At 43.3% G+C, this 69,325-nt stretch overlaps 1 protein-coding gene across 1 annotated transcript; it reads right to left on the bottom strand.

The window, feature by feature from the left end:
• Window positions 1-34,036: 34,036 nt before the first annotated feature.
• Window positions 34,037-55,598, bottom strand: map1b (microtubule-associated protein 1B; the record flags this gene model as incomplete). The annotated part of the gene is made up of 8 exons (XM_080530317.1): window positions 34,037-34,192; window positions 34,323-34,561; window positions 34,813-35,737; window positions 35,891-40,126; window positions 41,132-41,272; window positions 43,840-43,922; window positions 52,177-52,278; window positions 55,415-55,598. The coding sequence occupies 8 exons, from the start codon at window positions 55,596-55,598 to the stop codon at window positions 34,037-34,039; spliced, it is 6,066 nt and encodes a 2,021-aa protein (XP_080386443.1).
• Window positions 55,599-69,325: the final 13,727 nt, after the last annotated feature.

Raw genomic sequence — 69,325 nt, 5'->3', positions numbered from 1 at the left:
GAACAGGGCTATACACCCAGGCCTTATCCTAACATTGACAGAACAGGGCTATACACCCAGGCCTTATCCTAACATTGACAGAACAAGGCTATACACCCAGGCCTTATCCTAACATTGACAGAACAAGCCCTTCAACTCATTATCATTTGAATCTGTTTCTATTCGATCCCGTCTAAAGCTACTTTGACTTCACGTAACAAGTCGACTAGAATGTGAGATCTGAACTCTTGTTGTGTTGCAGATGAAGAGGATGACTAGTGGCGAGAAGGCCTCAGCTGATAGGAGCATCAGCTTGACGGAGACTTTACAGGTTTATATTTCACGACGTCTCTTTTCATTGAACAAAACTTCTTGCAATTAATTGATATGTTTTTATGCGTCTTTGGATCTGCACTTATATAGATCGTGGTTCTCACACCATTCCCAGGTTTTATGGTTGTTCAAACAGTCTAACAGTGTGATGTGATGATGACATGTCTTTGCAGACAATCTCCGATTTAAAGAAGGAGAACTTCCGCCTTAAGCTGCGTATCTACTACCACGACAGCAGACAGCAGAAGGGTGATGCCTCGGTGGAGGAAATGTACAATACAGTGAGTGACAGTTAAACATCAAAGTTATGAACTGTGAAGTGGCTATTTAAATTCATCTAACCGATTAGCTTCGATTGATATAGTGATATGGCTATATCCATTCATCTTGGATTACTGTTCAGGTCAATCTGCAGGGAAACCGTGGTATTGGAGGTCAACACACTCTCTCATGAAGCTTAATCAAATGTTTATTTTATTTTAAAATACAGAACATTGACCTGAAGGTCGAACTGCAGGAACTGAAGATTGCCACCGCCCCTCTCCTGTAAGTGTGCAACCTTTTAAGTAGAATATATGTATTCATGTATGATATCTAATGTGTGCTTGTATGCAATATATGTATTCATGTATGGTATCTAATGTGTGTTTGTATGTAATATATGTATTCATGTATGATATCTAATGTGTGTTGGTATGTAATAGAATATATGTATTCATGTATGATATGTAATGTGTGTTTGTATGTAATATATGTATTCATGTATGGCAGGGGTATTCAATTACAAATTCGGTTGGGCCAGATTTGAAAACCAAGAAATTTTGCTGGGCCAGACATTTTCAGCGACCAGTAGCCTAGGCACCAGGTAATGACACATTTCAAACCAACACAAATGAATGTAGGCCTAATGACATACAAGCAGTTTATTTATAGTTTTCCTTTTAAAGTAGGTAACATCTGACACAGGCACGTCAAAAAGACTTGACTGAACACAATAAAAGAGCTGTAATTGAACAGAACCTAATAGCAATACTTTTTTCACTTTTTAGGTAAAACAACAACATTTTGGTCTCAACTGACCCGTGCACATCTCAAAGTGCATAAAAAAGTGTACAGTAGTATACCAATTAAAAAAAGTCCTTTTGTAAAATAAACATTTTGGTCATAGCTGACACATCACAAAGTGCTTTTAACTGAATGAAAATAACCATCAATGCCTTGAGTGCACAATTAAACAAGTTACAGTTACAGTTAAACAATAACATTGAATCTAATCTAATCTAATCTTACCCCGCTGACTTTCTTAGTGTGAGAAGTGACATTTTTTATTCTGAACAAGAGCAGTGACATTGGCTCATAAGATGTCAATGCAATCCGAAGGCATTGGTGAAGAGTACTGTTAGTCAGGGAACAACGAGAGCTGCTTTTTATTGTGTTCATGTGTGAAAAGCTTGCTTCACAGGTGTATGTTGATCCAAACATACTGAGCACATGGATTGCTACTTTCTTAATGTTAGTGGAGCGAATACAATTTATTGTAGCCATCACGTTGTCCATTGTTGTTTTAAGCTCCCCGCTGAGTTTTGCGCACAACACCGTCTGATGCACAATGCAGTGTAAGGATGTTATCTGAGGTGCAACAGCGGACCAGCGTGCTGTCAAACCATTTACTCTCCCTGTCATGGATGGAGCCCCATCCGTCACAAGCATTCCCACACGCTTCATATCTAGACCATTGTCTTTGAAAAAATCTGAAATGTTCTTAAAGACTATCTCGCCAGTTGTGTGTCCTTCTAACGGCAGTAAACCGAGCAATTCCTCTCGGAAACATTTGCCGTCAAAAAAACGGACATATGCACAATTGTGCGATATCGGTTCTGTCTGTGGACTCGTCTACTGCTATAGACATAACATCAGCTTTCTTCAGTTCTTTTAACAGCGTTTCAAACACATCTGTAGCAAGAATTTGAACCCTGTGAATGTTTGAAGTGTCTGACAGGGGAACGTTTTTAATAGCAGATGCCACACTCGTTTTAATTTTGCTGTCAATTATCACTTCATCTATGACGGCCAGCATACAGTCTTTCATGGTTTCAGAATCAGTGAATGGCCTTTTCTTCTTTGCTAAGATCCAGGAAACACGAAGGGATGCTGCTGTACCTCTCTCTTGGGCTGTGCATGTCCGTACCATCGTTGTACAGCTCCGATTGTAGGATGCAATCAAACTCTGCACTTTTGCAAAAGTCTGAAACCATGAAAGACTGTATGCTGGCCGTCATAGATGAAGTGATAATTGACAGCAAAATTAAAATACGTTTTTCTCTACTTTTATGGCTGGGCCAATCGGGGGTCGCGTCTGGGCCGCATGCGGCCCTTGGGCCGCTAATTGAATAGGCCTGATGTATGGTATCTAATGTGTGTCTGTACGACCCAGAGAAAACAGTGTCCAGCTAATGGAGGCCAACACCAGGGGCGGATTTAGGATCGTAGGAGATCCGGGGCTTAGCCCAGAGGGAGAATGTAATGTGCGCGCGGAGCGCGCCGGAAAATTTTGCCTTCAACCTTCAACTTACCACCACCTTAAAGCGGACAAAAGGCACTGGAGAACACATATACATTCACACCCTTTAATGAAGCAAACTAATTGTGGTGGTTCTGGGCACAGAGGGAGGTCAGCACACGTAGCTCCCCCTGTCAGTCAGTCACCATCATTTATATTTGTATAGAATTACATAATTGATGGGCTGAGGCTAGTTATGTTACAGTATGTATATCAGGGCAGACTCTGTGCTCACCACTTATATTGTATTTAGAGTCTTGTCCTGTGTTATATGACGATATATTACATGTATTGTTGGCCTGTGTATAGTACTGTGAAATCAAATCCCCCCTGGGACATTAAACAAACTTAGTTAGTTAGCGTTACATCTTAGGATAGATTTGAGTCATGTTCTGTATACATACATACTACCATAAGGGCATACTTAATGTGGTTACTCCATGTTTACTAGCTGTAACATTAACGTTACATCATTCTTTTTCACTTGTTACTCAGTCAACCAGAGTGCAGATATCAAAGACTATCAGCCTGTTATTCACTTTATTTGTATAAGTATTATCCTTTGTTTGATTTCTTACCATGTACCGTAACAGTACCTTGCTATGTTTCATTTTCATTATAACATAACGTTATGTTATGATAGCCAGCTAGCATCAGCAAACCGGAAAAGTAGTGTCAGTGAGTCAGTCACCTTTCTAATAAGATTCACAAACCTGAAACATCATCTATGTCATCACTGCTGGTGATGTCATTCTTGCTGCTGATACTGCTGCTGCAACAGTTCTTGGCGCTTGTTTTGTTGAAAACAACTTTGGGATATCCATCCTTACAATTTTGCAAGTCAGGCACTGATTGAGATCACTTCTTCTTCAGGGCAGGGCAGGCTACGCAGTACGCAGGCTAATGTCGCGCAGCTGCTGCCTCTCTGTTGGACTCCGGTACTGCACGTTACTCAAGATTATTATTTTTTTTAAATTTTAAGTAAAACATTCGGGGCTTTTCAGAAAACATCCGGGGCTTGAGCCCCAGTAGCCACCCCCTAGCGCCGCCCCTGGCCAACACCATGCTAAAACAGGTAAGTAAACCACAGAGTAAAAAAAAAAGTGTTCTATCACAAATGTTGCTGAAGGACATAATGTTGCTGAAGGTGTATTGTGAAGGAATATTGTGAATGTGTATCGTGAAGGTGTATTGTGAAGGTGCATTGTGAAGGTGTATTGTGAAGGTGTATTGTGACTCCTAATAGTGGAAATCCTGCTGTTCTTTGATTTGAGAGAAGATAGGACAACATAACCCAAGCAGTATATTCCCATGATCTGAAATCTATATGACTTCTCCAGGAAATCTCATTAAATCAAAATACTTTTTCTCATGCAAATATGCAGTGAGCACTGACGATATGCGTATATATTCTCTCTCTGTCTCTCTCTGTCTCTCTCTCTCTCTCTCTCTCTCTCTCTCTCTCTCTCTCTCTCTCTCTCTCTGTCTCTCTCTCTTTCTCTGTCTCTCTCTGTCTCTCAGCCTCATAGAGCAGCTCCAGGCGTCTGTCAAGTCTCAGGATGCTGTGATCGACCAGCTGAGGAACAGCGGCGCAGGACAAGGCAGCGGGGACCAGCCAGCAAACGATGCTGACCGCCAACGCTCCTCCCTCATCCACCTGCAGGTCAGACATGTCTCCTTTTTAGAATGTGTTACTACAGTATGTATACAGTATGTTGGTTGGAATACAAACAAATTGCTGAATGTCATTGATTTGAATTCTCCGGCTCAGGAACAGGATCATGACAGAGAGAGGTGGATATATGACAGACAGCTGAAGGTTCGGTTCAAGATGAAGCCATGAATTCTATATGCGCAGCAAAAAATGGGCAATCCAATGTAAAACACAAGTGGTAATGTTGTTGATCTTACTGTTCAGGAGATGCAGGACAGGGTGGAGCGATCCACAGAGGAGGTTTCATTAAAGGATTTCCTGCTGGCTGAGAGAGAGTTTCAACTGAGGGACCAGGACGCCACCATTCAGACGCTCAAGCGCAAACTACAGGAGAAAGATGGACAGTTACAGGTAAAACACACACACACACACACACACCTACAAACACACACACACACACACACACCCCAACAAACACACACACACACACACACACACACACACCAACAAACAAACAATCACACACACACACACACCAACAAATACACACTCTCTCTCACACACACACACACACACACACACACACACACTTTGAGCCACACTTAACTAATATGATTCTAAAGACATTACATTTGACTGCCAACCATCTCATGATCTAGCTGGCGTTGGAGAAGGACTCCCCTCAGAATGACAAGTGGAGTGAAACAGAAGAGGTTGTTGATGTGAGAATACACACAGTTCAGCTTCTCTTTTAAATACCACTATGTCTATTGTTTGATGTGATTTAATAAGTGGGTTAAAACAACACCAATATATGACCTGTCTCCCATGTCACTATTATTCAGTGTAACAGCAGTAAGGAAGACATCATAGGTCAACTCCAGGCAAGCCTGCAGGAGAAGGAGAAGGATCTTCAAACCCTCAACAACCTGCTGTTTAGTCATGAAGATGCCATCCACGTAAGATCAATCTATCCATCTCACATCAATCTAAATGGCTTCAGTTGCCCATGGTGTCCATATGTGAATGTTGTTGTTGTCTTTCGGCTCTTGAGAATGACCAGGCCGACCAGAAGATCAAGTGCGACTCAGAGATGATGGTAATGAACCAGCCATTTTTCTCTTTTGAGCTGTCCCAGTATAAATAGAGAGTGTGTGCTTATGAAGAACTGCATTGATCTTTCTCTCTTTGTCCCTCAGGGGCTTCAGGAGCTTCAGGACGCTCTGGAACAGTCCAGGGAGGAGATGGAAGTGATGAGGTTTGTTCTGGCACAGAAGGACATCAAACTGACGGAGCAGGAGGCCACCATCCAGACACTCAACTGTCAACTGAAAGAGCAGGAGGCCACCATCAACTGCCAACTGAAGGACAAACTTCCACAGGCAACAATCTACCCATCACAACCCTTATCAAACAAATAAAATATGTTTGGACATTTTTGTCAACATACATTCATGTTACAAGTGATCTCTTCTTTCAAAGGTGTACACATGTTCAGACAGTACCACTTCTCACCAGCAGGAGTCAGTGTTACAGCAGCAGCTGAGAGAGTTAGACAACATGTGGGGGACAACATGTTTAGTGTACACTTGTTTTGTTTTGTTATTGTCCAGAGAGCCAGAGAAGAAATGCCCTCAGTGACTGAGGAGAAGGTTAGGGAGATTGAGCAGCTCCATAGATCTCTACGGGAGACCCAAATTAACTCTCCTACCCAGGACAACCTTCTTTCCCACATCCAAGATGCTATCAATGTAGGTTGAAACCCTTTAAGACCCAAATATTGATTCATTCACACGAAATCAAGACATAGCATGTTAAAGTTGACGGTATGAATGTGACTTTATAACTCCTTCCCAGAGTGCCAAGGATGAGATCCTCACTGTGGTTAAAGGGAAAGAGAACGACAACTCCTCAAATCTGTCTCTACAACTGTCTAACTGTCAACTTGAAAAAGAGAGGTTGCAAGGTCAAGCTGAGAAAAGCAACCGAAGTGTTGACCGACTGGAACTGAAACTCAAGGAGATGTAAGACATTTTGGTTCAAACCCCTGAAAAACACCTGGAGGATAATCATCTGACTGAAGAGAAGCTACAGGGTCAGACTGAGGACAGCAACAGCAAGGTGGAGCAGCTGGAACTGAGACTGGAGGAAACAGAGGCCATGTTGGCTCAGCCCACAATAGACAAGGATAGGTGTGACAGGTGTCTCCAGATCCTGCAGAGAGAGAATGGGAGCCTGCTGGACAGAGTGGGGGCCAGTGAAAGCTTCAATGAGACCCATCTAGTTTCACCCCCTCCTCAGTCACAGTGGACAAAGAGCCTGAGGATGACCGATGCATGGCAAAAATGAATCAGAACCTAGGTGCAACCTTTACAGCAATTACAGGAACAACATTTTGTTATCAAATCCCTTAGTTGAATGTTATGTCAGTAAATACGGTAACAATGTTTGGTTTCATTGGTGTCCTGCTCCTGACGATGGACCCAAAGCAGTGCTAATTTATGCAGACTGATAACACTGCATTTCGTACTGTGTTGGTTGTAAAGCGATGCCCTCTGGAGCGCTGGACGCCCACCTGCAGGAGCTCCTGGGGCTGATGCAGCAGGAGAGCCTCCTGGCAACAAGGACAGCTGGAGAACCACAGAGCTCAGACACCAACCCAGCACCAGCCAGGTCAGACAGAGACAGGCCCAGACCTGCCAGGTAAGTCAGAGACAGAGACAGACCTGCCAGGTCAGACAGAGACAGGCCCAGACCTGCCAGGTAAGTCAGAGACAGAGACAGACCTGCCAGGTAAGTCAGAGACAGAGACAGGCCCAGACCTGCCAGGTAAGTCAGAGACAGGCCCAGACCTGCCAGGTAAGTCAGAGACAGGCCCAGACCTGCCAGGTAAGTCAGAGACAGGCCCAGACCTGCCAGGTAAGTCAGAGACAGGCCCAGACCTGCCAGGTAAGTCAGAGACAGGCCCAGACCTGCCAGGTAAGTCAGAGACAGGCCCAGACCTGCCAGGTAAGTCAGAGACAGGCCCAGACCTGCCAGGTAAGTCAGAGACAGGCCCAGACCTGCCAGGTAAGTCAGAGACAGGCCCAGACCTGCCAGGTAAGTCAGAGACAGGCCCAGACCTGCCAGGTAAGTCAGAGACAGGCCCAGACCTGCCAGGTACGTCACACAGTTAGGCACATCTTTTTGAACCACTAAACACATGTTTATTGTAGGTTTTTATTGCACTCTGGACGTATAATAAGGATAAGGGACCACGCGACAGACAAGATAGTTTTCTCCAATCAATGATACAGAACGATAAAGAGCTGCTACACCTCCAACTAGATTGATTATGTAACTTATCATCAAGTAGACCCAACAGACTTAATTGGAGCTTTTTTTGCAGGATTCCAAGAATGTTTTGTGTTTATTTCAAGGTATAGAGTGATGTGTAAAGCCAACCATGCTTTGTCAATCTCCTACTGTCCAGGGTTGCATCCTGAGATGGAGGCCTCTGAGTTCACCCAGCTCCAGAGAGACTACAACACACTGAGGGAGGAGAGAGAGAGACTGAGAGGTGACCTCACGTATGCACTGGACAAGAACGGGGCCTTACAGAGTGCCCTCTCCTCCACAAAGGAAGAGATCAACTGGTAGGTAGAACCACAGGTAGAAATACAAACATTTTCCTAGGCTTCTATGTTAAAATGTGTTATTAGGAGATTTTGTTTCTATCTAAGGTTGAAAGGAGAAACGGATGCCTACCAGAAGCAGCTTGCCCACAGCCATGAGCTCCTCAAGATGTTGCCTGTGGAGAAACAGGAATCCAAACAGTTGAAGGCTCCTACAGTCAGCCCTACAGGTAAGGACCATGCTCTCCCTGCAGTCATTCCTTATAAATGTTTTTTAAAAACACTACTGATTCTATTAAACTCATAATGGCTTCTTTCTTTCTCATTGTAGACTCCGCAGACAATCCCAAGTTGAGTCAACTCAGCTCTGAGATCCAGAAGATAAAAGCTCAACTCACTGATAAGGACGTGCTGCAGATGAAACACACAGAGGGAAAACCTCTGGAGATTATCAACATCAACTATGTAGAGTGCAGAGCTTCCTCAGATACAAGTAAGGACTCTGGGATGTGTCTGTCATAAGGAGTCAGTGTTGGGGAAACACCTCATACTGTTGCTCTTGAAAATCTTGTCACTCTTATGAACTAACACTGAGAACTGTACAATGGTTTGGATAAAGATAGAAATGTTTTGTTACAGCAGGGAGAAGAGACCATGCTAAGAAAGACAATAACAACATGTCACAAAGCAGCCAGAGCATGGATGACCCATCTTCAATAAACAGTAGTCTGTCCACGCTATGCTCTGAGAAGACTCTCCACGTCACTGCCCAGAATGATGACTACATCACCCTCCAGAGGCTGATAGCAGAGTCGAAGACACTGACTGACAAGATGGTCAAGTTAATACAGGAGTTCAGCGATAACTCCCATCCTGAGTCACAGTCAACAGTGAGTCCACCTCAAGCACTGCTGTAACACTGTCCAAGATATTACTGTGTTACATTACTGTGACGCTATTATGACTTAATCACCACACATGCTATGATATACTGTACTTAAGCAAAGTCAAATCTGCCTTTATCTTTGTTTAGTGAAGTGCATTTTTTTTAGAAGCCTGGGAAGGGAGACATTGTTCCTGTCACAGTGTGTGCAGTGATCAGTCAAATAGAACAGCAAAGTGGTTTTGCTGTTGTATATTATTTAAGCACGGTGGAATGCACCTTTCAACCAATCAGACTGTGCCAATCAGAGTGGTGGGATCTAACTGATGTATAACGGTGATGTGTGATTAGAGTGGTCAGATCTAACTGATGTATAACTGTGATGTGTGCACAGTTAAGCAGGCTCTGCCTGCTGTAGTGGATCCTGTTGCTGACTTTGATCCCTCACTCTAATTCAGGTGGACCAGTTTATCAAGCACCTCTCATGTCATCTTCTGAAGCTTCAAGGAAGTTCTCATCTAATGAGTGACTCTGGGAACAAGAGGTAAGAGGTAAAGAATAATGTACCTCAGTACCAGTTATAGTTTAAATAATAATGCATTGCAAGAAAAGTGACGTCACCATGTTTTTGTGTGTGTGTGTTTACTGAATGTTTTTGTGCCAGTGAAAAGAGTCATTTGCTTTTCTTCTTCTTAGGAAAACCTGACATTGAAAAAAGAAAATGAGAGGTTGAGAAGGGAGCGTTCTCAACATAAGAAGAATCTTTCGGAGGCTCTCAAAGCACTGCAAATAGCGAACAGGACAAAACTGGACTCGTTGTTTAAGGCACATTAATTGGACATTCGGTGTCCAATGCCAACCTTTGGCCCATGGATGGATAGAAAACAAAAACAAATCTTAATTAGTAAAACCATGTCATTGCAAAATAATGTTTGTTTGTGTTGCTGTTTCTTCTTCAGGTTTTTGTGTAGTAACCTCAACCTATGGAAATTGTCATACCAAACGCAATCACTATATGTTCCAAATCATGTAGGTTGGAGTTGCTTTATCACTAATCATGTCAGATCAGTGATGATTACTTCAGCGAGGGGAAGTTCATGAGCCGTTCACTTGGCACGTTTGTGTTTGAACACCTTTATCAGCTTTAACATAGACAATGGCAACTTTTATTTTAATTATTCAGTACCGATTAACCACTAATGGCGAATCCACAGTAAAGGCCAATGTTGTAGACAAGTTAGCTAGTAGCGGTAGCTAATTAAGCAATGTCACACGAGAGGGTACGAGGCCGCCAGGCCGAGTACCGAAGACAATCACAGCCGTGCTGATATTCATTATAACACACGACCTCGAGTGTGATATTGCTTTTATACAACAGTTCTACAGCGCAATTTATTAGTTAACAGTAATTAGTGACAACAGATTATGATTTGTTTGTTTATTTAATCATTTATTTTGTCTCCGTCAAGAAGAAATTGTTCCACAACGGGACTGTTCAACTGGACTGTTGCCTAGTAATCTGAACACAAACTAGCTACTTTGTATCGTGGCTAGCTACTTTGTATCGTGTACATGTATTTGTACATTTCCATGTATTGTGCAACCATTGAAATATGACTCGGTTGACAGTCGCTTTGGTGGCATGTGTGAATGTGATTCAGAGTCAGACCAGTTGACATCAGACAGCACGCTGCTCCATCGTTTTCTAGTGTGCACATTATAGTCAAATATCAACATAAGTCAACTCTCTAACAATGAATGCGGTGAGGTATCCAGTAGTACACAGTCTATTCTAGCACAAGCAATTGAATCAGACGCGCCTCTTGAACTCACACTACAAATGTCCGGAGGTTAGAACAGCAGTACGATGGCGCAGGTCCGCTCTACAATGTAGTCTAATTAACGGTCATTTAGAACACCTGTGCGGCGGAGTGATACGTATAGTTAAAAGTCCCAGTGCTGTTATACTATATATCGTAACTCATGGAATGCCTCTTGTCCAATCAAATTACTTGGTCGGAACTAACTGTTGTATAACATTAACTGGCAACCAGTCTGTTAGGTTTGTCTGTTTTAACTTGTTGTGCACTAAGCAACCTCTGTCATCTCTAAGTGACTACAGTTTTGGAGAGCAGCCTCTGGGTATTAAAAGTTTGTCCCAATGCACATTTAAGATAGGCAGACCATTTACTTCTGTACAGATTGTTTATTAGTCTTTGTGTTTAATGGTGGATGTAGAACTGTGGCTATGTACAGTAAAAGACACTGTCAATAACCATAGCCTACAGTAGTTACTAGATTGATGTGAGGATGGTTAAATGTACAGTGCTGCTTGAAAGTATATGAACCTCTTGTGCAATTATAGATTTTTTTAGTCTTTACCATGAAATCTTTATTTAATCAGAACCAGTCTTTTTTATCTGACCTAAGAGGTTTATATTTACCAATTCCATATGTTGTTGGTTTAGAGGGAATCATGCGTGTAGTAGGAAAACTAAATTCTAAAGAAATTAGTGCAGGTGCAAAAATAAGTTCACCTCTTCAGTCAATAGCTTGTGGCACCTCCATTAGCAGAGATAACTTGGAATAAACATCTCGTATAGCCACTAATCAGTCTCTGACATCTGTTTTGAGATATTTGTGCCCACTCCTCCTTACAGAAGTTAGCCAATTGAGTGAGGTTTGAGGGGTGTCTGGCATGAACTGCCAGCTTCAGGTCCTGCCACAGCATCTCAATTGGATTTAGGTCAGAATTTGACTTGGTCAATCCAAAACACAAATCTTCTTTATCCTGAGCCGTTCTTTGGTAGATTTGTTTGAATGCTTTGGGTCGTTGTCTTGTTGAAAGACGCAGTTTCAGCCCAGATTTAGCTCCTTGACTGATGGCTTAAAGTTCCGTTCAAAAATCTCCTGGTATACCTCAAAATTCATGGATCCCTAATGATGTGGAGTCGGCCAGGTCCAGAGGAGGAAAAGCAACCCCAGATCATGACTTTCCCACCACCATGCTTGACTGTTGGGATAAGGTTCTTTTGGTGGTAGACAGGGTTGGGTTTTCACCAAACATAGTGGATTTGATTGTGACCAAAAGGTACATTTTTTTACAAAGTCAAATTTTCGACTCATCTGTCCAACCTTCAGGCATGTCCAGATGGTCTCCGGCAAAGTTAAGAAGGGCAGCAGAGGCTTCTTCCTAGCAACTCTCCCACGAATGCCATTTTGATTCAGTGTTCTTCTTACTGTTGAAGCATGCACAGTTACCTGGGATGCAGCAAGGAAGGTCTGCAAATCTCTAAATATTATGTTTGGGTTGGTTTTCACCTGATTTGTTATTTTTCTTGTGGCTCTTGGGGAAATTTTGGAAGGGTATCCACTTCTAGGCCAAGTTGCTGTCATGTTAAATGCTCTCCATTTGTAAATGATTTGCCTCACAGTGGACTAATAGTTCAAATCTTATACAGACTTGCACAGACTGATGTGCTCTCACTAACCTCTTCCTGATGTCCTCTGAGATCTCCTTTCCTCTCGGCATGGTGTGTTTACATTCACCTGTATGGATAACACAAAACTGACCAGGTTTCTTATCTCTATTTATCAGTCCCACCCAAACTCTTTCCTAAAGATCTCTCCTTCAATTGGTTGATTTGGTACCCAATTATTTATTCACCTGATTCTACTTACCTACTTGATTTAACAAAGGCAACTTTGGATTAACTTATTTTTGCACCTGCACTAATTTCTTTATAATTTACTTTTCCTACTACACACATGATTCTCTCTAAACCAACATAACAAACAAACAAAATCTATAATTGCACAAGGGGTCACATACTTTCAAGCAGCACCGTATAGTGTGGTTTTCATAAAATGATCAATAATATAGGGTGTGATATGATTGTGATGCTGTTGTTCTGTGAGAATGGTAAAGGCCAGCAGTATTTCATAAGGTCTTTGATATCATGTAATCATACATCAGTGCTCCACAAACACTGTTCCACGGCTATAGAATCCCTATTCATCCTCTGCCGTCCATTCTATTCCCCCCGCGAGTTCAGCTCATTCATTCTCGCGTGTATCTACATTCCACCTGATGCTGACGTCACCGCAGCAGTAGACACACTGGCAGAGCAATTGATGAGTGTGGAACGTAGTTACCCGGACAGTTTTGTTGTTGTTTTGGGGGATTTTAACCAGGCTAATCTTAGCCGGGCGCTCCCCAATTACAGGCAGCAAGTCACGTGTCCCACCAGGGGGGTGAACACTCTGGACCATTGCTACTGTACAGCTCGTCAAGCCTACCATTCTGTCCCCCGTGCTGCACTGGGCTACAGTGACCACATCCTCATACACCTGATCCCTCGCTACAGGCAGAGGTTAAAACTCTCTAAACCTGTTGTACGGCGATTCAGGGTGTGGTCCAGTGAGGCATGTGAGCGACTCTGCGCCTGGTTGGAGAGGGCAGGCTGTGACCAGGACTTGGTGGAGTGGGCGGGGCCAGAGGCTGGTAACAATCTGGATGTATACACAGACACTGTTACATCATTTATCAGCTTTGGCGAGGAGGTGTGTGTCCCCCTCCGCTCCAGGAAGTCCTTCAACAACGACAAGCCCTGGTTTTCATCCCAACTCAGGCGTCTGAGGTCAGAGAAGGAGGTGGCTAGGCGCAGTGGGGACGTGGACCGGGTCAAGCAGGCCAAGTACAGGTTCGCCAAAGCGGTGAAGGAGGCGAAGCATCGCTTTTCGGAGAAGCTGCAGCAACAGCTCTCTGAGGGGGATTCCGCCTCCGTCTGGAAAGGCCTAAAGACCATCACCAACTACAAACCCAGGTCCCCGCTGATGTCCGACAACCTCCCTCTCGCTAACGAGCTGAACGAGTTCTACTGTAGGTTTGAGAAAGAGAGGTTCCCGCCCACCCCCGCCCTCTCCCTCCACCCCCCCCGGCTACAACCACCACCCCCGTCCCCCAGGGGGGCCAATGTCCCTCCTGCTACCCCCCCCCTCCCCCCTCCCCCCCCCCTCCCCCCTCCTCACCCGCCCCGCCCACACCCACCCCCCTTTCCCCACCCCCTCTCTCTGTCACAGTGCGAGAGGTAAACAGACTGTTTAAGAGGCAGAATCCCCGGAAGGCAGCTGGTCCGGATTCCGTCTCTCCCTCTGTCCTGAAGCACTGCGCCGACCAGCTGGCCCCGGTGTTTACCCGCATCTTCAACGCCTCGCTGGAGCTGTGTCACGTCCCAGCGTGCTTCAAGGCATCAACCATCATCCCCGTCCCCAAGAAGGCCAAGGTCACAGGCCTCAACGACTACAGACCCGTCGCTCTGACCTCTGTCGTCATGAAGGTCCTGGAGCGCCTTGTCCTGGCCTACCTGAAGCTCGTCACGGATCCTGTGCTGGACCCCCTGCAGTTCGCGTACAGAGCCAATAGATCCACGGAGGACGCCGTGAACATGGCTCTGCACTACGTACTAGAACACCTAGACACTGCAGGCAACTACGCCAGGATCCTGTTCGTGGACTTCAGCTCGGCCTTCAACACGATCCTCCCACACATCCTGGAGCACCAGCTATCCCTGCTGCAGGTGCCGGACTCCACCTGCAGGTGGATCACGGACTTCCTGACTGACAGGTCTCAGCGGGTGAAGCTGGGGAAGAGCATTTCCAGCTCCAGGTCCACCAGCACGGGCTCCCCGCAGGGCTGCGTCCTGTCTCCAGCACTATTCTCCCTTTACACCAACAGCTGTGTCTCCCGCCACCCCTCGGTCAAGCTCCTGAAGTTTGCAGACGACACCACCCTGGTGGGCCTCATCTCCGGGGGGGACGAATCTGCCTACAGGGGTGAGATCGAGGGGCTGCAGAGCTGGTGCAGTTTAAACAATCTGGAGCTCAATGCTCTGAAAACAGTGGAGATGGTGGTGGACTTCCGTAGGAAAGCAGCCCTGCCCCCTCCCATCACGCTGGGAGGTACCCCGGTGGCCTCCGTGGAGTCATGCCGCTTTCTAGGCATGACCATCTCCCGGGACCTCAAGTGGGAGCGGAACACCGAGGCCCTCACGAAGAAGGCCCAGAAGAGGATGTTCTTCCTCCGGCAGCTGAGGAAACTCAGGCTGCCGAGGTCCATGATGGTCCAGTTTTACACGGCCATCATAGAGTCCATCCTCACCCACTCCATCATCACCTGGTTCCCTGCTGCAACGACCAAGGACAAGGCCAAGTTGCAGCGGGTGTTACGTTCAGCAGAGAGGGTGATCGGCTGTCCCTTGCCCTCCCTCAACTCCCTGCATGACACCAGGGCTCTGAGGAGGGCAAGGAAGATCATGGCAGACCCCTTCCACCCCGGCCACGGCCTCCTCACCCTGCTTCCCTCTGGAAGAAGGTTGCGGCTGCCTAAGGCACTGAAGGCCCGCCACAGGCTCAGTTTCTACCCCTCAGCCGCCAGGCTGATAAATGACTCTGGCTTCCCCCCCGCCCCCAAGTCTGCCCAGGACTGAATATGCACTGGACTCACTGTAAAAACTCTGCACTGCACTTTATATTGCACTATCCAATGCACTGTTGTCTGTCCTGTGTTGTCCTGTTTTTTGACACGTGAAAAAAGTATAAACGCACTTACTGTAATGTCGAAGCAAATTCCTATATGTGTATGCATAATGGCAATAAACGTTATCTGAATCTGAATCTGAATACAGACATGGACAAAAATATTGGCAACCCTGCACTTCTGTTCGATAATGCACCACTTCTCCCAGATACAAGTTCTTTGGTATTCACATTTGGTTTATTTCTTTTGTTTTCATTGGAACAACAGAAAAAAGCGGAGAAAAAAGGCCAAATCTGATATGATTCCAAAGTGTGTCCAAACTTTTGACTGGTACTGTACTTCTGATATTATCCAGCCTGCTGATGAGATAGCCACAGAAGTGAATGTTCATTATTTAAAAAATTAAAATAAAACAAAAGTAGGCTAGTATAAATTAGCTAGTATAAATTACGCATTTAATCTGTCAGCAATGTTTTGCCAAGCTATCTCCCTCGCCTTGTTAATTGCAACAGTATTGCCCTTTTTGGTGATTACTTCTTTATATTCTACATACAGCTCCATCAGCAGGTGTGTTATCAGCAGGTGTGTAATCAGCAGGTTTGTAATCAGCAGGGTTGTTATCAGCAGGTGTGTTATCAGCAGGTGTGTTATCAGCAGGTGTGTAATCAGCAGGTGTGTTATCAGCAGGTTTGTTATCAGCAGGTTTGTAATCAGCAGGTTTGTAATCAGCAGGTTTGTAATCAGCAGGTTTGTAATCAGCAGGTGTGTTATCAGCAGGTGTGTTATCAGCAGGTTTGTAATCAGCAGGTTTGTAATCAGCAGGTTTGTAATCAGCAGGTGTGTTATCAGCAGGTTTGTTATCAGCAGGTTTGTAATCAGCAGGTTTGTAATCAGCAGGTGTGTTATCAGCAGGTGTGTTATCAGCAGGTTTGTAATCAGCAGGTTTGTAATCAGCAGGTTTGTAATCAGCAGGTGTGTTATCAGCAGGTGTGTTATCAGCAGGTGTGTTATCAGCAGGTGTGTTATCAGCAGGTTTGTAATCAGCAGGTTTGTTATCAGCAGGTGTGTTATCAGCAGGTTTGTAATCAGCAGGTTTGTAATCAGCAGGGTTGTTATCAGCAGGTTTGTAATCAGCAGGTTTGTAATCAGCAGGTTTGTAATCAGCAGGTTTGTAATCAGCAGGTTTGTAATCAGCAGGTTTGTAATCAGCAGGTTTGTTATCAGCAGGTTTGTAATCAGCAGGTTTGTAATCAGCAGGTTTGTAATCAGCAGGTTTGTAATCAGCAGGGTTTGTTAGGGACGTTAATGGAATCCCCCCCTGTGCACACACATTTTTACATAATTCACAACTTCAATGACAATGACACTGTCATTGTTAAATGTGATCTAGCAGAGGTAAATAGCACACATTAACCATGTATGTTATCTCTATACTGTTTGGAATTGAGATAAAAAAAACAATATGTTAAGTATTTTTATAATAAAAGTGTTTTTATGTATGTATTGCTTTAAAGTCCCAATAATGTCCTGGGTTAATTTGACCCAGCGAATAGAACCAAAGGGTCCAAAAAGTGTGTGGGGGGGGGGACTATTTATGACCCACTGATAATATAATGATCCCATCCTGCTCATATGTCCCTGTCACTGCTATGCTGCCAGTGCTGTTTTTCCCAGAGCCAGAATAAAGCAGTGCACTGGTCTCCTAGTGCTTGTTCTCTAAAAGGGCACAGAGGGTCAATTTGATCAATTTGTTGTTGGCTAATTGCCCGGTTTTATTTTTCTCCTCTGCAGCAGAATGCGTATCCCTAATGGGACTGAAAGAGACAGGGCAGGGGGGGGTACAGGGGAGAGAAAGACAGTTTCCTGTCTGCTGTCTGATGATAGCAGTGCTAGATGGTCTGGGATGGGAACACCCAAAATTAATTATAGATGTCAGGCCTCATCAGAGCTTTTTTTTTTACACAGACACATCAATTGTTCGCATTCATTTCGAATGATGATTAATGTATTGATGTTTTGGTGTATCTGTGTGTGTTTGACACAGAAATTCTTTCATGAACTACTTCAAATTGTTTATACTGGGATTTTGGTGGAACCCTTACCTCCTTTCCTTTGAGGCAAATGGATATGTTAATATGGCTCTCTTTCGTGCAAACGCAGCATAAAAAATACACTCACTCTAAAACTCAGTTTCATTAGGCCTGCCTTGTTTCATATGCTGAAAGCAAAGCTGGTAATTCATAACTCTGATGTTTAAGGGATTGATCCAGTGGTTAGAGACAAATCTGGTTTTCTGTAGAGCACTGCAGAATGTAGCTGATTTGTGCTCATGTTCTTCTGCATGGCTTTTATAGGGGATATTCTTTTCCTTGACTTGCAAATTTAGAGCATATTGTAATGTGAGTTATGAGTCCGAAAACATTTGTTTGGTATGAGTCTGGATCAGGAAGAAATGTAAGTATAAAAACAGGAGGTCAAATACTCATGGAAATGTTGAGTACCAGGTGGAGTACCAGATAGTCATAGTGGATTGTAAGAAGCAAGAGAGTGCCGTCAGCCTATTGGATGATACCGTCCGTTGATTCTGTGTGAATCTGACTTCAGATCAGTGGGTGAGTTAGGGATCACCCTTTTCTCTGCTGAGGAAATCTTGTGATTTATTCATGACGTTGAACATGATGTTCTGAGGACAGGGAATACTCAGGGCCTGAAAGCCCCCCCCCCCCCACTCATCATGACACAGTTGCTCACTCTAGTGATCAAATTGAAATAGATGTGAATTACATGTTTTAAGGATCTAAATGAGCCTTTGATCAGGACTGGAGGCACCAGACCATTGGGAGTGTTATCTCTGTATGCAGTGCCCTGTTTAAATAATGAGACAGTGGAGAATGTTCTCTTCTTTTGGCTCTACACTCCATAAAGTTTGGATTTTAAGTCAAACAATTACTATGAGGCTGAAGTAGATATATTTTATTTGATGGTATTGGTGTACACATTGGTTTCGCCAGTCAGAAATTACAATACTTAATACGCATAGTCCCGAGTTTACTTACGCAGCCACTGCTGCAGATTTACCAGATAACAGTCAAAGGGTGGCTGGGTCCCCTTTCTGGGTCTTATTTGATCCTGTTTGAGGTATAATTGTAATCATGTAGAAGTCTCCATTGATAAAAGCTAGTAGCTTTCTTTGTTTGGCCTGTAGAGGAGAGAGATAACTCATTTGGTAGGAGACTGGAAGAGATGTGAGATATGAAGGACACAGAGATTTGTCATCAATCTCCCTCACCCTCACCCACTCCCAGACCTCCTCTACTGACAGAGAAGACGTTGCAGACAGGACATTAGTGCAGCTGCTGGCCTCACTGTTGTCATTATGAAGTTGTATAAACATTGACCATCACTGTGATGAATGAATGCCTGGAGCCCCTCCACCAGGCACTGTCTCACTGAGGAAGTGGAAGGGGGGGGGGTCCCACCTCTGTTGCTGTAGCAACAGGATCTCACCCCATCCCCCTGAGATTTTCTCCTGGCCAATCGGACATAGGATAGGAGCTTTGGGTAATTTATGATATCTGAAGTGTGCGTGTGTGTGTGTGTGTGTGTGTGTGTGTGCCTGAATGAGTCTGACTGAGTTTGGAGAATTCTGAGAACATTTCCTGCAACGACGCACATCTCGAGCCACTGCCTATCACCGGTCATCACCTATAGACAGCCTTATTTAGAAGGTGTTTTATTTAGAAGGTGTTTTCATTGTAATGCAAATCTAACAAGGTTACTGCCAACATGCATAGAATAAAACACATTTTTATTCACAGACCTTAATTCCAAAGTTGTAGAACACCTAAGAGAGTGAAAACACTGAAACGAATAGCAAGCCACTCAATGTATTATCATCATACAGAGGGACAGGGACATAAACCACTTTTCCCTCTGTATGCCAACCCCCGAGGGTCAATCAGACAAGAGAGGGGCGGGGGGGGGGGGGGGGGAGGTCATGTGGGTTTCGGAAACAGTCACTTGGAGTGCAGCTGAGGTTGTTCTATTTTGGTGGAGCTGGTCGAAACCTTGAACCCACGGATGATGCCTAGGGTCAGGGGTCACTCAATGTCTCGACAGTGACTCAGCATCTCAGCCCCCTTCCCCAAATGCACAAAGATAATGAGACTGATAAAGAGAGGGTATAGAATTTGTGAGGAGACACACACTTGGGAAGACTGGGAGCACCATAGACATACAGTACATAGGCCTGCAGTGAATGTAAGTAAGTAAGTAAGTAAGTAAGTAAGTAAAGCTTTATTTATATAGCACCTTTCATACAAGAAATGCAGCTCGAAGTGCTTTACCACAGGAACAAGAACATAAAGTGAATATAAAAAAATAAAAAATAAATATATACAAGCATAGAATGAATATAAAAGCAGGGGAAAACAGTAAAAATAAAAAAGGTAAAGATAAAATACAATAAAAATACATTTAAAAAAGGGAAACAATGTACAACCTCTGCCTTAACGCTTAGTAACCGCTATCCATCTTATCATGAGCAGAACACCTTTCCCTATTCATTGAATCTCCCTACCCTACACAGTCTTTCTGTACTTCTCACTGGCAACATCAACATCAACATTACAGTTTCTTTCTTGTGTACATCATTGGGGAGGACATCACTGGGGAGGACGTCAGTCATTATGTGTCGTATCAGTGGCAGTGATTCACTTCCAGTAGTATCAGGGCCATGGGCAGTGGTTGCAGTGCGCTGCACACTGGAGCAGTTGTAGCAGTTTGAATTATAAGGTTCTATCTCCATTTTTGTCAAAATTGATTTTTTTTTACATAATCTGATCCATTAGGTGTTTATTAATGCCTGTGTGGTGTTATTTTTTAAAATGTTGACATTTTTGAGTTAGTAATTAATAAAATACAAAGGTTCCATCATTGGATTGTATTTGTATGTAAAGCAGTTCTACCATTGCACCTCACATCGTTGCTCCCATGGTGACATGGTGGTAAAAAAGACATTCTCTCAGAACTTTTTCGCTACTTCTTAATGTCCCATAGTTGTTAACAGTTTTTAGTTACTGTGGTCCTAGGAAAGACCGACAGGTCCATTTTACAAATGGACACTCTGGTGTCGTTGGGTGATTTCAAATGTTTAGTGATGGATCGGCTTAAAAAGGATTGTACATGGGGTTAGGGTTTGGGTTAGGGTTATGTGATTAGTTCTGTGCCTGAGGTGTTCATATAAACTGTTTTATTGTATTGTATATTTCTTATATTTGTGTTTTCTCTGTACATGCTGAAAACAGAGCCCGGTCTTTGTCAGGTTTTTCCCTGTATGAATAAAGCTTGAATATTATTATTATTTTAATTACACAGGATGTTCTGGAGAATAACTTCCATCTCAGCCACACTGGCACATTGGCCGAACACAGGACAGTTAGGAGTTATGCTCTTCCCTCGCTGTTTCCCTCTCTCTCTCTCTCTCTCTCTCTCTCTCTCTCTCTCTCTCTCTCTCTCTCTCTCTCTCTCTCTCTCTCTCTCTCTCTCTCTCTCTCTCTCTCTCTCTCTCTCTCTCTCTAACCCTGACTGCCCCCTCCCCAATGTTATTGACCCATTCCTCTTGTCCTTCTGAGTGCTTTACATCCCATGTTGGACTTTCTATTATATTGTTGAGTCACTGGTGATACACCGTCTACCCCTGGTAAGACCTAGACATTGTAAGAGCTTTATTTTTTGAGGCTTGTGTATATTACTTCCTTGTTTCCTTCAATTCATGCTTTGAATTTGTCGTGGACATGATTAGTGGACCTAGTACTGATTATGCAATGGGAAAAAAAGGTCCAGTTTGTGACCCAGACTGCTCCCTCTGACACTGACAGATTCTTTCACCGGCGACTGGCGGCTTTGACCGAACCTCTCTGATGTCTCCCTGTGTGCTCTGTGTCTGGGCTCTGAAATGTACCCAGGGTACGCCATCATCACTAATAAATGTACCTGGGGTACGCCATCATCACTAATAAATGTGACACAGACTGATCATTTGGTCGGCATCATGTCGGCAACCAATCAAAATGTTCGGACCTTTCTTTTGAAACACGGAACTATGTTTCAACGTTGTTGAGAATCACAACACAAACTCGTAAGTCAAGCCAAAATACTGCAATGCAATGGATTGGGTGAGTAATCCTCACTGCTACCTAGTTAACTAGAACACTACTTTACATTGTTCTGCTAACAATGTAAAGTAGTGTTCTAGGTAACTAGGTAGCAGGTAGCAGTAACACAAAACAAGCTGTGTTAGTTGACTAGCAAGGTGTCATTGATTTTCAACAACGCGGAAATGTATTCTACTTTTTTTAAAGAAAAGTCTGATCATTACATCCGATCCTGACATGAGGACCAAAGCTTTAGAATGTGTCACAAACGCCCCCACTGAATTCATCGGTGGCCAGCACAGACCCTCTCTCTCACTGCCGTGGAGATGGCGTCTTCCATTGACCTGTTCTTGTGGTTGGCGAACTGGAGAGGGTATAGTGTGGGGGGGAGGAGAGTTTTTAGGTAGCTCAGGAGGACCGACCTCTCGAAGCACTTCAGGCGATGGAGGTGAGCGCAACGGGGCGAAAGTCATTCAGGCTCGCTGTAGCAGAGTTCTTTGGCACCGGGATGATGGTTGTTGACTAGAAGCACGTGGGGACGACTGCCTGGGCCAGTGACAGGTTGAAGATGTCAGTGATAACCCCGGCCAGCTGTGCAGCGCACGCCCTGAGCACCCGGCCAGGAACGCCGTCAGGGCCAGCAGCTTCTTGTACATGGTGTGCCATCATCACTAATAAATGTCCCTACTGAATTCGTTGGATGTCGGCACCAACCCTCTCTCTCACACACTCTCGTGCTGAGAAGTGTGCTGCTGCTGCGGAGGGAGTTTAGCATCTTTGTCCAATCCTTAAATAACACATAATCAAATCTTCCATTATAAATGAATGAAAACAAACAAACATGAAGAGTGTTCTCTTCATAAAAACATAGACTGAATTTGGGGTCTCGTAGGGATGTACTATTCTGTTGATTTAGTAATCAGTCAACATGAGCTTGATGAGCCATTCCCATTCCCCACATTTGCATATTCTTTCCATTTGAATTAAATAGCATTTCACAGAACCGATACAGCCTTCAACCTCTGCATAGTCCCCCGAAGAAGGGTTGTCAAACACAGGGATGTCTGAATCTATGGAGGATCAGTCGTGCCATAATGAAATGCAATACACACATCGAAATGCAATACATGTGTAACACTAAATACAATGCAAAAATACGGAATATTTGTGCCCAAATGAAATCAATACAGACGTATTGTATTTGGAGATGTGTACATTGCATTTGGAGATGTGTGCATTGCATTTGGAGATGTGTGCATTGCATTTGGAGATGTGGGCATTACATTTCGATGTGAGTTTTGGCACGATAATCACGTGATGGGTGCATTGCATTCTGTGTCAAGCTTCACTTTTGGTATTATGCAAATATTCTAGTTAATGTTATAGGCTGTTTTTGTGGCTGAGGGAGTGGCTGTAACATGTCACTTCAGCCAAAGTAGTGATAAATATAATTCCACAGCTGGATACTACTTCATTTCCAATCATAGTTTAGCTAGCTCAAATGTACATTTGTGATATGGAAGCATACCTCTACTCCCTGGGCCGTATGCTGTCAATCGGGGCAAGGGCTTTAAAACACCTGCGTATTGTGTATGTGACTTTTGGATTATCGGATAGTAGTTAAGATAGGATGTGTACAGTTATGAAAGGTACAGTATGTCTCCAAATCTCTTCAGATTTGAAATGTTTACTGGTGTCTCTGAGTTCACCACCTTACGAACTGCACTGGCTTCGACCGGGGGAATGTAGACATCTCGAAATACAATATGGCTGTATTGATTTCATTTTGGCACAAATATTCTGTATTTTTGCATTTTTACCTCATTGTAAACATGTGTGTTTGAGCTATAAAGACCTACGTAATGACACCATTACCTCATTCTAAAGGCCACGCTGGTTATCCCTGCAGGTGCTATCAACACCTGTCTCTATATCAGTGGCGGCTGGCCGATAGAGGGCGCTGGGGCGCCGCCCCCACCTTCACTTCCTAGTTGCGATTTGTAAAAGTTTTTTTTTTTAAATAAACATTGTTTATTCACAAAATGCGGCTGATATTCTGTCGGCGCTGTCATGCCAAAACCTGCCGCTGCCAAAAGCTGCCGGCCTAACGCGTCACGACCAGCTGGCACGCGCAAGCGTCACGACCACGATCAAGGACCCCAATTGAAATAAGCCAGTGGCTTTCTTGGGTTTTTATCCTTTTAGTTGACCTTGTATGTAATATGTACTTTCATGTACCTACTTCTGCAAATCTTCTAATAAAGTTTTCAATCAATCAATCAAAACCAGCTGGCGACTGTGACGCGTCAGTCTAGTGTTTTTGAAACCTCCGTTTTGACAGCGATTAGCGAATAGCGAAAAGCTGTAATTTGCCTCTACAAGTGTTAATATGTCATTTTATGAAGTTTTAATATGTTTTCAGGCGAGAAAGTAACCATATATATTCACAAAATGTATCCGGTTTATCAAAATAACCCGTTTATATAAAGAAAGAAACGGAGGTCTGATCAGCAGATCATTTCTCATAAAGTTGCAAACGCAACTTGAGCCCTGGACTAAGCATCCTAAAACAATGCACAGCAATTCAACTTAATAAAAAAAAAATGCGCGTTTCGTTCAAGATCCATTAGAGTAGGACATGTACAGTTATGATAAGTACAGTCATATGTAACTTAGTAGTTGATATTGTAATAAAACGTGCCAATGTCAGACGATGAACACAACACAACACACTGGACCCAAACACACAACACAACACACTGGACCCAAACACACAACACAACACACTGGACCCAAACACACAACACTAGTCTCTAGGTTGAGTCTCTAGGTTGAGTCTAGTTGTTTAGCTGTCTTGGTGTTTAGTTGTCTAGCTGTCTAGCTGTTTAGCTGTTTAGCTGTCTAGCTGTCTTGGTGTTTAGCTGTTTAGCTGTCTAGCTGTCTCTCTGTCTAGCTGTCTATCTGTCTAGCTGTCTAGCTGTCTATCTGTCTAGCTGTTTAGCTGTCTAGCTGTCTTGGTGTTTAGCTGTCTAGCTGTTTAGCTGTCTAGCTGTCTAGCTGTCTTGGTATCTAGCTGTCTAGCTGTCTAGTTGTCTAGCTGTCTAGCTGTCTAGCTGTCTTGGTGTCTAGCTGTCTAGCTGTCTAGTTGTCTAGCTGTCTAGCTGTCTAGCTGTCTAGCTGTCTTGGTGTCTAGCTGTCTAGCTGTCTAGTTGTCTAGCTGTCTAGCTGTCTAGTTGTTTAGCTGTCTAGCTGTCTTGGTGTTTAGCTGTCTAGTTGTCTAGCTGTTTAGCTGTCTAGCTGTCTAGCTGTCTAGCTGTCTAGTTGTCTAGTTGTCTAGCTGTCTAGCTGTCTAGCTGTCTTTGTGTCTTGGTGTCTAGCTGTCTAGTTGTCTAGTTGTCTAGCTGTCTAGCTGTCTTGGTGTCTAGCTGTCTAGCTGTCTAGTTGTCTAGCTGTTTAGCTGTCTAGCTGTCTAGCTGTCTAGTTGTCTAGTTGTCTAGCTGTCTAGCTGTCTAGCTGTCTTTGTGTCTTGGTGTCTAGCTGTCTAGTTGTCTAGTTGTCTAGCTGTCTAGCTGTCTAGCTGTCTAGTTGTCTAGCTGTCTAGCTGTCTAGCTGTCTTGGTGTCTTGGTGTCTAGCTGTCTAGTTGTCTAGCTGTCTAGTTGTCTAGTTGTCTAGTTGTCTAGTTGTCTAGTTGTCTAGCTGTCTAGCTGTCTAGTTGTCTAGCTGTCTAGCTGTTTAGCTGTCTAGTTGTCTAGCTGTCTAGCTGTCTAGCTGTCTTGGTGTCTAGCTGTCTAGTTGTCTAGCTGTCTAGTTGTCTAGTTGTCTAGCTGTCTAGTTGTCTAGTTGTCTAGTTGTCTAGCTGTCTAGCTGTCTAGCTGTCTAGTTGTCTAGTTGTCTAGTTGTCTAGTTGTTTAGCTGTTTAGCTCACCAAGTATAATTCTCCTCCTTCAATCCAATGCTTCCATCCTTTGTTCTTCTTCTCTCCCCTCTGGACACAGACCAGCTTGTCATTGTCCCACTTAACAGTTGACTGTGTAACATACGTATACTGGTTCTATTATTGTTGAATTTGTGAATGATATGTTACTCCCTAACTATTATTATATACCTGATTGTAACCTGTACAGTTCTTTTGCAAACGTTATCCCCCTGATGAATTCCCCCCTATGAATTTTCAAAGTGTTGTGTATATATATATATATATATAAAGTTTATTCCGTTTTCTGAATCAGTGTGGACTCGTGGTGTGTTTGTTCATCGTCTGACATTGGCACGTTTTATTACAATATCAACTGTTACATATGACTGTACTTATCATAACTGTACATGTCCTACTCTAATGGATCTTGAACGAAACGCGCATTTTTTAAAATTAAGTTGAATTGCTGTGCATTGTTTTAGGATGCTTAGTCCAGGGCTCAAGTTGCGTTTGCAACTTTATGAGAAATGATCTGCTGATCAGACCTCCGTTTCTTTCTTTATATAAACGGGTTATTTTGATAAACCGGATACATTTTGTGAATATATATGGTTACTTTCTCGCCTGAAAACATATTTATGAAAAAATTCATAAAATGACATAAACGGAGGTTTCAAAAACACTAGACTGACGCGTCACAGTCGCCAGCTGGTCGTGACGCGTGCGCATGCCAGCTGGTCGTGACGCGTTAGGCCGGCAGCTTTTGGCAGCGGCAGGTTTTGGCATGACAGCGCCTATCAGCATTCATTAAAAATCCTCCAATACAATAAACATTTTTATCTGTGTGTGTGTGTGTGTGTGTGTGTGTGTGTAAAACTCACTGTTAAAATACATAGGGGGAGAACGCGGGGCGCTGTCATGCCAAAACCTGCCGCTGCCAAAAGCTGCCGGCCTAACGCGTCACGACCAGCTGGCACGCGCACGCGTCACGACCAGCTGGCGACTGTGACGCGTCAGTCTAGTGTTTTTGAAACCTCCGTTTTGACAGCGATTAGCGAAAAGCTGTAATTTGCCTCTACAAGTGTTAATATGTCATTTTATGAAGTTTTTTTTTTTTTTTTATATATATTTTTTATTATTTTCTTTACACATAAGTACATACAATGCAAGCATATCACATTATTTGAAGACAAATTATAGTCTAAATACTTAAGAAGAGAAAAAAAAGAGAAAACAAGAGAAAACGAAAGAAGGAAGGAAAGAAAGAAAGAAGAAAAAAGAGAAAAGATTGCTCAGAGGGGTCTAAAAATGAAAATGAGTTGGTGAGAGCAAAAATGTAAAAAATAAAATAATAAATGATAATTACAGGAAAACAGAGTGTAGAAAGAAAAATTTACTCTGGAAGTTCAGACATGTTGTCTATATGTGACAAAAATGGTTGCCATCTGGCAAGAAAGTTCAGAGAGGAACCCCTAAGTGTAAATTTAATTTTTTCCAGTTTTATAAATGTCATCATGTCCTCTATCCATGAGTTGATTGTTGGGGGGCTAGTGGACTTCCAATATAAAAGGATTCTTCTCCGAGCTATGAGAGAAGAGAATGATATTACATCTTTCTGAATATTATTTAGGTTGAGGGTGGTTTTGGGGACTCCGAAAATGGATATCTGAGGGCAGGGTTGTAAATCTACACCCCAAATAGTTGACAGAGTCCTGAAAAATGTTTCCCAAAATGGTTGCAATTTGGGACAAAAGTAAAACATGTGACTAAGGTTGGCGGGGGTGTGGCTACACCGATCACATTTGTCATCCAGTTCTGGGAATATTTCTGTCAGTCTGGCTTTAGAATAGTGGAGCCTGTGGAACACCTTGAATTGGATGAGGCCCAGTCTTGCACATGAAGTAGTAGAATTGATTCTACTAATTGCCTCCCTCCACCAGTCATCCTCGAAACTCCTTCCCAACTCCTCTTCCCAGGCTGATCTAGATTTGAGGGGGATTTGTTCCCCAAAAGTCATAAGAAGACCATGAATATGAGAAATGTGTGAGTTGTTCGAGGGTTTAAGTTTGAATAATTCTTCCCATGGTGACAGGGCCGGTACTGAAGGAAATTCTGGGAATTGGGACTTAACAAAGTTGCGGATCTGGAAGTATCGGAATTGATGGTGCCGTGGCAGATTGTATTTGTCCAGTAAGTGTTCAAATGTGGAGAAAATTCCCTCATAGTACAAATCCCTAATATTTCTTATTCCCTTCCTCTTCCATAATGAGAAGGCGGTATCTATCGTGGATGGTGGGAACAAATGGTTTGCGGAGACTGGTCCTAAAGTTGAAGTGGGGGAGAATTTAAAGTAACGACGGAATTGGAACCAACTTTTCAGAGAGGCTATGACAATAGGATTCTTTGAGTATCGGGAAACAGGAGTAGAGGGATAGGGAGAACATAGCAGAGCAGATAGCGAGGTTCCTGTACAAGATGTTTCCTCTATTACAGACCATGGGGCCTCTGAGGTGTGGTACCAGTAAAGGAGCTTATGGATGTTTGCTGCCCAATAATAGTATAAAAAGTTGGGGAGCGCAAGGCCGCCATTCATTTTATGAAGTTTTAATATGTTTTCAGTCTAGTTGTCTAGTTGTCTAGCTGTCTAGTTGTCTAGTTGTCAAGTTGTCTAGTTGTCTAGTTGTTTAGATGTTTAGCTCACCAAGTATAATTCTCCTCCTTCAATCCAATGCTTCCATCCTTTGTTCTTCTTCTCTCCCCTCTGGACACAGACCAGCTTGTCATTGTCCCACTTAACAGTTGACTGTGTAACATACGTATGTACTGGTTCTATTATTGTTGAATTTGTGAATGATATGTTACTCCCTAACTATTATTATATACCTGATTGTAACCTGTACAGTTCTTTTGCAAACGTTATTCCCCTGATGAATTCCCCCCTATGAATTTTCAAAGTGTTGTGTATATATATATATATATATATAAAGTTTATTCCGTTTTCTGAATCAGTGTGGACTCGTGGTGTGTTTGTTCATCGTCTGACATTGGCACGTTTTATTACAATATCAACTGTTACATATGACTGTACTTATCATAACTGTACATGTCCTACTCTAATGGATCTTGAACGAAACGCGCATTTTTTAAAAATTAAGTTGAATTGCTGTGCATTGTTTTAGGATGCTTAGTCCAGGGCTCAAGTTGCGTTTGCAACTTTATGAGAAATGATCTGCTGATCAGACCTCCGTTTCTTTCTTTATATAAACGGGTTATTTTGATAAACCGGATACATTTTGTGAATATATATGGTTACTTTCTCGCCTGAAAACATATGAAAACTTCATAAAATGACATATTAGGATGCTTAGTCCAGGGCTCAAGTTGCGTTTGCAACTTTATGAGAAATGATCTGCTGATCAGACCTCCGTTTCTTTCTTTATATAAACGGGTTATTTTGATAAACCGGATACATTTTGTGAATATATATGGTTACTTTCTCGCCTGAAAACATATTAAAACTTCATAAAATGACATATTAACACTTGTAGAGGCAAATTACAGCTTTTCGCTAATCGCTGTCAAAACGGAGGTTTCAAAAACACTAGACTGACGCGTCACAGTCGCCAGCTGGTCGTGACGCGTGCGCGTGCCAGCTGGTCGTGACGCGTTAGGCCGGCAGCTTTTGGCAGCGGCAGGTTTTGGCATGACAGCGCCGGTCACTGCAAGTCTATGCCAGGACGAATACTTTTCGCTTACACGTGAGCTGTAGCAGCGCTCCAATTGGCTGTCTCTGTCTCTATTTCTTGGCCAGGGGCCAGGGCGCCTTGGCCAGGGCGCACACAATGCAGACAATGCATTATGCTGAGGACTTCCGACTTCCGGTTTTCCGGACTTATTTTTTCGGAGTATTTTAAATGAACATTCGTAATGTCTGTCTCTGATGTTCATGGTCAATTAAATCAGCCTATTTTGTGCAACTAATAATGTTCCCGCTAATGGGTTAACCAAGCAGCCTCGCACCTAACGTGCAAGCACCTATCTTCGAACTATCCATAGCAATATGCGCGGGGCAAGGCGGAGGTACGGGTAAACACGGCTCATGTTCTGTCATCAAAGGTAAGAGTTGGTTTTCTTTAACTCAGCTGATGCATTACCTTGCTGTTGTTGTTTACCGAATGATCCATCTGACTGTCACACTGTGATTGTACTTGTGTAAACAATAACACAGACGGGGTGAATTTCATGAATGAAAGTGAAAGTTCTGTCACAAAACGCCGTTTTATGCGCGTGCACGCGGAAAAAAAATCGTGCACGCGAAAAAAGGACCCCCCCCCGCCACACTGCTGTGCCCCACCCAAAACATTTTGCACCAGCCGCCACTGCTCTATATTGGTTCTGTGATAGATTAGTTCTTTTAGATTAGTTATTTTGTGTAGGGGTCTGAGTTTGACCTTTTTCAGCCCCGTTTTATTTCTCAGGTAGGTATTTGCATCACCAATAGTGCAGTATTTCTCTTTTTCTGTTTGTCTGGTGATCACTCACTCTCACTCCCTCTCTCTCTCTCTCTCTCTCTCTCTCTCTCTCTCTCTCTCTCTCTCTCACACACACACACACACACACACACACACATACATACACACACACACACACACACACACACACACACAAACACACACACACACACACACACACACACACACACACACACACACTATTATTACCTCAAACTCAACACAGCTCATGTAAAAAATATATGTCAGGCAAGCTAGAACATAGGTTTGCGTAGGAACATAGGTTTGCACCCTATCCAGCTGGTGGTTGACAAAGAGGGCTCCCTGGCGGCATAAACCCCCTCCCTGGCTGTCAGGGACACCAGTCAGCCCAGAGGAATCCCCTCCCTGGCCTGTCTAGCTGTCGCGGACACCAGAGACCATAAGACAACTGTTTCTCCCTTGAGCCCCATTGTCTTTTATAGCCAATCAAACTCCCAGGTATGACATGAACCTGCTGGCCCCTCCTACAGCACACCGCATGACTCACATGAATCACAGGGCACCGCTTCTACCAGACCCTGACATGTTGTGGTGGTTGATGGGGATGTTTGTTTCCTATGGTCCTGCAGGTGTCTTGGGTTAGTGTGTTACTGTGTGATGGATTGATGTGGGTCTGACTCCTCCCTGTAGAGCAGCTGAAGCCGCTCCGTTATAAGAAAGCATCCACACAGCGAGGACCGGCTCCATGACACACACACATCACATAGGAGATCACCCACGTTAAGGCTAAATCACGGCTTTTCTCCGAATTGAATTATAGCATCGTTGGGTGTCTCAGTTCACCAATTTACCCTTTGCACTACTGCTGTTTACAACTCTAACTTTAACTCTAACTACCATACTTGCCATACTGTACCTACCTATCACTGTAATGTTTTTATATCACTATTGCACTTCTGGTTAGATGCTAAACTGCATTTCATTGTCTGGTACTGGTACTCTGCAATGACAATAAAGTTGAATCTAATCTAATGTAATCTAATCTACGTTAAGATAAATAATGCCTTTTCTCAGAGAGTTGAATTAGAGTTAAATAAAATTATTATATTGTTTGGTGTCTCAGTTCACCAGTATACTGTAGGCCTTGTATGAATAGATGATGTCTCGCTGACTGCTGAGCATTCTCTTTATAGTTATGAATGTCAAAAGAAACACAATACATCTATTTTATGTCCCTATACCAAACTCTAAAAACCTTTCATAATTATGTGTGGTGAATATAGGGGGAAAGCTACAAAGGGAAAAAGACAATGACAACAATTGTTGATTTTCCACAATAGCTTTTATTGTGGTTTATTTTAAGGTTTCCTTTTAATAGTAGTTCCCTTTACATCAAATTTCCCATAGGAGGGGAGAGGAGATATTGCACACAAATATCAGAAAAGCACTAAGTAATACTTTCACTTGAAACTAACCGCTACTTTAGATATGAGTTTGGAAAAGGAGAGGAAGGATGCAAGATCACAAGACATATACCACATAGCTGCAGACAGACATTATTAACAGTAACCCAAAAGGGAGAGAGAGAGAGAGAAAAAGAGAGAGAGAGAAAGAGAGAGAGAGAGAGCAATAGTGAAAAGGGATAGGAGGAGAGAAAGAGCGAAATAGAGAGAATAAAGAGCGAGGTGTCATCCAGAGGAGGTGGAGAGTGGTGTGGCCTGTGGTGAAATGACAGGAGGGTCATGCTAGGGGTTAATGATTCCTGTTGTTGTACAGGTCAACTGGACCTGTTACCATCGAGACATTTACTTAATGTCTGGGCTGTTAGATTGACTGAAATACTGTAGTGTTGGCTACATTGTGTGTCTTTTTTTAACAGTGACTGTTTCGAGTTGTAGAATTGCAGCAATATCTTCATAGTCTCCACAGTATTCACAATTGATGTGTGAGGTTTGAATATGACTGTGTTTTTATTCTGGTCATGGCGTCATTGCGTTATCTTTGTTATTTGTCTTTAAAGTGTCTAGTTTTTGTCTTTCACACCTTTAACTCATACACAAAACAGTCACTCTCCCCCATGTTCACCGTCTATACAAAGCTCCATCTGACCAACAGGACTATGAGAGGGAGCCGTCCCATCTGGCAACAGAACCATGGACTATGATAGAGCAGAAGGTGTTAAAATAGCCAACATGGTGATATATGATGGGGCATCTTGTCTCATGTTGCTCAATGTCATTTCTTAATTCAAATATTAGCCAAGCCTTGCGTTGTTGTTCTTATGGCAGTTATATAGGAGCACATTTCCCCCATCCTTAATGAAAAGAAAGGCTTAGTACTGTACATTACTCATGCACATTTCTTCCGACCATTCACCCTGCCACAAAGCTATTTATAATTATAGTACAGTGTTTTAGAAAAACAGAAACGGTTAGGAAAGTATCTAGCTTCACAAACCTGAACATATGTGGCACATTCAAGCAGTCACTAGGGCTCAATTTATGGATCCACACACAAGCCTGGAGTTCCAAACTGAGCTGGCGTATACATATACTTTAAAGCAATATAAACCAATAAGTTAAACAACATCTGAATGGTATTCATAATCAAATTAGGTGTCAAAGCGCATATTTGATACATGGCAGACAATAAAATTACACAAATGCTACAAGACCTACGTAATGACACCTTCTTCATAATGCACAATTGACATTGCATTATCCTCCACCAAGGAAGAAATCTAAATCTAAAGACTAAATTAGACTTAATAAATAAAATAACTACTTATAATAACCACTCACTTAAAACACTGACTAAACAGACTCTAGGCCCCCAAAGAAAAGAGTTGTGTTAACCCATGTGCAAAAAAATCATAAGGAATTCAAGTGATCTTAAAAATCCTATATCAAGATAATGAGTTATAGACAAATCTTGACAAGAATTATCTTCAAACACAAAATAATTGCGATGAAATAAGACAATGATGTTGAATCGGTCCCTCAGTGAAGTTAAACCTTCAACCTCATGTATAATCAGATTACTATCAAACTAAAGAAACTCTACAGAGATTTCCTTATTGTTGGGGCTGGACTCTCAAATTGTGAAACAGTCAAAATTCAACGCTTCCCTAAATATTATAAGTGCATGAACCTTGTTTTACATTCGATTTTCTCTCTAAGGCCATAACAAAACTATTTTTCATTGATACTTTGGTGTATGCATCATATAATGAATCAATCACATAGATTCAGATTCATTTATGGGATATATTTAGTGGTTTGAGACAGTGTTTGATAACGTATGCAATCTAATCCAGCATCATAGTTGTCTGCATGTTCCGACATGCTGAGAAAATGTTATGTTTTGAATTCCAGTCCCACTTTTGAGGATAAGATAGATTAACGATTTCAATAAACCTATATTAGAACAAACATATTTGTTAGACCCAATATCGCCCCAGTATTAATAAATATGGTCTTGCAGTTTTTACTCTGTATTTCTACCTAGAGTAATTGATGCTCATGGGTCTGTATGTATTCTGAGGAGATGTCATCTTCTGTATGTAAGTCAGATCAGATACTTCATCCATAGGCTACAACAGGATGTTTGCATGACATTATCCCTTATTCAAAGTGTCCCACAAAGCTGATATTCAATTGTGTCAGTAACTCAATTTGTTACTGTAGATCTTAGACTTCATTACATAATTATGTCTTGACTTTAGTGTAGGTAGGTACATTTCATTACAGTTGGCAAAGAGCCTATTTGTAAATTACAATTATTTTCTAAGCTATCATTTGAATATGTATTACATTTTTTTCCACCCCAACTCATAGTTCCTATAAACCACATGATCCACTTGGTCACTAGACAGTACTACTTGGTCAGTCTTGGTTAGGAGAGTCTAGGCTCACAGCTCTATCTTGCAGGCAGGGAAGGACTCATCCTGCATGACCACAGTGCTGCTGCTCGCCAGAACCATGATGTTGAGGTCCTGCTGCTTCTCGTGGGTCTCTTGGTACCACTCTCTCATCACCTCAGAGTCATGGGTAGGGATCAATGTGACCTGCCGTTAGGGAAGAAGAGACTGTTTAAAGCTGTAATGTGTAATACTCAGTGGCACCTCTTCTAAAGAAACATTGGGATGTCATAATGGTCGTTCAAAGAAACAAAGTCCTGAACATTTCTCACAGTACCTGCATGTTGTTCCCCCATTGGGCCTTCCCCTCCAGAAGAGAATCCAGGACAGCCTTGCAGGGCTCCTGGGCTGTCTGATCATTGCCACTGACTACATAGTAGGAGGACCTGATCCGTTTGAAGAACTCAGAATCCACATTCTTGGCACTGCAGTGGTTAGGGATGTAAACTAAGTCCATGTACATCGGGGGGCAGTTAGGCACGGACATCCCACTTGCTTCCTTCCCGCTGCCTGAGCCTTAGATAGAGATATCATTAGAAATATGAACTTACACAATGGTTAGAGAAAATACAGTATATATTGATATTAATATATGGTACTACATCCATCTTTATATCTTTATAAATATATGAAGCAGTCAGTTGAAACACTTTTTTGCCTCTATACCTGTGTAGTAACATTGTTATCAAGGAAAACATTGTTTTAACATGTTGTTACATAGTTTTTAGGTAATTACATGTTATGTGTAATAACACAAATCAAATTACCTGATGTGGCACTTTTCACCCCTTTAGACGCAGAGGAATTAGTTGCATTTTTGGCATCTTTCCCCTCTCCTGCAATCTTTTTTGGAGAGGCAGTTTTTGAATCCTTGACTTTTGAGAGGCCACTCTTTCTGGCTGGTGAGGAGGACTTTTTGGTGAGCTTTTTCTTCTTAGGTTTTTCCCCTTCGTCTGTCTTAGAATCCTTAGTCTGGTTGTCTTCCTCGGCCTCTGGGTCCACCATGCAGACATCAGGGTGGGCAGGAGAGGGAGCAGAGTCCCTGGCTGCCGTGGGAGGAGGGTCTGCGTGTCTGTACGTCAGCGTCCTGTCTGTGGGGAGGGTTTCAGAATCGTCCTCAGAGTCGATGTTTGCGTCGGCTGTAATGGAGGGGCACTCCTCGGTCCCGGGGGGAACATCCGAATCTGTCTGAGAGGGAGCAGATTCACTGATCGATGTGGGGGGGGTCTCGTCGCATTGCTTGGCGTTGAGTTTACCCCCAGGGGGAGGGGGTCCTCCAGATGACTTCACCAGGAGCTTCTTCTCTTCCTCTAGGGGGTTCTCCACGTTCATGAAGTACTCCAGAGGGCTGGGGTTGATGAAGGACGGGGACAGCTCTGTCTTAGGGTGTCGATACTCACAAGAGGTGACCAGGCATAGGTCCACGTCTGTTCTGGATGGAGGAGAGGGGGTCTTTTTGGAGGAATCCGGGTCCCTGGAGGCGCCAGCACACTTCTGGTAGTCAGACAAGTTTGAGGAGAGTGGCAGATAGGATGGGGAGGGGATTTTGGGGCTGCAGGGGGATTTGGACTGAAGTGTAGAATCTCCACATTTAAACGGATTGGTCTCTGCTAGTGAAAGCTTTGATCTCTGTGTGAAGTCAGAGTAGGAGGATGAGGGGGAGGCTGCTTTTGGAGGTGAGGGTGAGTGGTCATATTGTTGCTGGCTTTTCTCAGCTTTAAATGAAATAATTTCACCAGACAGTGGAGTTGGGCTTACTTTAGCAAGTCCTCCATCAAGACCAGCTGGACCTCCTAACACCAGGGATGATTCAGAGGAGACAGGGGAGTGGGTAAGAGATGACACTTTCGGGGTGGTAGGGGACTTATCCATCTGCTGGGCTGCACCAGGTGACATTTCTGTGATCTGACAGGGTGTGGAGGCCGAGGGGGTGGACTGAGATGTGTCTGATGGGGATGCAGAGGTCACACAGGCTGAGTCAGTGTCTTTGAATAGAATGGGCTTTTCGATGACTGAAGGACGCTGTTCAGCTGGTCTCAGATCAGGACCGTCTGAAGGGCTGTAGTCCACCTCTGTCGGTCCGTTCTCTGTGGCGCGCAGGCTTCCTCCTGCAGAGTGGTGCTCCGGAGACTGCTTGCTGAAGTCGAGAGCTAACGAGTGATCAGAGGACTCCTGACCGAACTCCACTGACATGGTGGAGTGCTCTGGAGATTTGGGCTCCTGTACTGGTGTTTTTGCCGTCTTTGGTGAAATGTCTGGAGAAATGGACATCGGCCTGGGGCTGTCCTCCTTGCACGGTGAGACCTCTGCCTCCTGGAAGGTGGTTGGAGTCTGAACCACGGAGACAGACAGAGAGTCTTCCACCTCTGTTGATTGAGGAGAGCCAACCTCAGCGTGAAGTGAGGGGGAGACATCATCTGTCGTCGGCTCTGGGAGTGAGCTAGTAGCCAATGAGGTAGAAGCTGAGGCTATGTGTGAAAATGTGTCCTCTGCTACAGCCTCATCAACCGGGGTGCCTGACTTGTCAGATGTAGTGCCCTCTGATATTGACATTTTACTCTCCTCTTTGAAACCTGCACAGAGATTTGTATCAGATTCCTGCTTTGTTTGAGGTGCTGAGAATGAGTCACTGGCCCCATTTTTCTGTTCATCTTGACTTAAGTGCATTGTTGACATATTGTCTAAGTCAAAGTGTGACTTTCCTGTCTTTGTTGGTGATTCAGCTCCTGTGGGTGGTGGGCTCTTGAGAGGGGACAGCACCTTCTCTACAGGGGAGGAGTGATCAGGCACTGGCTCGTCCATGGGGCTGAGCCTATTAGATGATTCCTCTTTATCACTTGTGACCTCCACAATTATTGGACCCTGGTCATTTGCTCCTGACACAGGTGGTATGGAACCAGCCCTCTCATCCACTGGGGACTGATAGTAAGGAGTGTGACCAGAGGATTGAGGTGAGGTGTTCCCTTCCAATGTCTTATCATCTGGACTGTTTGAAGACTCTGCTGCTCCCCTTGATGCTCCGGTAAGTGTCGTGCACAGTTCAATGGGTGCAGCAAATCCAGATGGTGTAGAGTCAAAGTTCCCTTTATGGTCCCCAGAGGGAGAGTGTATGAGAGGTGACGTTGTGGATGCAGAGTTTAGTCTTATTGAATCAAGACCATATTTGTCAGATGATTCCTGAGTTGACATGAACCCTTCCTCTTTCTCTTCAGTGGCAACATGCTTGCAAGATCTGTCCTCTTCCAAATACGATGGTGGAGATATTGTGGACGCAGAGGCATCGTAGTCCCTACCCTCTGTGGCATCACTTTTTGAGTGGTCTGACTCTTGGCCATCGTGTAAAGGAGAGAGCCTTTTTCTCTCAATGTCCCCTGACATGGGGACAAACCTGGCCAAATCCTGAGAGGGAGAATCTGTCTCATCATTAGTGGTCTCATCACTCATAATGTCCCTTGGAGTAGACATTTCATCCATTGGAGTAGGCACACTGGAGATCTCCAGGGTGGACTGGGTGTGGCCAGATGTGGCCGTGTATTCCTCAGGTGCTTCATCTCGATTTTCATCATCTGAGGCCACTTCACTCTCACAGTCGACTGGAAGGGTTTCATCATGAATCGATACGGCTGGAGACAGAGGCTCAGACATTTTGGGTGGGGTGGTGACAGACAGACTCTGCTTCACTTTCTCTCTTTCATTTCTATTTTGATCTCTTCCATATTGCTCTGTCTCTGCACCCTCATCTTCAGTTTCTTCATCTTCACTGTCCTTAGTTTTATGCTTGACCATGTCCCTTCTCTCTGGCTCATCAACCTCTTCTGTCTCTCCTTTTTCTTCATAGTCCCCTCCCTCAGATGTCTCTTCTAGCCCAGTGCCTTCATCTTCAAACTTTTCACTGCCGCTGCCATTGATCTTTCCTTTAGGTTCCAGCTCATCTGGCGTCTCAACATTTTCTCCCTCAGCTTCCGTGGTTGTGATCCCCTCATCCAGAGATTCTGCTGCTTCAGGGGACTCCTTGGAAAGCATGAGGTCCTCACGGTGGATCATTACAGCCTCCTCCTCTTTAGTTTGGGACACAGTCTCACCATCTTCCACTATTTCCTCTGCTTTGAGTTCCTCAAAGTCTTTGGTGAGATCCTCAGGAGAGGACATCAAAGACCTCTCTTTCTCAAGGACCTCTGCAGCACAAGTGGCAGCTGCCACTCCAGCTGCCACTCCAGCTGCCACTCCAGCTGCTACTCCAGCGGTGATACCAGCAGCACCTACCACAGATTTTGGGTCAATGGCCTTAGGCTCCTTTTTAGTGACATTTGACATTCCCTTCACTTTGGATTTCAATGGGCTGCCAATATCTTTCTTTGAGGCATCATCTTTTTTCAGAGGTTTTGGTTTCGGAGCCATTTTCTTTCCCTCACCCAAAGCAGATGAAGTCTTTTTAAAGTCCTTAGTGACCTTCTTTGCATCTTTCTTTAAATCCTCTTTCTTTTGCTCTTTCTTCTCCTCTCTCCTCTCCTTCATGGGGGAATCTCTCCTGAAATCCCTTTTAATATCTTTCTTCACCTCCTCCTTCTTTACCTTATCTTCCTTTTTGATCTTTTCCTCTTTTTTAGGTGTTAGCTTCTCATCTTTTTTCACTACTTCTTTCTTTGCCTCCTCACTTTTCTTTTCCACAGGCTTCTTGGGTTCCTTCTTAATTATCTTCTCCTTGGGAGTTTTAGGTTTGATTTCAGCCTTCTTCTTTTCAGGAGTTTCATTTTGTGGGGTTCGCTCTGCTTTTGCTTTCACTTCTTTTTCTGGAGCCTTTGCTTTTTCCTTTTTCATGGGAGGTTTCTCTTTCTTCTCTACTTTTTGAGTTTTTTCTTGGGCCGATTCTGCATCTGTCTTTGCCTTCTCTGAAGTCTCCTCCTTTGACTCCTTCTTTAAACTTTTGCTTGGTGATGGTGATGGCTTTGAGGTCAACTTCAGACTCTCCTTGCTGTCCGTTTTATGTTTCAGCTTAGCCTGCTTCAGTGCTGGTGCCATGTTAGAAGATAGCTCTTTCTGGGTGACAACTGGCTGCTTCAAAAAGTCCAAGTGTTTTAGTTTTTCCAACCCTTCAAGGATGTGATATTGAGGGGCATTGCCTGGAAACAGGACGCGCACTATCTTCTCAGAGGGGTTTGATGGGTGCCAAACAATCAAAGAAGAGATAGATGTCAAATAAGAGACTGGTAGTTCTGATTCTTTTCCATTTGGCAGCAGAATAGAGGCTTTGTCTTTCTCGCTGCCTGTCCACTGCTTCACAAAGTGCTGCAGCTCCTTGCTGTTCTTTGATGGGTTCAGTACATACATCTCAAGCTTCCCCACACCCATCTTCTGAAATAGTATGATTGGCTCAATGGCGTTCCCTACAGGCCTCTGCAAAGACTCAGACTTCAAATTCAATTTGGTCAGGTATTGGAGAGTGAACGCTGCCTCCTCGACGTTCCTTCTCACCCTGTAGTTGGGTTCAGGGTTCCCCAGGTTCTCAGGGATGTTCAGGAATACAACACCGATGTCTGGGGATATAAGGTTCTTCGTCCAGTCGCTGTTGGCTGTGGATCCCTGTGACTGTTCCTCCTCCAGCTCTGCGACCTTCCTCTGTAGCATGCTGTTGATGCCAGGCAGGTTGTCGTCACCGATGTGGGTCAGGAGGATGGAGTCTACCCGGTCTAGGTGTCTCACCAGCTTCCAAAAGCAGGACTTGCGATCAGAGCCCCCATTGATGAGCATGTTGAAGCCATTGACAGCAAAGAGGGCTGAGTCTCCACGGCCGCCAGGGAAAATATAGCAGCATGGTTTAGAGAGCTTTAGGAAGCCCCCAGAGGTAGGTGGCTCCAGCATATCAAACGGCGACGGGATTTCTACTGATTCTGATAGGTATTCTGTGAACTCTGAGAGGCCCTCCATCTCTGGAAGAATCAGGGGAGAATTCAGCTTCATGTTGATGAAATCTTGTAGGTTGTGTTTGTCCAGGTTTGAGTTTTTCCAGTCCCCTTGCTCGGGGCAGTAAAGTGTTAGGCTTGCTTTGTTTGCAGGGTGAATGGTGCTAAGCAATTCACCAATCTGTTGAAAAGAGAGAGAGATTTAGATGTAAGAAGCTTGTCCTTAAGAAGATGTATATTATTCATGAATGTGAAAAACGTTCCCAAGTATAACATCTCTCACTTCAAATAGTGTATCCCCAACACCTGTGTAGTACCTCTGGAATTACTCTAATAACTACACTGTTACACAGTGCATTAGTAATAACAGTTTAACAGAGTTATTTGTGTAATAACTAGTGCTGTCAATTGATTACAATCTTTAATCAAGTTAATCACAATAATATTCAGAAATTAATCTGATTAATCATCACAAGTTTAAAATACTAGTATTGGGGGGGGGAGATAAAACAAAAACATGTGTGGTGTTGGAATAAAGGAATGCATGACAAACTGGTTAGAGTTGTTTTTTTAAACTTTATTATAACATGTCTTAATTTTGATGATCTTTTTGCTGTTAGTGTTATACTCGCCTTGTCGCTGGCAGATCTGTTCTGAACCTAACCACCGTAGCGGTTAGGAAAGCTGGCTGTGTCTCTACACTGTCTGTGTCTTTTGAACCTAGCTCAAAGGTAGCTAGCTAGCTCTCTACTCCATTCATCAATTACTGTTATTGAAGCTAGTGTCGCTGTCCCAGTCTCCACATACTATACTATAAGGGAAAAAAGGGGTGTCGATTTGATCGCAAACAGGATGTTCATTCATCTGTGACGAAGGACAGAACACTTGTAAAGTGGTGGTGATTAACGTCTAAACATATGTAAACATCACAAGTGGTCAGGAATGTAACCAACGACTGTCGTCATTATTACAAGCGTTTTACCGCATTAAGGTTTCCAAATTAACGTTAATGCGTTAACATTGACAGCCCTAGTAATAACACAAACCTATGAACTCTGAAGTATGCAATTACCAAATTATTACACAACAGGTTGACACCCTGTTGTTACTAGAATAATTACCTAATTTAAACACATGTATAGGGGCAACTTAAAGTAAAATTGTTACCCAGCCTTTTTGACCTCACCTCCTGGTCAGTGAATATATCAATGAAGTTGAAGAAAGAGAAAGAGCCAGACTGAAGAATCAGCTCCCCTGTATTTTCAAAGCATTGCCCTGAAAGGACCAGCAGCTTGTGTCTGGCAGTATCTGAGATCATCAGACGAACCTAGGCGTAAATGGGAGCAAAGATAGTAAAAAAAGGCACATCTGTTTCATTGCCATTTCAGTGTATTCATTCTGTTTCAATGCAAATGAGGCATAAATCATCTTGGTTTACTGTCAAAATCTTTGGTTAGCTTCTATGAAAAACAAACAACCTGAGACCACAGCATCAATTCTACCCAAAATGCATTTTTGTCTGTAGTCATTGTACTGTATCATCAGTATGTGACAGGGTCTGGTGAAAAAGCCAGAACGTAAGTTTGTTTACAAGCCATGTATGTTGTTTGTTATATTGAGTGAGCTCTTCAACACTTAAACTTTCGTCGTTTTTGGTCATTTGAGCGACTTGAGAATTGCCAACATGTGGACCTTTTCACCAGACCGTGTCACATACAGTGAGGGAAATAAGTATTGAACACATCAACATTTTGTCCAGTAAATGTATTTCCATTGAGCCTATTCAAGTGAAATTTGCACCAGACTTTGGTATTAACTCAAACAATCCAGACCATATGTAAATAATGTTATGTTTATTAAAGTGGAATGAAACAGGAAAAAAGTATTGAACACACTAACTGAAATTAATTAAATACTTCAAAGCTTCAAGGTGCTTTCTGTATGAAGTAACTAATCGGCCGCAGTATTCAGGTGTGATTTTGGCCCATTCCTCTACACAGATTGTCTTTAAATCTTGGACTGGATTGCGGGGGGTCCTCTTGTGAATCTGGATCTTCAGATGCTTCCACAAATGTTCAATTGGGTTTAAGTCAGGTGATTGACTGGGCCATTCCAACAAGTTGATTTTCTTTCTTTTCAGGATTGTTGTCCTGCTGGAAGGTCCACCCACGTCTCATCCTCAGCATCCTGGTGGATGGCAGCAGGTTCATCTCAAGAATCTCTCCGTACATGGCTCCATTCATTGATCCTTCAATGATATGAAGTCTGCCAGTACCACGAGAGGAGAAACAGCCCCACACCATGATACTTCCACCTCCAAACTTCACTGTTGGTATAGTGTTATTCCGGTGATGTGTAGTGCCATTTCTCCTCCAAACATGGTGTGTTGTGTGACAGCCAAAAAGTTCAAATTTGGTCTCATCTGACCAGGGTACATGCTCCCAGTAGTTCACTGGCTTGTCCAAATATTGTTTGGCAAACCTCAAAAGAGCTTCAACATGTATTTTTTTCAGTAGTGGAGTCTTGCGGCTGAGTGTGCACAGAGGCCATGGTGATGGAGTGCATTGCCTACGGATGACTAAAAGATGACTGATGTTACGGTCTTGTGACCAAAGATAGCCTGCGACAAATATCTAACAATGTCAGAAATGTTGGATGATCGTCCGTGAGCGTCTCGCAATGTGAACGCTGCTACGGCCTACGTCAAATAGAAATGCAGAATGGAATGACGCAATGATCAGAGCGACAACACAGGCGCTAAACTCAAATGCAACGATGGAGGCTAAACGCAAGGCAACAGTTGCCTCCTAATTAGTTATGGTCTTCAGCTGGTTCCTTGCCTTTCCTTGCTGTGGTGTACTGCCTTTTCTTAGTGTGTTCAATACTTTTTCCTGTTTCATTCCACTTTATTACATATAACTGTTTTTTTGTCTGGATTGTTTGAGTTAATAATAAGTCTGGTGCAAATTTCACTTGAATAGGCTCATTGGAAATACATTTACTGGACAAAATATTGATGTGTTCAATACTTATTTCCCCCACTGTATACCTCAAGTACAATGTACTATTGTGTGTTATCTGAAGTGGTCATGTAGTCTAGTCTATTTCAAATTGCACAGGTCTAGTCACTGCGCACTTTAAGAGTTTTCGTGCTTCTGTTCTTGACTAGAAATATCGCCCATTTCACTTTAATCAATCCATTAGATAATTAGCTGTCTCCCTCCACATACACCCTCCCTTACTTCCTCTCTCATATACAGCCCCCCCCCCTCTCTCTTTCTCCCTCTCTCTAGTGCCCAACCTCTCTTTTCCACTTCACCGGCATTGACAGTTCCAGGCTGCTAGCCAGGTCAGCCCTGCAGTGCTATGAGATGTTATTAATGCCCAGTTTGATTGCAGACTCTGTCAGGAAGGGGAGTCGAGAAGCAAATGGAAGGGCCGAGAGAGATGCCTTTGTGTGACTACCATCTGTGTATGTCTTTCTTAGAGCCAACCACATTTCTGTGAATTATCTTAAAAGCTGCATGTTAATGTTAAAAGGTAATAGAAACAGGGGTTCATGAACATGAAGTAAACAAATGGTTATATTTGTTGTTTGAGGTCTAGCTGTAACAAAGCCAGTAGTCTCCCTGTGTCTTAATGCTCAACATCTATTCTAGTACGCATGGCAAAGAAAACAGACCAGGGAGATAATTGGCCAATTATGTGCACTGAACAGTCACAAATGCAACCGCTTTTAAATCTATCCACGTTTAAGTGTACGTATTGTATGATGTCTACAGTGGGAGTTCTATATGTTTGAGTGGGAAAGGGAGAGGTTGAGATGAACAAAGACACAGAAAGAGAAATCACAAAAAACAGGTGTGTTTCTACATACAGAGTACCCTCTCTTACCTCGGTGCTGACAGCTTCATCTGAGGGGTTGATCAGCACCACTGTCTCCAGGACAGTGCTTTTGTGGTGAAGAATTCTCTGCCCTGAAAACAAACACCAGAATAAACAACTTATTACATAGTCTGAACATAACAAACGTGGATATAGTAGACATGTATCACTACAATGTTTTATCAAAAACTATAGACTAACCTATTACAAGTGGGTACAACAATGAATGTCAAGCTATGTTCAAGATCGTCCTATGAATCGACGTACTGAAAGCGAGCAGCAGATGTTTTCTGTCTGTCCTGTCAGGCCACGGTCTCGCATGTCTGACCATTACAGATGACGTGCCATCTCAGCACACAGCTCTACTCACTCATCATTCTGGATGCACACGTCCAATTACCACCACCACGCCCTGTCACCGACTCAAACGGGTCAACGATGGGAAGGAACAACCATGCAACCAAGGTTTATTTCATGCCATTTCTCTTGGTCTACATTGTCCATCCAATGTCATTAATTGCAGTCAATTCTACATTTACCTTTTTAACCTGATATATTTATTGGATAGAGATCGTGAAGATATATAGATAGATAGATAGATAGACAAGACAGGAAAGTAAGGAGGAGAGAGCATGTCAGCAGGGCATGGGCCGGATCCGAACCCATGCCGACATGGGCATATGTGTGCACTGTAGACCGCTGTTCTGGACCACCCCAGGCCTCTCTCTCTCTCCCTCTCTCTTAGAAAGGCAGGGTTCAGGCTAATTAATCACTGTTCAGAAATGGGTGGTTTGCCAGTCTTAATGTGGCTGTGTAAATGTTAATGTTCTCAACGGAGAGGTGGACTTTATCACTGTCCAACATGGCCAGGAAATGGCTACAGCTGGGAGAGCCTCTAGCCACCCTTAATCTCTCACTCTGGTACCAACCATAACCATCATTTCATTCCCTCAATCCTTTCCTTCCCCAGGGGAACGTAACTCTGTTAGTGTACACATAAAAAGCACATAATATTACAGTAAGTTGTAATAAGCCGCTTATAGCTGTGTAATAACCAAAACATTGAATAAAAGCTGCTACTGTATATGCCACAAGCACTCACAGGACAAGCAGCTAGACCATCATTATAAGCAGCTAGGTCATCATTTCAACCATTGTTAGTAGCAACAAAATATAATTAATAAGTAATTAATAAATAGAACTAACTCTCTCGCTGTAACCTAGCTACCGTTCTTGGTTCAACAGTCTTAAGATAATAGTCTATAGTGCTTCTGTACAAGAACTACCCAATTAAACTGTCAAGAGTTAGGCCCTTCATCAATGAAATAACTCCACTACAAAACTCAGAGAGACAGAAAAATGGCCCGTTATAAAAAAAAAACATTTTCACATTTGCGTGAAATTACAATGTTCAGAAGATTATTATTATTTTATTTTTTTAAATATGAACAAAATGATGCAGACTACTGTATATTATCATTAGTCTGATCTACTATGAATGATCAGCCAGACACACAAAGGTACTGACAAAAAGACAAGAGCAGCACCGTGTTTGCTAAGAGAGAGTCTCTATTTGATGCCACTGTGTGTGTCTGGCCACTGTGTGTGTCTGGCCACTGTGTGTGTCTGGCCACTGTGTGTGTCTGTGTGTGTCTGGCCACTGTGTGTGTCTGGCCACTGTGTGTGTCTGTGTGTGTCTGTGTGTGTCTGTGTGTGTCTGTGTGTGTCTGTGTGTGTCTGGCCACTGTGTGTGTCTGTGTGTGTCTGGTCACTGTGTGTGTCTGTGTGTGTCTGTGTGTGTCTGTGTGTGTCTGTGTGTGTCTGGCCACTGTGTGTGTCTGGCCACTGTGTGTGTCTGGCCACTGTGTGTGTCTGTGTGTGTCTATGTGGAGTAAAGCTGTCCTCTGATCTAAGTTACACTAAGAGGGTATCTTTAGCAACATTACTCACCTACTTCTGCCTTTCCATAATATCTATCATCACCATAGCGTAATCTCAACTCATTTTACTAGGATTAATTGGTCTCTTAGAGAATATGAAACAAGGACGAGGGAACTAGGCTATGGGTCCTGTGTCTTACTACTGGTCTGGCTGGTATTTCACAAAGAAGAAGGCTCATGCTGCTGAATTATTAGCCTAGATTACAATGACTGTGGTTTATACATTCCACAGAACTAACGGCTTGGTCCTCTTTCCTAATTCTGCACCATACTACTGCATGTCCTATGTCCCATGTCTATACTTCATGTCCTATGTCCCATGTCTATACTACATGTCCTATGTCCCATGTCTATACTGCATGTCCTATGTCCCATGTCTATACTGCATGTCCTATGTCCCATGTCTATACTGCATGTCCTATGTCCCATGTCTATACTGCATGTCCTATGTCCCATGTCTATACTGCATGTCCTATGTCCCATGTCTATACTGCATGTCCTATGTCCCATGTCTCTACTGCATGTCCTATGTCCCATGTCTATACTGCATGTCCTATGTCCCATGTCTCTACTGCATGTCCTATGTCCCATGTCTATACTGCATGTCCTATGTCCCATGTCTATACTGCATGTCCTATGTCCCATGTCTATACTGCATGTCCTATGTCCCATGTCTATACTGCATGTCCTATGTCCCATGTCTATACTGCATGTCCTATGTCCCATGTCTATACTGCACGTCCTATGTCCCATGTCTATACTGCATGTCCTATGTCCCATGTCTATACTGCATGTCCTATGTCCCATGTCTATACTGCATGTCCTATGTCCCATGTCTATACTGCATGTCCACCTGACAAAGACAACGGCAACATCAGAATTGTAAAACCAGGCACACTGACAAAGACAGTGCGTCCGCTGTTGAGAGAAAATCCTAGAGATGTGATTATCTGAGAGAGAGTGTCTGGTCTCTGATTGGATACTGCCGTATTTGGCTGGCGGGCTGCTTGCTACATACATATTTCATAGGGCAGATCTCATCATGAAGCTGTGCCCATTAACCCTGTTCCCAGAGGGCTGTCACTCCGTAGGGAAGAGGTGCTTCATTCACTGCCCGAAACACTAGATTGGTACCAACCAACATTATTATAGGCCTCACAAACAGATAAAGACAGTCATATTTTTTTCTTTTTTTTACAGTTACAAATAGACGCATGAGCGACTGAATGGCTGAAAAATCTTTCCTAGATGGATGTTTTTTTTCTCGTACAGCTGAGCCAATCTCAACCCGAGCAGTTGTTGGAAATCCACCGGGGTTTCATTCCAGAGAGAGATGTGATTTACTGTTATTGTAAAACAAGTTTACAACCTCCGGATATAAAACAACTGGTAGCCTACATCACACTACGTACATCTCCTCTTGCTGCAGTTCAAAGCTTAAAACGTTGTGTTTGTTCTTTTTCAAAGGCTTAGGCAACACCATCAAAATGTATTCATCCAAACCCTAGGGAGAAACCGTCTTTATGGGGATCGATATGCACAATCAGCAGACCAAAACTGGAGACAAATGTTTCTGTAGGGTTAAGGTCACAGAGGAAACGGTTTGAGCTCCTCTGTCATCTATACATAAATAAAGAACACAAACACTGCCTATTTTTTGCCCTGTTCCTTCTGTGTTAGCGGAGTGAAAAGTGGGTGTTAATTCCATTTTTGTCAGGTCCTCTATTTAGATCATGCGCTTTTGTTATGGCCTACTTTACTTGGCTATCTGCTGAGGACAGGGGGAACAGTTTGTCTTTTCACACTGTTTGCCGAAATTCAGCTAAGCTGGATGGTTCCAAGCAAACATTGTCCTGAACACAAGTCACATGTTGACCCCCATATGACAAATGATGCCTAAGAAGATGGGGCACTGGAGCCTGAGTGACCCCCCTGACAATTACCTCAATCGATAAAAGGACCCCCAGCTTCAACCCCCCAGCAGCTCTCTCTGTGGGGGGGTCAGTTAATGTGACACACATCAATGCACCTAAACCACGTGACTGAGGAAAAAACAGGAGCTACCAATAACATAAGTACCCTTCATGTCCTGTTAGCTCTAAGCCACTAGGCAAGAGACTTCCTTTGTTCATAAGACACTGAAAACAAATGAAACGACAGAGAGAAAACACAGATCCTTTCAAACAGAATCTGAATCTGAACCCCCTAAAAAGCAAAAGTGCAATCATTTTCCCTCATCAGTTGGCCCTTTCCTGTCTACCTTCATACGGTCGTCTTCATCCCTGTCGCTTTGTCTTTCCCTCAAACTGAGTGTCCAGACCCTTGACATTCACTCCTACGGAACTGGCCCTAAAGGGCTCTGCACACAGCGTGCGATTTCTGTTGCGTGTCAACATTCCATTTTGAAGTTTGAATGGAAGTCTATGAGAACATCGCATTTCAAAACACACGGCCCCGATTTTAATCGCACGGCGAAAATTCGATTCCATTCATTTTGAATGGGACAAAGCACACGGCGTGCGAGTTTTGTCGCACTGTCAAATTTGTGCTTTTTCCCATTCAAAATGAATGGAATCGAATTTTCGCCGTGCGATTAAAATCGGGGCCGTGTGTGTTGAAATGCGATGTTCTCATAGACTTCCATTCAAACTTCAAAATGGAATGTTCAACTTCAACAGAAATCGCACGCTGTGTGCAGAGCCCTTAAGGCATCATTTTCAATGTCATTTCATCTCCCTCTCTGAAACATATACACTGTTAAGGTTCCTCTCATAACACGGCACACAGCAGCCTGCAGTCACTGATTTAGCACATTCAACAGTCCTTGGCACAGACACTACTTTCGGTCCTAATCAATGCTTTCATTTGACTTTGAAGAGCCTCTGTTCAGGCTGTGGTAAAAAGGTCAGTTAATCCAACCCCCCTTCCTGAATTTGATAGTGGAAAGGTCACCATAGCGGATTATAATTATGACCAACTACAGTGATATTGTGTATCAGCGACTAGGTTGTCATGGATGTGAGCGCAACCCTAACCCATACTGCAACTCTGTTGACATGAAATAATTTGGTTATGGGTGGCTGAATAATAATTGGTACATTACTGCAGTAAGTATACTATTATGTATAGGCTTTGCCTGAGAATATTTTATACAAAGTGGAGGAAAGTTTCGTTTTCTTTCTATTCGATCCAATATAGATGCAAGTTGTATATGTGTCTGTGTTTTTGTGGTCTTTGTTATTGTATGTTTATTTATTTTTTTGGAGTTATAAAGTAATAATAAAAAAAAGTATACTATTATGGAATTATCTCAGATATTAAGTTGATTATCTGAGGATCTACAGATCATATTGCCTATCGCCTGCAAATGGGCCTCATGCTTACACACTGTACTCTACTGTGCATCCATGACAAAGTGATCCCGGATTCTTAATTGCTATTGATCATATTATGCAATACTGTCTTCCTCAATCATGACCAGGAAGTGGTTGATTGTAATTCTCCAGTTGCTCTTTAGCCTGCTCTCCTGTCTACAGCAAAGACAGAGTGAAGAAAAAATCCATACTTAATATCAATATCAATATCATCTGATCTAGTCATCTACTGTTTGAACAGCTAACTCCCCGTGTTAGCACTGGGGGACTCCTCCCTCCATCTACCCCCCTTATTTTCTCTCGCTCCTTCCTTCCCTCCATCCCTCCTTCCCCTCCTCTACCAGTCTGTTGTTCCTGGGGCCACGGTGGAGCCGTGATGCAGTGTGATGGATATCATATCATCTATCATGCAGACGGGTCATTTGCGTCGTCCCTCTCTCTCTCCCTCTGCTGAGGATGGTTGAGCTACTACCGTGCCTCTTCCAAACGGGTGGCTCTCATTTCCTACAGATTGACAGCAGCAGTCATTCTCCAGTGTCTGTTTTGCATTGTAAACAGGCTAGGCCTATTCATTTTTAGTTTTTTTTTTCAACAGAGAGTACACTAACAGTATGCTTTCAGGTTTTTCAAAGTGCTTCATTTGAAGATCAATGTGGACACAGATGCATTTGCTAAATTGGTTGTATCTGTTGGGGAGGCAAGGTTAACAGACCCATATTCAGCACAAAATGCATTTTCAATTCATACTGGTAGTCATGTTAGTGAAATATACAGGAGGAAAACCACATACAGCGTATTGATTGCTAATGGGCAATTCTAGACAATTATGTCTCTTGAAAGCATATTACTGTACCTTTAATTGGTTTTGCTTGTGGTGAATACCTTTCAGAAAAAGGCAGACAATTAGATAATGAGATACATACTGCATACATTACTACATTATTGGGATTTCCGACCACATTATTTAGGTCTACCAAAGCTGTATTAAGGGCTCTCCTCTAGTGAGCAAGAAACAGAGCGATGGCAAAAACAGGGGGAGAACATCAGAGAGGAGAGAGATATAAATACAATGAATAAATAGTGATGATACTGCATTTCCCTCTCTTGGTACAGTACGTCCTTGATTAACGTTAAATTCGGTCAATATCAGAGCAGATTGGATTACACTGACTAACTGACTGACCAAGCAACTCATGAGACTGAGAAAGAGAGAGGGACAGAGAGAGAGGGAGAGAGAGAGAGAGAGAGAGACAGAGAGAGAGACTGAGAGAGAGAGAGAGTGAGAGAGAGGGAGAGAGAGAGACAGAGAGAGAGAGAGAGAGTGAGAGAGAGAGAGAGAGAGAGAAGTGAAAGGTGAAACCATCCATCTCTCTCAGTAATTTGCCAGTATTGTTATTGCTCATGTAGTGCTGACGCTAAAAGTCTCCTTTTTCACTTTCTTGACTGGCTTCAGCCATATCCATATCACCCCCCTGCCCCCCCTCTCTCTCTCTCCCTCTCCTTCCCTCCCCTCATCTCTCTTCTTCTCTCCCCGATTTTCTGACAAAGGCACAACCACTGGGGAATTTACTCTACACTAATTACCTAGGTCTCTCCTCTGCATCTGGGCTGCGTTGCAAGGCAACCATACAAGAACAAGGGAGGGAAAGAAGAGGAAAAAATTGGGATGGAGGAGAGTAAAGGAAAACAAAGGGGGAAGGGGAGAGCAGAGTGCATCTCACCTGAAGGCTTCGTGAGGTGAAAGTAAAATGGCTTCCCACCCCACCCCTGATGTGTTTAGCACGCCAGACTGCGTGGTATACCCTACAGTATTTTGACAGCCGGACATAACTGAAATTAACATAAAATCCAGAAAAACCTAGCTATTGTCTTCAGTTAACATTAACAATCACCTTGTTTATAACCCCCATCGAAGACGACCGTGTGGAGGGCTATAAAACAGTGTTTCCAGTACATCCACTATGGATACTGCCTCATCATGCAACACATCATTTGAACTGTCGTGGTGAGTGAACGAAGCCTACCCCTAGACAATATGCAAATCTCAGAGGCAAATATACACCAACCCCTGATACACCAGCTGTTGGTTGACAATGACAGCGCCCGCATAGCCAGCCAGGTGCTTACTCACACGCGCGCGCACACACACACACACACACAAACACACACACAGACACACACACACACACACACACACAGGTGATCTCACACAGGCACTCACACACACACACACACACACACACACACACACACACCACAGGTGATCTCATCACAGGCACACGCACACACACACACACACACACAGGCACTCACACACACACACAGGCACTCACACACACACACACACACACACTCACACGCACACACGCACACACACACCCACCACAGGTGATCTCATCACAGGCACACGCACACACACACATGGCCCATTGGCACCAATCCCTTTCCAATAGCTCAGTGGACCCTCACCTCCTCAGCCAACAGACAGACAGGGCTTCACTGAGATAAACTGAGGCAAACACCACTCAGGAGGTTAGACGTCTCTCAGCCAGCGACTGATGATGACGACAGTCAGGTCTAGGAGTGGACGAAGACCATCGTACTTAACATGCGATCTAGTCCACGTATAGACTACGTATAGTCATCATCCCAGTGGCAATCCCTGTGGATCCTGACCAGTATGGACCGCTGCCAACCAGTAGCCTGCACGGCTAACCCGCGGTCAAGGACACACTCCCCACCGGCATGCCACATGTCCTGGTAGGCATCATGACATGATGAGGACCACTCCTGTTGAGGACGCCCCCTGTTACAGAGGCTTACGGCACAGTGAAACGCTGACACTGCAGATCCTGGGACAGATAATACCATAAAAGCACACACTGTACACCGTAAGGGAATCACTGTGTCTAAATATGGACGGACAGACGTCATCTGACCTGACAGTGCAAAACGTTCTTCAGGAACTGCCCACAGTCAGTCACATCAGGGCTGGTCACAGTCAGTCACATCAGCGCTGGTTTTCAGCTTACCTCGAACGTCCGGGGAGAAACGGGCGGAATGTCTGGAAACGAAGAGCTTGAGCTCCTGGTCGAGGTTACAGTCGATGAGGTTTGTGTCCCAAGAGCGAATTCCTGCATAGCGAACAAAAAGACAGAGAAAAAACAAGAAAAAGCAGTGAAAAGTGTGAAAAGGCTGGCTTGGTGTGTCTTTTCTGTGGCTGTCTGGCTCAGACATAATCCATATTCCCCATAGGTTTTAACATCGAGAGCCATGGCAATAGGTCCACATTGGTTTAGAAGTCTCAGTCTCACCAGCCTGGCTGTCCTCTAATGAATTAGTGACACGTGACATGCTTTGGTCCTCATATCGGCAACCAATCAAAATGACTTTTCTTTTGAAACACGGAACTACGTTGCAACGTTGTTGAGAATCACAACACAAACTCGCTAGTCAAGTCAAAATATGCAACGCAATGGATTGGGTGAGTAATCCCCCACTGCTACCTAGTTACAGTAACTATAATACTACTTTCCATTGTTAGCAGGCTCACAAAACAAGCTGTGTTAGTTGACTAGCGATGTGTCATTTTCAACAACGCGGAAATATATTTAAATGTACATCGGATCCCGATATGAGGACCAAAGCATTAGAATGTGTCACATATGTAACATTTGACATGCAAATAAATCTATGATAGGAAATGTCTATAAAGCACTGTCACGGGAGGGCCACATTAATCATGATCACCAGGAAGGGTCATCCTGTCTTTGATGACGCAGCTTGAATCTGAACAAGGTGTTTACTTTAAACTACCATAATAGGAAAGCAAACAAAGACAATGGAACGTTTTTGTTCCCTAAGAAACAAGCTAGCGGCGCTTAGGTGGCGTAGCGGGTTAAGCGACGACCATGTGACCGCAGGGTTCCCGGTTCAATTCCGGCCACGGAGATATCCTGCATGTCATCCCTTCTCTCTCTCTCACCCATCCTTCTTGTCAAAATCTCTACTGTCTCTGTCAATAAAAATAATAATAATATATATATATATATATATATATATTAGTGGGACTGCCCCACTCAGAAAAAAGAACTTAGAAAAAATAAAACCATGCTAAAACCTTAGTAAGAAGAGGCATCTATGTATCCACGTACAACATCATACATACAGTAGATCCCAGCTGCCATATGTTTTATATACTGTATGGTTTTTAGTATATATTTTTGTGTTTTTTAGTTATATATGGTTTCTATATATATATTTCAACGGCCACAGTAATGTTCTGTGATGGAGGGGAACATACAGTAATGTTCTGTGATGGAGGGGAACCAGCCAGCTTGGAAGGGTCATTGATTTTTACAGCGCTCAACGTTCAAACACGCCCCTGGAATATCAACAATTCAGAAGAAAAAAAACCTGTAACTTTTGATTGGGTGGGCTGAGCCCCCCCCTGCCCATAGTCCCCGCCGACCTTGCACATGGCGTAGGGGAATCTGAGGAGCCTACGACATGACTACAGATTCTTTGCATTTACATTTATCAGATCTTATTAGAAGGCAGTCTGTCCATCTCAACACTGATATTCAACAGGTATTGTATCTGACACAACATGGTGGAAGCAACAATACACATATTCAGACAGCACACTTGCTAGGCCAAGGTTTGTATAATGAAAAGTGTCTACACAATAAATTACAAAACAACTATGTCTAATTTCCTTCCAATCCCCTGGCAACCACTTTGTAATGTTTTCATGGCATTAGAGATGATGATAATAAAGTATCTCATATAAACAAGTTAACAATTATATATGGATTTGATCAGTTGATCAACACAACCTTCACTGAGGGAATTCAAATGTTTTTTATTGAACAAAAAAAGCTTGAAATACATCATAGATCGCTTGTATGTGCAATGTACTATGTATCCAATGAACAACCAGGCCAGTATGAGAAGACTATCATGGTATCATCATGGAGTCAAAAGCATCCCTCCTTTTGTTGCCTGTGTTATGCATCTGGGCTTTTCTATGCGCCTTTGTTCGCAAGTTTCTGAAACATTCAGTTATCCACCCACCCACGCATTTCTTCCGCCATCGTTTTTTCTTCTCCATGTCATGCCAACCTGTGCCCGGCCAATGGTGACAGACGACAGACGGCACTGTGTCATTCTGAAACGCCCTTTTCGTTTGAATAGCGCTCTCTGCGACTTTCCGTAGGGACCGCAGTGCGGCCCGGGCCACGCCTACATGCCGGGGTCGGAGGAGAGAGACGGGATGGGTCCCGCTGGGGTGGGCAGCAGGATGGATGCTTTAACATGCTGCAGCGTTATCGCGCAAAAAGACAAAGCAACAGCGTTTGCATATGAAAATAATAGACTGATAACAAGCAGGCCTAGCCTAAAAATGCCCATGTTGGTCCTTGAACGCAGGGCAGGCTAGATTAGAAGATAGGTGCAGCATAGGCTATATACGTGCGAATGCACCGAAAGCTGTGGCTACGCATCCGATTACGATGTGAATATGCCTTATCATAATGAGTCGATAATAGGGTAGGGGAACCCTTCATTCACATTATGGACATGCGACAGCAAAACAATGGATGCACACTAAAACACAAACAAGCAGACGCAAGGTTTTCCCGGAGATGGTCGATATACCCCCGGCTCCGCATCCCCATTAGAAAGCAGTGTTATTGACGCACCAGCTTTGGATTGCTGAATCATTCTTTCCTTCGCTTTAGGGCTTGGCCGTGCAACGTGCGTGAAAGACAACACGGCATAAGAATCGATTCGAATTTACACTTAAAAAGTAGTACCAATAGGCTAAAGTCCATATTGAAAACGATGCTTAAAAACAGGGGGAAGACGTCCCTAGTGTGAGGCAGAAGGTGTGGAGGTGTTTGTTATGCTCGACGCACAGCAGGTTTCACACCCTGGGTCCCTGGGAGGGGCCGCACGGCCAATTTCATATCACTCACTTCTGACTTCAACAATGACAACATCAAAGTGGTGTTTTTGTTCTTTGAGGTTTGACTATTATCTCTGAAGTGTGGGCTAAATGAACGCATCTAAATGGATGTTGTGTCATGCCTAAAGTTAGTTCAAGGTTTACAAAACATCACCCCAGACAGCGCAACATGTACTTTGTCATTAGCAGAACCCAAATAACATGTAAAGTAACCTAGTAGTTACATGTCTGTCTAGACATGAGTGTTCAGCACAGGTGATGGGTTCTGACTGACAACGCAGAGCCTACATCCTTCTTCTTACCTTTTTCTATATCCGCAATGGCACACTTCAAGTGGTCCTCCGTGACGACTTCCCCGACAACAACAAGCAGGTAAAATTTGCTGTCGACAAAGCGGTGCGAGAGGCTTGTGGATGTTGGAGATGCCATAACGTTGCTGGAGCTGCCCAGGATCTCAATATCTGCGGATTGCACTAACGTCGCCATCCTCGCCAGCACACACCCCTGACGAGTGGGTACGGGAGCTGACTGGTAGTCACTGGGCGGACAGTAGTATACGCCTCGAAAGGAGTGGTCCTGGCTTTTATACCCCCAGACATGTGTGTCACGGTCGGTAACCGGGAAGAAGGAATCGGTGCTCTGAGCACAGCTCTCACAGCTGATGTCATCCTCAGCGAATCAAACCCTCCGGAAGATGATTAGTGAGAGAATGATAAATTCCAAACAAATCGTTTGTACATTTCCATGTAAACACAGCAACAGCTATAGACCTAGTTAGAAATGATGGAAATGTTTTAGCATCAAAACATGGTTTATTGCCTCGTTTGTTTATGCATCCATTTCAGGTGAATCACATTGAGATTATACTTTTCTGTTGTTTTACAAAAAAGACCTGATTCCAGTGACTGCCAGTGTAAGTTATAAAACAACGTTTATAAGCTTGACCCACTGATGTCAGGTGTGGGTGCCATACGTGCCTCTCATATTCATAACTCCATCATCCACTGTGTGGATTAATCCATAGATTCTGGAGTCTCTTTGCTCCTCAGAGCTGTCACTCTGCCTGGGGCGACCACCTGTCAGTCAAATACAGAATGATGAGGGTTAGGCATACTACTCACATGGTCACGTTTCTGCATATAGGCTGCAGCTTCTTTACTCACCAGTTGTATTATAACTGATACATTGTACTTGTGTGCTTAATTATACTATTTCATTGTGAAGAACATTTCTCTAGTGCCATATTGGTGAGTTAGTGAATACCCACTGCCCATCTGCCTGCTGGTGGTAGGCTTCATCTCTAGTGATCTCGATTGATGTGCTTCATGAATGTATTCATTCAATAATTCTCTCTCTATTCTTTAGAAATGACATTGCATCCACAAAGTAGTTTCCCTTTGATTTCATTTTTACCATCTTCCCACTTTGTCTCATGACTTAACAGCTTTTGATGTTGTGAAATGCATCAATAAACGGATTCACTGTTATTTAGTAGGCCAGGCCTGCCTTTGGTTGTGTGTAAAATTATTTGACATGAAAGAATATTCACATGACAAGGACACACAAAGGCAGACAGATTCACATGAGAACTGAAAAGAGAAGATCACAGAATGTTCCACATTGAAGAAAAAGGGGAAAAAAAGAGTTTCTAGTGATGTGACAGTGTTTTAATCTGTAGACGTGGTGTCTGCGATAGCCTCTTCTCGTAGCTACTGTATCTCCAAAACAACACCTGTTATTGTTATTTTGTGATCCCCATCCCCCAAAATGGTCTGATTCCAAACACGATGGATGCAATTCCATTGAGCCTGAGGGAGATCCTTCCCCACCCCCAAAGCATGCTGTCGTCATTTTACAGAAGCTAGCTAGTAGTTAACCATGGAGATGTCTGACAATAGACAGAGAGGTATAGTATGTCACCATAATGGGGTACCATCGAATAAAGCATTACAGCTTCTTTGTTTTAAGTCTTTACTACATTTCAAGACAAGATGTGCTCACTTGTGATATCTGATAGGTGCTACCAGTTTCCAGTAATTTCATTTTGAACAGCAGCCCACCTATGTTGGACAGACTCTTGGGTGGAGTGTGTGCGGAGAGAGTCCTAAGTCTGTCGAAAGAGACTAGATGTAAAAAGAAAAAAAAGCTGAAAGCATTTGACATTTTTGGCATTTAGCAGACGCCTTATTCCAAAGCGACTTACAATCAATACATTTGAATACTAAGCAAGTGAATCATCAATCCCCAGTCGTAGCAGGAAGAGTAATCCAGCTCAGGTCCGGGGCCATTGATAGAAGGAAAAACCTTCTCCTATCGACTTCTTCTAAACTTTTTTTTTTTTTTTTACACTGGAGAAACAGAGAAACAGTACAAGGGGGGCAATAGAAGTTTTTAGGGACTCAGTAGAGGGGAAAGCGGGTGTCTTTAGGAGACGCAGTGCTGAGGGGCAGAAAATGTCTCAGGAGGAAAGCGGAAGGAAAGCGAGGTTAGAACATTAGTCAGAGTCTATCCTTGTCTGATGGTGTCAGCACTTACACATCAGTACACTTACAGGCCTATTCAGAGAGGAGATGCACATGTGCGACGTGGGGTTAATTCCCAAATGATCCACTAGTCCAGTTGAGCGCTCGTCAGACTGAATGACTCAATGATGGTACAAAGCTATCCTAAAGACAATGTATAGAACACACCTGTTGGTCATCAAGGGGTAGGTGCAACTGCAACTGCATTTTTTCCACTCAATTTCTAAATTAAGCAGGTGCCTAGTTGAGGTCGGAAGGGTACATTTTTATGTATATGTTTTGTATTAACAGGAGTGAATTACACACGCTTAAATGGGTGAAGTCTGAATAAGGCTGATAATAATAATAATAATAATAACTTTTATTTGTATGGCACTTTTCCTGCAAACGTTGCAGCTCAAAGTTCTTTAATCATTGTATAGTCATAATTGTATTATTTAGTCTTGACTTGAAAATATTTCCTGAGGTTGCATACCTAATGTAAATTGACAGTGCATTCCACAATTTGGACCCATTAAAATGAGAATGCAGCATCACCAAATCTCTTCTTTTGGACATGTGGTACACAGAGAAAGCCAGCGTCAGAAGACCTGAGAGCTTTATTGGGCTGATATGCTAGCAAAAGGTCTTTCAGATATTCTGGTGCTGAGAGCTTTATAAAGAAGCAGAAGGATCTTGAAATCTATTCTGAACTTAACAGGAAGCCAGTGTAGCTCTAAAATAGGAGTTATACGAGCTCTTCTGCTTGTTTTGGTTAAAACTCTCGCTGCTGCATTTTGGACTAATTGCAGCTGGCCAATAGCTTTCTTCGGATGACCAGAAAGGAGACCGTTACAATAGTCCAAGCGGGTAATAACAAAAGCATGCATTAACACTTCTGCATCAGCTTGCCGGAGAAAATGTCTAACTTTTGCACTATTCCGTAGATGATAAAAAGCATTTCTAGTGATATATTTGAAGTGAGGCTCAAAGCTTAAGTGAGAATCTATAATCACACCTAGATTATTAGCTTCATGTTTGCAGTTTGAAAGCAAGGTAGCCTACCTATAGTATTCGACAATTTGTCTTTTTGTGGTTTTGGTCCAATGACAAAAATCTTAGTTTTGTCCTGATTTAGTTGTAGAAAATTGTTGGACATCCAAAGTTTTATATTTATTATGAGGCCTGCTACATCTACTCTGCTCTGCTAGCTGAAGCCTGCTACATCTACTCTGCTAGCTGAAGCCTGCTACATCTACTCTGCTCTGCTAGCTGAAGCCTGCTACATATACTCTGCTAGCTGAAGCCTGCTACATCTACTCTGCTAGCTGAAGCCTGCTACATCTACTCTGCTAGCTGAAGCCTGCTACATCTACTCTGCTGGCTGAAGCCTGCTACATCTACTCTACTCTGCTAACTGTGCACGTTTTGGCGGCAGCGGCCCCTCTCTCCCACCCAATTATTTGTGCTAGTTTCCTGCAATTTTACATGTTGTTCATAATAAACCAGCACAAGAAATGAAAATAATTAACATTTTATAAAACAAGACAAAAATTCAGACAATATATCATATTTATGAAATCTTAATGAACAAATACAGTAGCCTACAGACTCTAAAAGAAAATTGGGCCCCATCAACAGGACTCAGCCCCTTGGTCAGCAGCAGAAAGACCCGTGGTCATCATCTTATATACAGTGCATTGCTCATAGATGGCTATCATGTTATACAGTAGGCTACATACCAGGGTTTTTCCTGGGTCAGAATGAGGCGTTGGTGGTTGATCTTGTGCGCGCGTAGCGCGGCCACCAATTGTTGTATTTGTATTGTAAATTGCAATTACTATTTATTATTACTATTGTAGGAGCCAGATATGGTCCTGTGATACGTGTTGTAATTCACTGTGTGGGCATGGGGTGGCGCTGTCACAATACCTGAGGCAGGTGTATATCAGGTAGCACATTTGTTGTTGTTGTCGTCAGGTGTTGACCCCGGAAGAGCAAATAGGTTTGACCGCAAGGGCGCTAAGTTTGTTATTGTTATTGTTTGTACCAGTGATTAAGCCATTTATGGCACATAGTAACACAATAAATGTTTATTATGCAGCAAACCAACGACTACGGATCTTATATAACCAACAGCAACACATCAAACTAGGACGCACGGCGCGTCAACCGGACAATCCGTCGGGTTAGCATCTCAGTAGCAAGTAGTAGACTATGCTCCTTTAACACTTATTATTAATGTACCTGGTTATGTTACAGTAGAGAAACAAAAAACAGTTACCAAAACTGAGTATTTACTAGATAAGATTGGCAAAAGATTGGCGTGGTGCAACCGAAATTAGTAAACAACTAGTTTGAAACTAGCTAGTAACAACTAGGGGTTTAGTACCGGTAACTACTAAATGCCTTCATTTATAATGACTTACGCCAAATTGGTGCAACCTAGTCCAGTAGGCTACCAGATACGATGTTGTAATGTATGCACATATTTTGCTACCACGGTTGCCAGATGGAATTGACAATGTCCAGCCCAACCAGTCTAAAAGCTGCCGAATCCACCCGTCCAGTGTGACCAAAAGTAGCCCAATCTGGCAACACTGCTTGCTACGTTCTTGCAGCTCACGTGAACACAGGTTCTTCCATCAGCGCTCGCCTGCCGCTTCGATTGCAGACTCAAGTTAACGCGCGTGCAGAAAGATGCCACGAAACTCATGTCCCGTAAAACAATTGTTATTTCTCGCCGTGAGAAATAGAGATGCGGCGTGAGAGCGTGAGAACTGGTTGAAATGCGTGAGTCTCACGGTGATTGCGTGAGACTTGGCAGCTCTGGATGGGACTCTACTATTAGTGACAAATGTCGGTCCTACAACTCGGAAGACTTGTTCTCACAGTTGGTCATTCCGTGCGGTGAAACCCTTGCTTTTGGTGTACTCTCCCTGTCCCCACTCCACTGTGTCCCGAACTCTCTCAGCTACGCAGTCTTTGCAAACTGGCGGCAGCTTCTCACTGTTCTAAAAGACTGCTTCACAATCACATCTGCGGACACTCTCCTGGACGTCACTGCCTCCAAGGACTCTCAGTCTCGACTGAACCCTCCATTCGTGGTGAGAAAGAGACTTCTTGTTCTTTTGTTGCTTTTGATGTCTGGAAATGTTCAGCCAAATCCTGGCCCCATGTCTGTTAATCCTACCATTTGTAACACACCAGATGATTTTAAGAATATGCACGGGTTACGTTTCATTCACATTAATGCACGCAGTCTCTTACCTAAAATGGATATGATACGTATATGGGGAGAATCGACTGGTGCTCACATTATTGTTGTCTCTGAGACCTGGCTCTCCAAGTCCATATCAGATAGGGATGTTGCTTTAGATGGGTTTGATCTCTACCGCTCTGATCGTCCCGGAGAGGCGGGGGCGTGGCTATCTATGTTAGATCATTTCTCGCTGCTCATGTCCTGCTTTCTACATCTGCTACTAAGCAATTTGAATTGTTAGCCTTGAATGTAGATCTGTCTGGAGGTCAACATCTAACCGTTGTTGGCTGCTATAGGCCCCCATCAGCCTCCCCTGATACATTGCCCTCCTTAATGCAGCTCCTGTCTCAGCTTCATTTTAATGAAATCGTCCTCATAGGGGACCTGATCTGGGACTGGCTCTCCATAGCTTCAGATGACTTTAAAGCCCACTGCTTGTCTTTTGATTTCACCCAAATCATTGAAGGCCCCACACGGCTAAATCCCAAACGTCCAGACAAATCGACGCTTCTGGACTTATTTATCACTAATAGGCTGCATAAATTCACTGCAGATAGTGTTTTTGCAAATGACCTCAGTGATCATTGTGTAATTGGAGCTATCAGGGATAGCAAAATCCCTCATTCTAAGCCCTGTGTCATCCAGAAGAGAGATCTAAAGAACTTCATAGAGCAAGCTTTCCTCCATGACCTGCAGCAGGCTCGATGGGACCGTATTTTCCTGATTGGTGATGTTGACCTCGCCTGGGAATATTTTCACGATAGTTTTAGCTGTCTTATTAACAAGCATGCTCCTTTTCGGCGCTTCAGGGTTAAAGGTCGAAACACTCCCTGGTTCTCTAGCGAGCTGTCATCCCTCCTTCACAAAAGAAACCGGCTCTGGGCTGCTGCCAGGCAGTCCGACTCTGAAGCTGATTGGCTTTCTTTTCGGCAGGTGAGAAATAACTTCACTGCTTCTGTCAAAAAAGCAAAAAGTGATTTCTTTTTGTGATCAATTTTTTATTTTGATTTTATGTACAAACACACAAAGGACAATGACAAAACAATTACCAAAATACACATCATTTCATACCTGCATACATTCCCCCTACCCACCCTCCCACACCAAGGTCTTACTCCGCCCAAAAACCCTCAAGAAGGATTTAAACCAGCTCAACATAAATGCCACCAAATAAAATAAATAAACTTAATAGGATAAACATAAAACATTAAATACTATAATATTCAAATATCAATACCCACCCCATTACAAACCATAAGTTATGCATATCACCTCTGCATACGTTCTATAAAGGAAGTCCATAAACTAATATTCTTTGCTTGAGCGCCATGCATGCTGGCCACGGACCTTTCTAGTTTGGCTAGATCTAACACAGTGTTTAACCAATGCTGATAGGACAAGTCATGGGGGTCTTTCCACCTCTGAGCTACCAGTTTTTTGGTGGCTGTGAGGCCTACCAGAAGCCAGCGTTGGTGCATCATTGATACATTTAAACTGGTAAAATCATTCAGTAGTAGAATTATTGGGGAGCAGGGGATAGAGGACCCAAGAAACTCAGACATCTTATTGATGGCCATACCCCAGAATGATTTAACACCAGGGCAATCCCACACCATATGGATGAAAGTTCCTGTTGTGTTTAATGAGCATAACTGACAGTTTGGCGAGGGTGTTAATTTCATTAAAAAAAGTTTGCGGGGTGTACAGTATAGCCTGTGTGCAAAGTTATAGTGAATCATCTGATGATTGGGGTTGCGAGATGCTAAGTTGATCTTACTCCAAACCGTAGTCCAATTGATTGTAGATGGTGAGATAGAAAGGTCATGGCTCCAACGCAAGTTAATTTGTAGAGGGATATCTGCACATTTGATCATAAGTGTGTATAGGTTAGAGACTAAGGCTGTGGTAGGTTTACCAACAAACATTTTGTGGATGGGATGTACCTTCAAGTCTTCTCCCCAGGGAACTCCGTATGCCCGTAGGGCACTGCGGAGCTGGAGGTAGAAAAAGAAAGAGGTGCCAGGTAAATTAAAGTGAGATTGCAGGTCTTGAAATGATCTAAATTCATTACCTACAGTGATGTCAGATAGGGTGTAAACCCCTCTTCCACTCCACTGAGGGAAGGAAATGGGGCGACCTCCTGAGCAAATGGCAAAGTTATTAAATAACGGAGTGTAAGGATGGAACTTCAGATGAATGTTGGCCTGCATTTCTACAGTTCTCCATGTGGCGGAGTCACGTGACCACTCGTTGACGATGCACACGTAGTCTTCTTGTCCGCTCAATTTGCCACTTAATTGCACTAATACTTTACAATTTATCGAATAATATATTAGAAACAGCAATGACCACATCACTTGCTATGGGAAGTCGCAAAAGAGAGGTTGAAAACTCTCCAACTAAGAAGAAATGTAAAGATACATCCATCTCAAAAGAAGACCTCGACGCCGCCATTGCTGACGGTATCAGGCTAGCGCTGCAAGAACAGCAATCCATCCTGAACACAGCTATTACTTCGGCCATCAAAGATGCTGTGGATTCCATCCTAACCCCTCAGCTTTGCTCAATCAAAATCGACATCGAAAAGACCAACGAGTTTATCCGAGGTATGAAAACGGATATCGAGCACCAAGCTAAGCTAGCCCAAAAGACCCAGAGCCGCATCGACTCTGTTCAGATGGCTGTGCGCGAGGACAGACATAGCATTGCTGAACTCCGAAAGCAGGTGGAACAACTCACAGAGAAAACAGCTGACATGGAAGATAGGGCTCGGCGAAATAATCTACGTCTGGTAGGCTTACCAGAGTCGTTGGAGGGCTCGGATGCTGCAGGTTACCTCAAAGCCAACCTGGCGAAGTGGATTCCCTCCTTGGCTGGCCGAGTCATCGAGATTGACCGTGCTCACCGCATATATAACGGCCGCGAGCAAAACAGCAATCGCCCCCGTACCCTCATCTTCCGTCTACTGAGATGGCAGGACAGGACCACCATCCTAAAGGAAGCTAGGAAGATATATCCAGTGAAGCAAGACAAATCCACCCTCCTGTTCTTCCCAGACTACAGTGCCCCAACTACAACCAAGAGGAAGGGGTTCAACACGGTTATCAAGGATGCGCATGCCATGGGTCTGCAGCCTTTCCTAATCTACCCCGCTATTCTCAAAATGGAGCACGATGGCAATAAGATGTCCTTCGACTGTCCGTCCAGAGCAGAGGACTTCATCCGATCCTTGAAGTCACCACTTCAGCCACACCAATCCGAATCCTACGCCGGTGCTGTGCGGCGCGACCCAACAACGAAGCTGTCTACAGGACCCGTGCGACCCACACCTGCCAGGCGGCCCGGCCGAGAGGACTCTACCGCTGTCAATGATCCGGTGATCGAGGATGGTGACGGGATGGAACTGACCACCTAATCAGCCACGACATTGCCATGGGGACTGCTTTAGATTTCAACGATAGAAATGACTATTTTACTTTATTTTCCCCCAGGATATGCAATTGCTTATGGATGTTTACTTTGACTAACGCTGGGTCTAACGAGGTATGGTTGTTATGTTCCCCTATCTCAAACTATCATTTTTCACCATTATGATGGCCTGCTGATATCCCGTTATTTTCATTATTTAATGCCATGTCTAGGCTACCTTTTTTTGAGGGGATGATATGATTCTTTAAGTTCGATAAAGACTCATTGTTATAACTAGCAGGTGGTGTATTGAGCCGATTTGTGGGCTACAGCGTTGCAATAGACTGAGTCACGTCTCAGAGAATGTTTATGTTTTGGCAAGCCTGTAGGTTACCTTCGCGGTTTGCTAACTTTTTTGTACATTGTATTTTTCTCTTCATTTGTTTTTCTCCCTCCCCCTCCCAACGGACAAGTCGCGTAACGGATTGGACTTTTACTGTACTGATAGAAATACTAAGTAGTCATGACCAGAACTTTCATTTCATTCAGATATTCTGTATTTGCTCATTAGAATCCCATGGCGTCTGACCTAACTTTTATGTGCTGGAATGTGAACGGGCTTAACTCGGCTATAAAGAGAACGCGGATTCTAGAATTCCTCCACCGTAAGAAAGTCTCCATAGCTCTAATACAGGAATCACATCTTAAGGAATGTGACGTTACACGTTTTCAGAACAAACATTATAAAGTTATTGCGCACTCTTGCGCTCAAAATAAGACCCGGGGTGTGCTCGTCTTGGTTGACAGGAGGTTGCATTTGACTCTTGATCAGATAAGAAATGACAAACAGGGCCGATTTGTTTACATAAAGACGAGAATAAACCAGGTTAAATTGATGCTAGCCTCCATTTATGCCCCTAATGAAGTCGACGCAGAGTTTCTACCAGATATCAGTAACACATTGTTAGAAAACTCTGCAGGCTATCATTTAATAGTAGGTGGTGACTTCAATTCTGTCCTCGATCCCTCATTAGACAGGTCCTCTCCAGTTAATGTAAGCTCACAATCAACTGCACTTCTAAATTCATTTATAGCGGATTTAAACGTTGTTGATGTGTGGAGAATTCAGAATAATAAGGCCAGAAATTATACATTTTATTCTAACAGACATAAATCTTTTTCCAGAATTGATTTCATTTTTGTAAGCCCATCCCTCATTCCCTCCATGTCCCCAATTGATATTCTGCCAATACTGTTGTCTGATCACTCACCTGTGTCATGCAAGATTCAGCTCTCTGCTAATACTGACAAGGCCACTAGGTGGCGGTTTAACACCACTTTGTTGACAAACCCTGACTTTTCGATCTTTCTTAAAGCTGAACTTGAAGTATTTCTTGCTATAAACACAGCACAGTGTGACAATCCTCAAATTTTGTGGGAAACAACCAAATGTTTTCTCAGGGGCCTTTGTATTTCGTTCTCCTCCACTCTCTCTAAAGCACGTAACAAGCGTTTTAATGAGCTAGAGAAGGAAATAAAAACAGTAGAACATTTACAAAAACAAAATTTTACAGAAGATCAAGCCACACGGCTCGCTTGTCTCAAAGGAGAATATAATGCTATATCTCTCTCAAAGGCTGAATTTATCTTTCATAGAACGAGACAGAGATATTATTTTGATGCTGAAAGGCCCAGCCGCTTATTGGCACTGAGACTGAAGGAGAATGAAAGCAAAGCCTCTATAAATGCTATTAGAGACTCTGCGGGCACTGTTCATACTGCTCCCCAAGCTGTGAATAGTATATTTCAAACATTTTACTCCAACCTGTACCAATCTGACATAGATTATGATACATCTCGCTGCAAGGCGTTCCTTCATGGCCTCAATTTACCTAAGATATCACAGACTGAAAGGGAAGTTCTTGACTGCCCTCTTGACTTAAAGGAGCTACACAATGCCCTTCAATCTCTACAGAAAGGAAAATCGCCGGGCTTAGATGGTCTTCCACCAGAACTGTATTTAGTATTTTGGGAGTTGATAGGTCCTCTTATTATGGACTCCTTTAATGATGCTATATCTAGAGGTGATTTTCACAGAGATCAAAAAGTTGCCCTTATCTCTCTTTTGTTAAAAAAGGGGAGAGACTCTTTGGAGTGCTCTAGCTACAGGCCTATCTCCCTGATCTCGTGTGACCAGAAACTGTATGCTAAGGTTTTGGCTATACGATTGGAGGCTGTAACAGACGCCTTGATCAGTGAAGACCAGACAGGGTTCATGAAGGGACGCCTTGCATCTGACAATATGCGCAGACTGCTTCATATCATCAATCTAACCGATAGCTCTCCCAGCCCCTGTGCAGTATTCTCGCTTGACGCTGAGAAGGCTTTCGATCGGCTTGAATGGAACTACATGTGGGCTGTTTTAGACCATCTTGGCTTTGGGGTTAATTTCATTGCTATGATTAAGACTTTGTATAATGCACCAACCGCTTCTGTTCTCACAGGTAATGTTATTTCCCCTCCAATCCAACTGGAGCGCTCAGCGAGGCAGGGCTGCCCATTGTCACCATTCTTGTTCTGTCTCTCTCTTGAGCCCTTAGCCCAGGCCATCAGACAGAGTACTTGCATTTCCCCCATTTCAATTCTAGATCATAGCCACCACATCTCATTATATGCTGATGACATTCTATTATTTCTAGATAATATTGATACTTCTGCCCCCCATGTGTTAGAAATGTTTGAAGATTTCGGTAGATTGTCAGGCTATAAGATTAACTGGACGAAGTCAATTCTAATGCCCCTTAGTCCTTCAGCAAGAACCTCCTGTCTCCCTAGACATATCCCAGTGAAAGATAAATTTACCTACCTTGGCATCACTATATACCCAACCATACCACGGATAATTAAAGACAACTTTGATGTAACCTTGAACAAAATCAAAACGGACATTCAAAGATGGGATAGCCTCAAAATATCTCTTCAGGGCAGAGCCACGATAATCAAGATGAATGTTTTGCCAAGGATCAACTTCCTGTTTTCCATGTTACCATTACCCCCACCACCCAAATACTTTGATGATATTAATTCGTTGGTCTCAAGGTTCATATGGGCTGGCAAACGCTCGAGAATCCGTCTTACAACTTTGCAACAACCCAAATTGTCGGGAGGGATGGCAATTCCAGATTTTAAGATGTATTATTTAGCTTTCCAGACTCAAGCCTTACGCACCTGGGTGAATCCAAATTCAAAAGTACCTTGGAGGTCAATAGAGGCAGGCCTGGTCAGTCCAGTCAGATTAGAGGACTTACTTTTCTCAGGCACTGGACGTAGGACTCTCAGTCATAGATTTGGTTGCATTATAGATAACGCCCTTAAGGTGTGGAAAGCGTCTGAGAAAATCATGGGAGGTTCCTTGCGATTCTGTTCCTCCACTCCTCTATGGAATAACCAAAACTTAATGTCGGGTAACCGACCATTCACCCAGCAAACATGGAGCTCTCGGGGTGTAAATACTCTCAGAGACCTGTATGACAATGATGGCCTAGTTTCATTCCAGCACCTCCAAACTAAGTTTGTCCTTCCAGCGTCATCATATTTTGTCTATCTACAGCTGAGGTCCTCACTCAAGGCCTATGGAGTGCCTTGGCGCTCCCCACTTCCAACTCACCCCATGATAGCCTGGATTGAACATACCCCAACCTCTCGTGGCTGTGTATCCAGAATATATCGCAATCTAATGGACGCAATTAAAAAACCACTTGCGGTTGAGGCTTTATGGAGCCGAGAGCTTGGTGAATTGGATTTCCACCCAAACTGGGACACAATATGGTCTAATCTCAATTCAACCTCCAAAAATTTAGCTCATCAGTTAATTCATTTTAAAGTCATCCACAGGGCCTATGCTACACCATATAGAAGATACTTAATGAAACTACAACCCAACTACTACTGTCAATTCTGCCCTACCCCCACACCGGGTTCATTTCTCCATATGTTCTGGGAGTGTCCAGTCGTGGCCAACTTTTGGAACCATGTCAATTCTGTAATGTCCAAGTTATTTAAGATTGACTATGTTCCTAATCCATGTTTATGTTTGCTCAATGATGACTCTGATTTCGATTTAAGTATTACGCAAAAGAAAATGCTATTTGCTGGTTTCACCTCTGCAAAAAAAACTATTCTTCAACATTGGATAACACCTGATTTCAGTATGAACACTTTTTGGTTTTACTCTTTACAGAGGATTGTGAATCTTGAGTGCACAACGGCCAGATTGAACAAAGCAAGGCCCAGTACAGTTGATGCATGGAAGGCTTATTCATTGAACTTGACTAACTTGACTGCTCTATGATTTGATTTTCCACTTACCCCAATCCGGATTGTGTTGTATTTCTACTATTTGGCTGTGACTTGTCTGCTACACTACCCCTTTTCTTTTTTGTTTTCTTTATTTTTTCCCTCCCTTCCTTTCTTGTTCTGTATTGTCATTGTTATGTGTTGATAAAAGCAATAAAAAATCTTGATCACAAAAAAAAAAAAAAAAAAAAAAAGTTCTCCATGTGGCGACAAGATGAGAGATTAAAGGGCCAAACTTGGATTTACAGGTTTTGAGAGGAATGTTAGAATAGATAACATCCTGAAGCCTATGTGGGCTCACCAACTTCTCCTCCAGAGATCGCCAGGCTACTTGTGCATCTGGGTTGAGCCAGGTGTGAAGAGCACGAAGAGTTGTTGACCAAAAATAAAACTGGAAATTAGGCAATCCAAGACCACCAGAGGATGAAAAAAAGTGATTTCTATCTTTCTCGTTCCACTGATAATCTGAATGACCCCAGAAGGTTTTGGAACACAGTTAAGTCCCTCTCAGCCAACTCCGGTCCTGCTGAGCTACCTTCCCAAATTATCGACAACTCAGTACCAGTGTTCGATAAATCGGAGATGCTTAACTGTTTCAACAAACACTTTATAGCCTCCGGTTTAATGTTTGATTCTTTGTCAGGAGCCAACTCCCCACCTTCCGGTCCCCCTCCTCCTCCTTTGGC

Source organism: Nansenia antarctica, assembly GCF_963989245.1.
Source record: "Nansenia antarctica genome assembly, chromosome: 4".
Classification (NCBI taxonomy): Eukaryota; Metazoa; Chordata; class Actinopteri; order Argentiniformes; family Microstomatidae; genus Nansenia; species Nansenia antarctica.
This window is presented reverse-complemented; position numbering and strand designations above follow the sequence as displayed.